This window comes from Populus euphratica, unplaced genomic scaffold (genome assembly GCF_000495115.2).
Source record: "Populus euphratica unplaced genomic scaffold, PopEup_1.0 scaffold120.1, whole genome shotgun sequence".
Taxonomy (NCBI): Eukaryota; Viridiplantae; Streptophyta; class Magnoliopsida; order Malpighiales; family Salicaceae; genus Populus; species Populus euphratica.
In genome coordinates this window covers 353,174-425,262 of record NW_011499918.1, presented here as the reverse complement: position 1 = coordinate 425,262, position 72,089 = coordinate 353,174, and the positions used below count along the sequence as shown (strand labels likewise).

The window sequence follows — 72,089 nt, the reverse complement described above, 5'->3', positions numbered from 1 at the left end:
TGGTGCAGCTAAGAGAAATAATCAAACGATTCTTGACATGACAAGAAGTTTACTTAAAGTAAAAAAGTTGCCCAAATAATACCATGTGTTGGTTTGTATCATGTGTAGTGTATCTGCTGAATCGATGCCCAACTAAAAGTTTACAGGCTATTACTTTAAAAGAAGCATAGAGTGGTCGCAAACTAAGTGTTACTCATCTTCAAGTCTTTGGTTATGTGGCATATGCAAAGATTCCAAATGCAAGAAGAACCAAACTCAATGATAAAAGCAAGAAATACAACTTTGTCAGATATGGTGATAGAAGAAGAATGAGATACAAGATATATATAATCCCATCATAAAGGAGGTAGTTATAAGTAGAGATGTTACCTTTAAAGAAGAGAAAAATTGGCAATAAAATGATGATTAAGAAGTAGTCACGTGGATTAGCACTGATCTGATCTTTAAAGATAAAATGGAAGTACTAAGAATACTTGTAAAAGGTTCAATGTTACCAGAAAATGAGCCATAAAGTCCCAAACATGGATTTTATGTATTCAACAGGAGAAACACATCAATACTAGGATCATCTTCAACATCACTATTAGCATCCTCATTAGAAGAATCAAGAAGGATGAGAAATCTAAAAGAGTTGTACAATGTCACTCAAGTTATGGAAGATGCAACTTTATTTTGTTTCTTTGTAAATAGTGACCCACTTAGCTTCAATAAAGCTATCACATAAGAGAAATGGATGGAAATAATAGATAAAGAAATACAAGCCATTAAGAAGAATGATACTTAAAAGTTGATTAATCTACGAGAAAGTAAGTATGCAATTGGTGTTAAATAGGTTTATAAGACAAAGAAGAATGTAAAAGGTGAAGTAAAAAGATATAAAGTAAGGTTAGTGACAAAAGACTATAAATATAGAGAAGGCATTTATTATGGAGAAGTATTTGTTCCTATAGCCAGGCTAAAGAAATCAAACTAATGATCTTACTAGTTGCACACCATAGATCAAAGATCTATCAACTCAATTTGAAGTTATCATTTCTGAATGACTTTTTTTAAAAAACAAAGATCTATATTAAACAACCACTTAGATATATTATAATGATCTTACTAGTTGCACACCATAGATGAAAGATCTATCAAACAACCACTTAGATATATTGAAGCTGAAAATAAAAGCAAAGTATATAAGTTGAAGAAAGCCTTCTAAAATTTGAAGCAAGCTCTGTGTCTTAAAATACTAAAGTTGACAGGTATTTTCAAGAAAATAGATTTGAAAAATATTTATATAAACACACAATGTATGTGAATAAAGAAGTTGATGGAGCACATTATTCATATTTCTATATGTTGATGACTTGATATTCTCCAACAACAATCTTACCATGTTTGAAGACTTTAAGAAAAGCATGGTATAAGAGTTTGAAATAATAGATATTGGTCACATGACATATTTTCTTGGTTTAAATGTGACACAAAAAGAAAAAAGAATTTTTGTATCCCAAAATAGTTACATTAAAGATATTCTTGAAAAATTTAAGATAAAAAATTACAATCTGATATCAACTCCAATTGAAAATGGAGTTGAATTGAGGAAGAGTAAAGTAGGAAATATTCATCTAGCCTACTTTAAAAACTTAGTAGGAAACTTGAGGTACTTGACATGTACTAGACATGATATACTCAAGTAAAAACTTCAATCTTGTTGGCTATTTAGATAATGATTAGGGTTACGACTTGGATGAAAGGAAAAGCACAACAAGATTTGACTTTTTTATGGGAGATACTTCTTTCACATGGTTATTCAAGAAAAAATTAGTAGTAACATTATCAAGCTATGAAGCTAAGTATATTGCTACCAACTCAGCTATATGTTATTTAATATGGTTAAGAAATATGCTGAAGCATTTGGGATTTTCTCAACAAAATCCTATAAAGATTTATATTTATAATCAATTGGCAATTGTATTGGTACAGAACCCAATGTATCATGAAAGAAGTAAATACATTGATACACGCCATCACTTTATTCGAGACCATGTGAAGAACAAAGAAATTGAACTAATATCTTGTAAAATAAATGATCAAGTTACATATATCTTTACAAAGCTATTGAAGGGAAAAATATTTATCAAATTGAAGTTCATGATTGACATGACATCTCTCGATTAAGTTTAAAAAGAGAATTTGTTATAATAAACTCAATCTAAAAGGTCAAGGATGACAACCACCAACTATAGCTGCCAACCATCTTCACACTACCACCAACCATTAGTGTTCACACTTGAAATATGATTTTTTTTTTTTAACTTTCAATTTGTATGTAAATAGACAACTAAGTTTATGTTATTATGTGTGAGAAATATAAGAAAGAAATACTAAAGAGAAAGAGAGGGTGTGTTTAAGAGCTTCTAGTTGACCTGCTTCTCTATTTTATTTCTTTTTCTTCCCTACAGATCTGTTTTCCATTTTAGATTTTGACAACTCGTTGGTGTTAAGCTGTTGATTTGATTCAGTCTTAAAGAGAAACGGTGGTTGTTAGGATTATTTAGACCATCAATTGGAAGAGCTTATGATACGTTACAATGGTTGTCAATGATAAGGGTTGTCAATTATGGGTGAGATGGAGGAGATCTTGAGAGGCTTTATTGTTCTTTTTTATAATCAATTTGGAGTAAAAAATAATTTTTTATTTGTGTTGGTTCTTTACCATCTTAGAAAAGAAAATATGAGGATCATGGGTTGAAGTTGGTAAGATTTTTGGCACGGGGGGATGAAGGTTGATTGGTGGCTGATTGAGAACTAGGAGATGTTTTGTATTATATGATTTTTCATGCTCTAACTAATTCCCTCTTCCTCTAGTATGTTTTATAGGCGAAAACAAGTTCGTTATTTTTAATTGTGTGATGACATATAATCCAAAAATAATTTGGTCCCTCAACTTCTTTTTTTTTTTCATATTTGTCCCATTTGTAATTTTGATTTTTTTTTAAAAAAAAAGTAACATCAATATTGACTTAAAAAACATATCAATAACTGAACGCGTAGAAATAGATGTTGAAAGTAATGTAAATACATCAAGAATATATTTTTTAGGTTTTTTTATATATAATTTTCCTTTGACTAATTTTAGTTTGTTTTTGAATTTTTTTTAAAATAGGATCAAAATTGAGCAGCAATACTAAGGATAAAACCTTACTCTTCAGTTACATAAATGGAGTACAAATTAAGAATTTGATGATAGTTGGGAGAGAGATAAAAAGAATTATTAGTCTAATTGTAACAAATTTCGAATAACTTAGCCTCTATTTTATTGGAAAACTAACCTTGCAGCTGCCTGAAAACCGACCGAGATCATAAAGCACCAACCATTTATTGTCATGCTGCATTCAATTAAGTGTCAAGATTAGACAGAGTAAGTTATCCAAGAAAATAAGAAATTAATTTGTTATAGATCCCTATTTTTGACATTGTATTATAATTATAATCACCATATACATTATAATATTAAAAATTAACTATTTTTAGATCGATTATCTTTTACTAAAAATAGCTTTTAGCAACTAGCGAAAGGTTATTTGGGATTGTATTTTTAAAATATATTTGGTGTTATTTGGGATTGTATTTTTAAAATATATATGGTATAAAAAATAAAAAATTAATATTTTTAAAATTTTTTTTGATGATTTTAATATATTGTTGTTCAAAATAAAAAAAATATTTTGATATATTCTTTAATAAAAAATATTTTTAAAAAGTATCTTTTACCTGAATAAACATGTAATTATAATATTTTTAAAATCATTTCAAGCATTTTACTTATCTTATTCTGAGACCAGAATTTTAATGCCAATTCCTACAAATGGCATAAAAAAAATCAGAAATTAACGATTTTTAATTGACTCAATCTGAACCACAAACAGATCACAAGTGGCTAGTTAGGTACAAGAACCTAGTAGCATATCCTTTGCTTACCAGATGGATAGAGCATCCAAGGAAACTTCGGCATTTTTAAGCAGCCCTGCGATCAACGTTAGTATCTGATAGTACCAACATTCAAGGCATAGCATAACACCTGATGCAAGGGACAACTTGAAGAAATCCCATAACCCAGAGAAGGCCTGGATACTAAAACCCCTCCAGGTGTGCTTGAACTTCTTGCTTGCTAGAATGTACACAAACTGGGCCACCACTATAATCCACCATGAAAGGCTCGTAACCAATGCTGCACCCAACAACCCTCCTCCGAGCTTGAAAATTACAACCCAACTTAGTAGTACATGGAGTACAAGAGTACCAGCCGAAATGCATGCACTAGGGAAAATTACACTTTGAGCTTGCAAGAACTTTTGTATGGGGAAATTGCAGGCGTAAGCAAAGATTTGTGGAATTAAACCATAGACAAAAATTGCAGCTGCAGATGCAATGGAAGGAGATTCGTGTAGTCCCAGTAAGATAGGCTTGCAGAAGATGTAGATAAACATAAGCACAAGCCCAGATAAAGTGAGAAGAATTGTGGATCTTTGCATATATATGCCTAGCATTTCATATCTTCGTGCTCCATAGGCTTGTCCACATAGTGTCTCCACTGCACTTCCCATTCCAAACTGCACATGAAAATTTCTTTCGTCAAATACATATACATATATGGCGTTTATTCTGAGCATGTAATCCACGAACGGTCAAATTATTGAGACCATACCACAATGCCATAGACAAAGCCTTGGACACCAGTATTGCCAAGAGAGGCAGCAGCAAGTTGAAGATTGCCAAGATGACCACAAAAAACATGTGTGGATATGGAAATTAAAAAATTGAGCAAGTAAACCACAATTGCTGGTGCTGCTAGACGAGACAGGATTTTCAGTTCAAGCCTAGTGGCTCTGAGGATTCGTTGAGAGCGGGGAAATTCCATGACAGATAGTATTTCTTCAAGTTCAGAACTCACTGGCTCCCCGGAGAATGATCTTTTGTCATGCAATATAGGCTCGTAAGGCTCATCTTCAGCATACTCTATTCTGCTGTCTTCACTGGAGGTGGCCATGATCTTCGATCTTTTCTCTCTACATGAGCTAAACAAAGCAGATATGCAAGGCCAAAGATTGGTCTTGTACAGGGATATTGCTCATACGCAGAAGCACAAAGATAAGCTAATTTCCTAATAGTGTGAAAGTGTTGAGGGAAAAGGATGGAAATAAAAGCAAATGAAGGCAAACATGCCATGGTTTTCCTGGGTAGCTGGGAGAGAAACAGCGTGCGAATCAACTAACTTTCCTTACTTTAATTTCTCTGGTTGTTGTACGGAGGCCCTTTGTGGAGGGAATTTGTTCATCCACATATTGAAGAATATATTTAAGATAAACAAGTGATCGGAGGTTTGTTATTGGATGTTTTTGAACAGTGTTTTTTATTTAAAATAAGTTTAAATTGATATTTTTTATTTATTTATATTTATATGATGATACTATCAAAAATAAAAATAAAACTTGAAAAAATTATTTTAATATATTTTTAAATAATAAAGCTATTTTAAAAATTACCTTACATTACAGTCTTAAACATTCTAGTGTCATAATTTATTGATATTCTTAAATATAGTATTGCTTTGTTAGCTTACGATTATACCCTTGTATTAATAAAACAGATTAAGAGTTATTTTCTTTTGTTTATCAAGATTTTTATTTTAAAAATTTCAATCTTTTTTTTGGGTTTTCTAATTTTCAAGATATTGTATTTTTTATTTGTTTTCACTAGAAAGATAAATTCTTATTTTGTATCTTATATTTTTAAATATAAATGATGTTCATGATATCATTTATACTTTTTTAATAAGCGCAGAAGATTTGATCTTATTAAATTATTTTTCAATGGTTTCTATTTTATCAAGTTTTAAAAGCTTAGAAACTGGAAAAAAAAAATCTTACCATAGATAACCTAAAGAAGAACATTGATACGTGATTGAAATCTTAGAAGACAAATTAATATAAACGAAGCTTTAAGGAGGAAAATTGAATACGTCCCAGTCCCAATTCCGAGGGGATAAATTAATTTATAACAAAAATTAAATGATTTAGAAATCATTAAAGATTAAGAGATGTTTTATTGTAGGTTATAATATAATAATAATTTTATTTTTAAATTTTTATCTTTTCACTTAATATTTTTTTATTATTTTATTTTTTCTTAGCAAATGAGTAGAACAGCACTATTAAAAAGACGTGTATGACATTTAATAATGGCTAAATCTGGTCATTCATTATTTCATTTGATGCGCAGTCCTGTTCTTTTCAACATGGTATAGCGGGTATAGATAAATAATGATTGGATTATTAACTGATCGATTATTTATGTTTTTTTTTTTTTATCTCTCTCATAATAACTAAAGTACAATTATTCTTTTTATTTATTGTTTGTTAAATCAGACATTATTATCAAACTCAAGTATGTTGGATCTGACATGATTGTTAGACTCAGGGCATTTGGGTTGACAACCATACAAAACTCATATCTGAGTGTGACAGCCATAATAAAACCTAAGCGTTTGGGTGAAAAAAATTAAAAATTTTTAAAAACATGATTGGATAGTAAAAATAAAAATTGTTTCATTTAAATAAATTTTTTCATTTATATACAGTATAACTTAAATGTAGATTCTTTTTTATTTATCCAACTTATTATATAAATTTGTTATATTCGAAGAGAAAAGTTTAAAAAAATATTGAATTTTAAGTGATTTATTTTAAGATTTTAAAAATAATTTTTTTTATGTATTATGAATGAAAATATTAATTTTATATTTTCATCTAAATATTAAATATTTTTTTAGAAGATTTATAATTTTTTAAATTTGAGATATTATTATATGCATTATAAACTATTAGCTTTGACTTGGCTGCTAGACATAATATGCTTGAGTTTCGTATTGGTTTCAATCTCAAGACACTTGATCCGGTAAAAAGTTAAAAAGTTAAGCGGAGATTTTAATTCAAAACTTCATAAATTCTCGGTTTCCAGCAAGCCAATTGGTACTTTGATCATGAGTGCCAGTATTGATTTTATTTTCCCTGGATCATGATATTGATTTTAATTTAGTCATTAATTACCTTATTTCCAAACCGACTACTGAAATTAATTTATGGCAAGTGCTTAATTTTCGTGGGTCTTGCAGCCTGTCACCATCCTGCCTTTGCCCTTTAAAAAAAAAGAAGCCCTACATGCATTTGGAAATTGACAGGATATATACACATGAAAGTTAAGTACTTATTGGCCATGGCTATACTTCTGTTAAAAATGCTGGGCATCCGCTTTCAATTTTTTTAATGGATTTGAGGTTGTGTGTCCTTGTGAGAAGGAAAGGGGAAGGCAAGATATTGGATGAAACGATCAATTCCACAAATGAAACAAATTCTCTTAGTGCCATACAGTCATACGCCATTAATTACACGATCTCCATGGAAGAAATTAGACGTTGACAGAACATGCCAGGAGTTGGCCCAGACTGTTGTCCAGTCAAAATCAACCTTATCAAGTTGCTTGTAGGGTCCTAGGGATGATATTCCGAGTTTATGGATACAACGGAGGAGGGCTAGAAACAATGCTTTGGGATTTTAAGCTTTCTTTTGGGATTGTGGCTGAAATACAAAATGGATAAAATTTAAATTACAAGGCTTGACAATTAAAATTGGACGTCCAGAAGCGACGGTTTAAGGATAGTAAGAAACATTACTATAGTTTTAAAATTTAATTTGATATTAATACAGGATAAAATCAGAATTATATATTAAAGAGCTTAACCCTTTTAAAAGAAAAATTAAAATATTGTCTTTCATTTTAATGAGTTAATAACTAGGTCAGGTTATATTGTTCGGGTCTACTAAGTTTTTTGAATTTTATTTTAATTCATATCGGTTAAAGCTCTAAGTTTTTTTAATTTTTTAATTTTATTTTAATTCAAATCGGTTAAAGCCCTTGTGAATCGAATCCTAGATTAATTTTAAAACAATGGCTAAACCTTTTATAGAACTAAAATATTTAAAAAAAACATAGTACCAAATTCAATGCTCTTGAATATTCAAAGGGGAAAAGGATATGAGAAACTATAAGAAATGAAAAAGGAAACATCTTGCTTCTTGAGATTTATTTAGTAAAATTATCTCCTTAAAGGCAAGCAAAATATCCACTGAACCTAAACCGATGTCCATTTTACTCCTTCAAAAGTGGTTCTTTATTGTCATTCCAAGAATCCAATCGACTGTGAGCTTTCTCCACCTGAAAAATCCAAAATTCACAGCTTATGGTTTCAAATATATAAAATTTTAAATTTGTCTATCAACTGTAATATATATATATATATATATATATATATATATATATATATATATATATATAAGATTGATTGGAAAGTTAGAGATCAGTCAAATGATTTAATGGTAAATTACATATTGATATTACCTCTTTTTTCCAATTTGTCCTAAATGTTGCCCATAATAAGACTATAGTCTGCATAATTGTGCCTCCCAACATTCCACTCCATATTCCCTGTAACAAAGAAAGAGACATATTCAGTATGGATCACGTTAATAATAATAATAATAATAATATAAAAAAATAGAAATCAAGGGTATTTATGGTTCATAAATAAGTATTTACCTTTGCACCCATGTCGCATGTAAAGCCAAGAACGCAACCCAATGGAATGCCAATTATGTAGTAACATGCAATATTAACATATGCCACAAATGCTTGCCATCCGCATCCAACAGCCACTCCTTCAAAAATTAATTCAAAGAAATTAAAAATTGAGAAAAAAAAAAACCTGTTTTCTAATTGCTCATCTTTCTTAGCTGTTTCTTAGTGCCTTTTGGGATAAGGGTATGGGGCCAAATTTGAGACAATATCGACTTTGTGAGAAGTGTGGTTGGGAAGAACAAATTTTCTTAAAATGTTTGAAAAAGATAGGAGAGAAAAAAGAATAATAATACCCTGAAGAAATACCAAAGTTTTAATAATAACAACCCTGATGACTCTTTTTTTTTTTTTTCAGCACGTGTAATTTAATTTGATTACTGTTGATAATTTTTTTTAATATTAATGATCTTTTTTATGATATCAAGATTCTCATTATCAGAATTTTGATGTGTTTTTAAAGTTACTTATTTTTCTTTTTATTTTATTTAGATTTATGCTTATCTATTATAATAATTTCTTTAAAAATGGCTAGTTATTTTAGATTTCAACATGAATCGAACTATGTTATTTTATAAAACATAATTGCACTTGTGTTATTTTGCAAAAAATCTTTTTAAAACTGTGATATATTTAAAAAACAAATCATATGAACTCAGCTTACTATTCTTTGATGATGATAGAGAGGTTCACAAGACAAGCACAGGAACCTCCACAACAACTATAGCACTGTATCAACTTTAAGCATGGAACTACAACGTGTGAAACATTTTTATTACCGGTACCTTACCAGACAAAACAGGTTGGACTCCACCTAGTACGATGGAGGCAGCCAAAAAGGGGGAAAGCTCCGCAACAGCACCGGCAACCACCGTACCACTAGTGAAGGCATAGCTTATGACATGCCGCAACAAGAGCACAGCAATGGCCAAGATCACAGATATGATCAATGAGCTTAAATTTACTATTATAACAGCAAAAGAAGCTGCTTTGGGATGTCCAGCTCCTAACTCATTGCCTACTCTCACACTGTAATTCACAATTAAAAAAAACATAGTTATTATTATTATTATTATTATTATTATTATCGAGTTGTCTATACAAGATGATTAAAATATTTATCTACCAAACATCACTTGATTCTCAATCGAGTCCCCAAACAAAGAAAATTCCAAATCAGATCAGACAAACCTTTCCCAATTAACCTCACCATTAAAAGTGATGACAAAACAGACAAATAGGTCCTTGTTTTTTTTTTTTTTATGAATAATGTAATTGAGGCTAAATAGGTCAACATCTCTTGGATTTTAAGTCACGAGGGTCGATTTTTCATTTTTAAGAGTGGGGTCATTCTATTATTAGATTTTTTTTGTAGGGTTTCTTTTATTAACTTAGATTTAAAAATCACCAAGTATCCCTGTATTATTAAAATTTAGTCAAATTCAACCCTCTACAAATAATTTGATCATATTGAATCCGTTACTTCCCATTTCTTGTTACTTTAAACCTCGCATCCATTTTTATTGTTTTTTGTTAGATTGAATGTGAAGCATTAATTGATCAAATCAAGGGCTAGTTACGTAAGTTCGAGTATGGCTTAAAAAAATAAATTTTTTTAATAACAAATTAAATTTCATAAAAAAGAGAGTGAGTATATTTTTGTTTTTGTATTTGTATGGATAATTGTTATTTTAGATTTATGGATATTTTCGTATCGCTTTATAAAGACAGTTTTTTTATTTTTTTTTGGCAGAAGTCAAATTCATTTAAGGATTCAAGAATAAGTTAATAAATCAAGGATTTAAATCATTTTGTGCACAAGTTAAGTGACTTTCACGAGCAAAAATGAATGGGTGGTTTAAAGTAACAATAAATTGACAGTAAATGGTTTAATATGATCAAAATATTTGTAGAGAATATTCAATTTAACTAGAGTGAAATCTTAACAAAAGGACCCCCAATTTTAAATAGACCAAAATCTTAGGAGGTCATTTTTTACCTTTTTCAATGGAAGGACCAAATTAAAAATAACTTAAAATTGAGGGACGGCTTGACCCACTTAACCTTTTAAATAACATAGCTTCAATTACATGAGAAAACGAACCTTGCTGCTGCTTGAAAACCAACAGAGATCATAAAACACCACCCGTTTATCGCCATGCTGCATTCAAACAAGTGTTACAATTATGTACATGAAGTTGTTCAAGAAATCACGAAATCGATTTGATTAAAACACATCAACTCCAGTGTTTTTGGATTTCTCCTATAGAAAGTAAGAGCATCTAAATCTGGATAACCAAAAATGAATCCAAACTGTAGAGCTCTGCTTACCAGATGGACAGAGCGTCCAAGGAAACTTCAGCATTTTTAAGCAGCCCTGCGATCAACGTTAGTATCTGATAGTACCAAGTCTCAAGGCATAGCATAACACCTGATGCAAGGGACAACTTGAAGAAATCCCATAACCCAGAGAAGGCCTGGATACTAAAACCCCTCCAGGTGTGCTTGAACTTCTTGCTTGCTAGAATGTACACAAACTGGGCCACCACTATAATCCACCATGAAAGACTCGCAACCAATGCAGCACCCAACAACCCTCCTCCAAGCTTGAAAATTACAACCCAACTTAGTAGTACATGCAGTACAAGAGTACCAGCTGATATGCATGCACTAGGGAAAATTACACTTTGAGCTTGCAAGAACTTTTGTATGGGAAAATTGCAGGCGTAAGCAAAGATTTGTGGAATTAAACCATAGACAAAAATTGCAGCTGCAGATGCAATGGAAGGAGATTCGTGTAGTCCCAGTAAGATAGGCTTGCAGAAGATGTAGATAAACATAAGCACAAGCCCAGATAAAGTGAGAAGAATTGTGGATCTTTGCATATATATGCCTAGCATTTCATATTTGTGTGCTCCATAGGCTTGTCCACATAGTGTCTCCACTGCACTTCCCATGCCCAACTGCACGCATTCATTGATTAATTACATACTTGTATCATCAAACATGGTAAAATAAATAAATAACAATAATATAATGTTCTATTTGGCTACCATTTCTTTTAATTATATCTGGAACTTATGTTAGGAGATCATACCATAATGCCAAAGATAAAAACTTGGATGCCAGTAGTGCCAAGAGAGGCACCAGCAAGTTGAAGATTGCCAAGATGACCACAGAAAATTTGGGTGGATATGGAAATAAGAAAATTGAGCAAGTAAACCACAATTGCTGGTGCTGCTAGAGGAAAGAGGATTTTCAGTTCAAGAAAGGTGGCTCTCAGGATTCGCCGACTGCGGGATAATTCCATGTTAGATAATATTTCTTCAAGTTCAGAACTCACCGTCTCCCCCGAGAATGAACGTCTTTCATGTAATATTGGCTGATAAGACTCATCCAGATCAGCATAATCTATTCTGCAACCATTAGAGGTACCCATGACCCTGGAGATAATCAGTGCAGGTATAAGGCCAATAATTTGGGGTTCGAAAAGGGTGTTTCTAAAAGAAGAAAGCCATACTAAGTACGATTATGTTATGGTGAAAGTACAAACCCATAAGCTTAGTAGTTGATGTCCTTTGATTTTTATAGCTAAATGAGAGAGACACCTGCACGTGTTCTGTTTTTCGAAGAGTCTGGCCGTTTGGTGGGTGGGCTTGATTATAATACTAAAGAATTTGAATATGAAGAGGAAAAAAAAATCATTAAAAATTTTATGAATTGCTTTTGAGTTCTAAAGAATCCAATTCTATGGTTAGTTGATTAATTATATAGAAAAAAGGAAAGACAAATATAGAAAATCATTAATAAATTTATATCTCGAAATGATCTTCATTTATTTTTGTTAGTTATCATATGAGAACACGATTCATATTTCATGAAATTTTAATTTTTTTGATTTATTTTTTTATTATATTTTTAAATTATTTTGATATATTAATATTAAAAATAATTTTATTAAAAAATTTTATTTTAATATATTTTTAGATAAAAAATACTTTGAATTAACTAAAATCCATTCATCGCATAATAGAATAAACTACGCAAGAAGCATAAATGCTTTATGTTTTTATATACATAGATGAGTCCATCACATAATTTTAGGATAATTTGATTAGTTGAGAATATATATATAAAACACTTGTTTAGGCTTGTAAAGTTCTGTCCTTTTCATTGTCACGTGACACCGATGCATGTCATAAACAAGGATTTTGTTCGCACCCAAGGCAACGGTCAGCGGTGGAATGGCGTCTTGCGCCTTCTGCTGTCACGGGTTCGAGCTTTGGAGTTGTATGCTTGTCAGCCCCGCACTGTCTTACCTGCCTGCTGGGTTTGCAGGGTGTTCAGTGGGCCGTGGGGATTAGTCGTGGTGCGCGTAAGCTGGCCCGGACACCCCACGTAAATCAAAAAAAAAAAAAAAAAAAACAAGGATTTTGTTCCTTGAAGAAGAACGTGAGGACAAATTGAAGTTAGTTGCACGAGGATTTAAACGGCCAAAAAAAAAAAAACAGTTCACCTTCTCTCCTAGGTAGTAAAACATCGATGAACGGCAGCCACTCGTTCCTTTTTATTAGGCGATATATTATTTACAATATTTTGTGATTTCCCTCTTGTCTAATGTTCATCATTAATACTACTAATATTAACCAACAACAATGACTCCATTTGTTTTGATGAATTAACCCAATATCTTGTCCGGCTCAGGTTTCAAAACAATTCAGAAGAAATTTGACTCCATCAACTTGACAGATCAATTAGTGAGTTAATCAAAATTTTATTTTAATTTTAATTTTAAAAAAATTTAAAATAATATTATTTTAAATTAATTCGGGTCATCCGATACATAAACTAAACCTTCGGCTGAGTAATAGACCAAGCTAGACTTAATATATACAGTGAGCATTTAGGTGTTGAAAGAAGAAATTAACATGCAAAATTTATAAATCAAAGCGCTTACAAGATAAGACTGGTTAAACCCCATTAAGAATGAGGGTGACAAACAAGCAGAGTTCCAAGACTGCATTGGCTGTTTTCACCACCGGTGGCGTAGCTGATCACATGGTGTAGAGAAAGAACAACTCCAGCTTCTATCACCGCGATTATAAATGTCGCAGAGTAAATCAAAGCCAGCAACATATAAAAATGATTAAAATATAAAAAGAATTCACTACCTAGTTTACTGTGATTAGAAATTCCAACTGATTTTTCATAGATTTTGCGTGAAGGGCTGGCCGGTTATGCCATAGAAATGATGACTTTGTGTTTATATATTTTTAATGATAAGAATGTCTTACTATACTTACATGTCAGATCAGATTTGTGTAAATTAGTATACATGTATATTTGTTAATAGAAATGAAAGAACTAAAATTTAAGATAATGATTTGGAATTCGAGTATAGTAATAAGATCCAATTAATTAGACCTACGTACAAGGATAATAAACAAATAATAAACATAAACCTTTTAAAGATTATATTTATTGAAATCGATTAAAAAGTATATTCACTGCTCATATTCTATGAAGTTACGTGAGATCCCATTTTTCCAAATTCAAATTTGCTAATCACATCCAAAACAAAAATACTTGAATAAATTAAACACACATTTATTTCTCATTTCAATTAAAACTCCAACATATCAATGGATACTTATTTAGCTATTCGTTCTGTTAGTTTCGGTGAATATAATTATTGAGCAATTAATTGAAACTCAAGTAATTTCTTCCTTTCTTCTTTTTTTATACAGGAAACTCGTGAATTTACTACAACCTATATATAGGTCAACAACAATGTTATATAAGGCATCGATTGCCAGATTGTGCGTTTGTCTTGAGTAATATTTTTTTTCTTATTAGTCAATCATGTAAACAAACAAACAAAAAATAGTTCTTTACACACACAAAATATGTACATTAAGCTAGTAATTAAAGCAGTTGTTAGCCATCCATGTTATCTGTGATGTTGGATTATTAATTCATAGTATTTTTTATTTTTTTTGGGATATGTTACAGAGTTATATAAAGCTTTGCGAGAAAAAAAGTAAGGGACTGCTAAAAAATAAAGCAATATTCTAGTTTTATAGAATGAGTCAGAAATAAATTTTGAAATTTTTTGTTCAAATGCAGTATTTTTTTTTTCCGTTCAAAAAGCTAGTTTTTCAAATTTCTACTTAGTTTGAGAATATATTTTAAACGTGCTCCATGATTTTTCTTCACAAGTTTTTCTCTACTTTTCAAATGAAGAAAAAATATGAACAATAAATCCCTTTTCTTTTATATACAAGATTTTTTAAAAATTTAAATTTAAATTTATTTTCTTGTATTTGCATATTTAGCGTTACTAAGATTAATTTATTTTTTTATTATAAATCTAATATAAATATTTTTGAGCTAGCATTATAAATTTTTCCTAATAATTTCTTATTTTAATGAAATAAAATTAATAAATTAAAATTAAATTATCATGAATACAAAATATTAAGATGATTATCACAAATTATGATTTTTATTTTCTTATAGGAATAAGTTGTAATCTTGATGTATTTTCTTTATAGAATAATCATCTTACTTTCATTATTAACAAATAAATATGTTTTTCAATATTTTCTTAAAAAACTGAAAAAAAATGAAAATTAAAAATTAAAAAAGAAAAATATTTTTCTTTTAATAAACTTATATACCTTAAAAACTTTTATTAATAACACAGCACAATAGCTTTCTTTTTCCTTTATTTTACTTTTTTTTTTTTCGTATAACATGGTTTCATTTGGCTTTTATTTACCAACTAGGCATAGGCTCGCACTACATCACAGATTTGTATTTTCCCCTTAGAAAAACTGATATTTAGATACCACAAACATATTTTAAAGAAATAAAACAAACCAAATTTAATAAGTTTGTTTACTTTTAATTAAATAATAAAAAAATAGACAACAATAACTAATAAAAAAATATTTAAAAAAAACAAAACAATGAAAAAAGTTTATTGAGGTATGAAATTGGATAAGATAAAAAAAAGTTTGAGTCAATTTGAGGTAGTGCGATAGACATTGAATATATGTAATAAAAGGCGTCAATCCAGGTTAACTCACAAAACTTATTATCTAGGTCATGAAATCGAGATAAAGTAGTAGAAAAAAATCAAAGAAAATCATAGAGTTATTTAAAAAAAATACGTTAAATGATGAAATAAAAAAATAAATAAGTATATATAAAAAAAATGAATGCCCACCCGTGCTAACTTTTCAAATCTGTGACCTAGTCATTAAATCAGAATCATCATATATGAAAAAATGATGAGCATAATCCTATTAAATTAAACGCTGAAGAATGAAATGGGGAATTTTTTTTTAACAACACAAGGATCTAAAAAAATAATAATTAAAATAATAAAGGTGAAAATAAAAAATAAAAAATAAACTATAGGGAAATTAAAAATTTTTGTTTCGAGGATTAAATTTAAAAGAAAAATAACTCTAACAAAAAAATAGAATAAAAGAACGAGGATAAAATTAAAAAAAAAATTAATATATCATAAAATTGGATTGAATGATGAAATTGAAAAATAATAAAACTTTTATAAATGAACTAAAGGAAAAAAATTAGAAATAAAAAAATAAGAATCAAATTGAAAAAATAAATACATTATAAATTGTAATCAAATGACTAAATTCAAAAGATATTAAACTTTAACAAAAAGATGAAGGACAAAAAAATAAGAAATAAAAATAATAATTTCTAAATTTAATATATATATATATATATGTATATATCCAAAATAATGAAATGCATAGGCTAAACATTGTTGAACTATGCACATAAACACCAAAAACTATTCATTGCTAAGATTAAAATGCAATTTTGTCCTTAGAAGAAAATTTAAGGTATCTTAATTTCAAGGGTGGTTTTTTTTTTCAAATAGTCAACAGTCAATTCGTCATTAAATGATTGTTAAAAGTTATTTTCAACTTCTTAACTTTCTTGAAGAATTATATTACTTATTTACCCTCAAATTAAAAAATTATTGAACTATTGGCTAAGGGTATTTTTATATTTTTGTATAGAACAATAAAATAACTTTTCTACCTATATAAAAAAAAAAAGATAAGGCAAACATTCAAGAATGCTTTTATCTTTTCACATAGGTTTGGTGTTAATTCCAGAATCATGAAGGATATTTTGGATTTTTTTACATTTAATAATTAATTTTAAATTAAAAAGTTGCAGGAATGTTTGTGTCATGTGTTAGTGCGTGGAGGCACCGACACCTTTTAGGTACCTCCTGATGGTCAAATTGGTTGTTCCATCATTTCTTTAGAAGTACCACCTCACTCTCTTTCTTATAGTATGACATATGATAATAGATGATAAACGATTTGTCTTAAATAGTTGTTTTTTTTCATCCTTTTGTTTTTTTATCTTTTCTAGATAAAGTGTTTGTTTATCTCTCCAAATTAGTCTCATTATTGTAGTTAACCTACCTAAAATTAGTCTCATTCTCATGAGTAACTTACTTAAGTTAGTCTTATTCTTATAAGTAACTTGCCTAAAATAATTTAATTATCATAGGTGACCTATCCAAGTTGGTCTTATTCTCATTGGTGACCTGCCTAAAGTGGCTTCATTTTCATTAGTAAGTTGCTTAAGATGGTCTTATTCTCATAGGTAACCTTTTCAAGTTTATCTCATTCTCATTGATGGCCCAAGTCAGTCTTATTCTCTTGGGTAATCTATCCAAAGTGATATCATTTTCGTGGATGATCTATCAAAAAATATTTAAAAAATATCAAAATAGTTTTATTGTAATAAATGACTTACTCAAGTTGTGAAGAAAAAAAAGGTGAAAATAGTGTCATTATAATATGAGACACCCATTCCTTTTAGAAGGTGCAAAAATATCAAAATAGTTTTATTGTAATAAATGACTTACTCAAGTTGTGAAGAAAAAAAAGGTGAAAATAGTGTCATTATAATATGAGACACCCATTCCTTTTAGAAGGTGCATGTGGCGTTTCCTGATATCCAAATTAGTTGTTCCTTCATGTTTTTAGAAGCACCACCCCTCCTTTTCCTGTCTAGTATGGCATGTGATGGTAGATGATGAGTGGTTTGTCGTCAATAATTGTTTTTTCTTTCTTTTTTTGTTTCTCTTCTAGAGAAAGTGTTTGTTTGTCCTCTCTCTCTCTCTATAATTTCACTCCTTATATTTTTTATTATTTATTTTCATTGTTGACCCTTTAATAAAAGTTTTTTTTTTGTATTCAACTTAGCCCTTAAATTACAATTTGTTATATATTATTTTTTCAATTCGCTTCTTATTCTTTTTATTTATGATTTTTTCCTTGGTTTTTTTTGTTAAAGTTTTATTAGTTTTCAATTTCATCCTTTAGTCAAAGTATATGTTGTTTTATTTTTTTTTCAATTTAGCCCTTATTCTTTTGATTTCCTTTTCTTTTGTTAATTTTTTTTCTTTTCAATTTAACCCTCTAATTTTAATTTTTTTATGCCCTCTAATTTATTTTTATTTTTATTTTCACCCTCATTCTTTTAATTATAATTTGTTGTATGATTGATTTTTCCCTGATTTATTCATTTGGCATCTAATTTGTTTTAGATTGAGCTTCAAGGTTTTTTTATTTGTCATGTTTCTAATCTAATAATATGAGTCATGAGTTTTAAAAATTAATATGGTTAGGGATTTTGTTTTTCCTCATTTTCTTTCATGATTTTATCATTCTATTTTTTTTAATAAGAAAAATGGTTTTGAGGTTATCTTCGTTTTTTTTATTGGTTTATCCTGGTTTCATGAGCTAAATTGCGGGTTTTGCAAGCCTTTTTTGAATAAATTTTTTGTTTTAAATTGTTTTGTTGTATTTAATTTTTGAAGAATATTTCTTATTTTATACATATAAGCTTTATTTTATAAAAAAGATAGTTATTTTAAAATAATAATTCTAATGTGTAGTTTCACATGTGTTTCTATTTCTATTATATTTTATTAATTTTAATAAACAAATTCAAGAGACACAAATAGATAAATATCTTATTTTGCGATATTAAATATCTTATTCTACAACTTTCTCTTAATTTTTCTAACTTCATTTTTAGTTATTGTTAACAAAGTTTTTATTTATTTATATGAATAATTATTGATTTATTTGATTAAATACCTAGATTAAAAAAATATATCGATAGCTTGTGTACTTAATTTTTTTTTTAATCCATAAATCGCAGCAAAATACTGGTTAAATAGATAATATATGAGTGTATTTTTTTTTTTGAGGTGTGATCACACTTTCAAAAAAAAATTATATTTTTGATTATTTTGATATGTTAATATATATATATAAACACTTTGGAAAATATGCTTTAACATAGAGTATTTTACGACAATAATATATAGAATCTCAAAATTATACAGGGGACAGCCACTAATAACAATGCCAGTGATTTGACCACTGTATCTGCCATGGCCATCAATTTGTCCTAATACACAAGTAGCAGGTAGGTATATGTAATAGACTCCCTCCCCCAGTCTTTGATGAATGGTTGCTTGACAGGTGTAAACCAACCGATTAGTGTCTTTCGGCGTGTCAATCTAACGGCATTTCACATGCCCACCAGACCTCGCATCATTTTGGGGCCCTATTTCTTTGAAGGGTTATAGGTGTCCTCCGGCTCGCGTTAACCTACTGTTATTTGATATTCTTATATTAAAATAATTTAAAAATATAAAAAGTTCTTTTAAAGTAAAAAAATAAAAATTATTAAAAAATTTTAAAAACAATTTTAAAACATTCTCAAATAAAACCAGAGGATAAATTTTAGTTAGTTTACACGAGGATTTAAGCATAAAAAACCAAAAACAAATGTTGTTCACCTCCTCTCACAGATACTTAATCATTTATAAACTGCAGCCACCTTTTCCTTTTCAATTCTAATTTGTTGGAATTGCATAATATATATTTTTATTTAATTCACTTAATTTTATACATGTTTTTATTTTTATTATTTTTTATTAATTTTAATAAATAAATTTATTACACACAAATAAATAAATATATTATTGTGTGAGATCATTTCAAACCATTTCTCCATTTTTCCACCTTCTTTTTTTTGTTATTTTTAATGAACTTTTTTGTTTATTTGCGTAGATAAATATCAATTTATTTGGTTAGATGACTATATAAGTTTTCAATTTAATCTTTGAATTTTTTTATGTAAAGAAACATGTAAACTAATTTTTAACCCCCATATTTGTATATATTTTGAAAAAAAATTAGAAAAATCCAAAAAAATATGTATTGTCAATAAATTCAACTATTTTAATCACTTTGTTATTTTCTTAATTTCTATTTAATTCTTGTGTGTCAAAACATCTTAAAAATCATAAAAATCAAAATATAAAAATTAGCTAAAGTTTGAAATTGAACTGATAATTGAGCATTATAGACAAAATTGAGTTTGGAAATTTTTGGGCCATAATCAAGGTTTCGGTTTCAATTGAAGAGGAATTTTAGGAAAAGAATTATTCTATTTGATTTGGCTAAGAGTAAAAGAAATTTGAAGTTTAAGGATGATTTAGAAACAAATAACCAAATTAGAAATCAATAAAAGGTTTAATTAAAGAAAAAAACATAATTGATAGTTAGATTGATCAAAATTGTATAATTTTGGGAGCTAAATATGAATTTGAAATAGGTTGTTAAATTTGAAGGTTGAAATTGATTCATATAGGGATACAATTACAAAAAAAATAAAGGTAATTTAAAACAAATTGAATGAAATTGGAAAAGATTCAAAATCTAAGGATTGTAATGAGAATAAGGAATGTTTGTCCAAATTTTTATTTCAGTCCATTTCAATTCATTTAATTCAATTTAGTCAAATAAATTCATTTATTTCAATCTGATTAAGTCCAATTGAACTGATTTAATTCAATTTAATCCCCAATTACATCTAGACATTTAAATCAGAGATTGCAATCTCCTATTTATAACTAGATTTTAAAGCCATTAACCAAAAATCTCAACATTAAATTTATTTTCTAATCTCCCAAATTCAACAATCAACAAAGTTTAAAATTTAAGGACTTCATAAAATATATATTATTGATAGAAATGTGTGTATATATAGGTGTCAAGCATTTCATTAAGGCTAAGAGTCTAACATAGTAATGGTAGGCTTTAGGATTAAAAAAAAATATAGATCAAGCCTTTAACATGTCATAAATAAAAAAATAAAGTTAGGATGGTTAGGTATTGTAAGAAACCAGGTCATAAACAAAATCTAAGTTGCAGTATAGTTTGAATGACAACAATAAAATTTATTTTCAGCACAAATTTTGAGGGATTTAACAAATCTTAATAACCTGATAAAGATTAAGAAATTCAATAACATCAATGACTCATAATCAGCAAAAGAGTCCTAACAAAAGATAACAGCTAAGGAAGAGAATAAAGGAAGCAAATCATGACAAAAACTAGAAAGGATTAAATAGCATTATTTTCTTCTCTATTTTTTAATTTGCAAGTAGCTATGAACTAAATTTTCACTTTTGATTCAGCGGAATTTTATTCCATTATTTGTTTAGATTGTGAGAAGAGATATTTCCAACTTTATTTTTTAACATTCAAGTACTTGTTTTACCTGAATTTGGTACATGTCTATTGTTCTCATTCAAGCTTTTTGAATGGTTTTTACGGTAAACATGTTTATTTTGTGATTTTTCAATCAATAATTATTGATTTGGATAAAGAAGAAAGCAAAATAAATGAATTTGGTTGATCTAACTTTCAAGTTAAAATAATAAGAAAAGAAAAAATTGTTAAGTTTTTTAATGATAGCATAGAATACTTGATCCTTTTTCACTCTTAAAGCTTCATCATCAAATATAAAAATTATTTTTCAATCCTGAATTTGATTGACATTAAGGAATTAATTAGGGCCTTTTTCTAATTAATTTAATATTTTCAATCTTTCTTGCTTAAAGGCATTTAAGTATTTGTTTGAATTAAAATAATACTTATTTTACTTCGATAATCAATAGAATTTTTTGAATGAACAATCTCTTTGAACCAAACATATAAACACTGAATTATCTTTTACATTTTGTTTTCATAGTTTTATTTTTCTTTAGTTTTCTTATTAATCCTCAATCTTCATTATAGTTTCTTGTAAGAAGAATTAGAATAATTTTCCTTGAGTTTGACTTGGCTTCCACTATCATGCTATAAAAATCAATTCCTAAAAAAAAGAAGAAAAGTTAGAATTAATTATAGTGGTTTTGACGGTGACCATCTTTTTGCACCTTAGTCTTTTTAATTTTGTATATTATTCTTATGATTTCTTACACTTGATGAACTTTGGTAGAGGTGATTAAAGTATATTGGAAAAGGGTCTATGGAAAACCAAAGATTATGTTGCTTTCATTATTAAATAGAGTCAATATTTATTGCTTTCGTTATTCAAGGGAAGCCAATAATTATATAGCTTTCATATTGAATGAAGTCAATGCGTGTTGTTTTATTGGAAAAAAGAAGAAGTTATGTTGCTTTCATCATTGGATGGAAGCTAATGTTTATAACTTTCATCATTACATGAAAACCAATGATATGTTGCTTTCATCGTTGGATGGAAGTCAATGTTTGTAACTTTTATTATTGAATGGAAACCAATGATATGTTGCTTACTTTCATTTCATTGATGAAGGAGAGTCATTGTTATATTGCTTTCATAACCGGATAAAAGCCAATGTTTATAATTTTCATCGTTGAGTGGAAATCATTGTTTGTTAAGTCAATAATATATCATTTGCATTGTTAAAATAAAACAAATTAGAACATTGAATATGACTTTTAGGGTTGAGAATGAGGTTATGATTGAAAAGCAACTAAAATTTTGGATTGGATGGGAAAATGTATTATATTAAGGAAAATAATAATTAGTGTGTTGAGAATTATCAAAATTTATTTAAATATTAGTGAGCACTTGTGAATTTTATTATTAAATTATTTATTATTTTATTGTTGTCATTTATAGAATCATCACACACTGCAAGATAGAGTTGATATAATAGGATTATATTTTATTGTATTAAGTATATTTTATACTCACACACTTCTTATGTATAATTAGTATAATCCTTAACTTTATTCTATAAATTAATCATTTTGTAAACTCTTTAGATGTAGTGTCGTGCATTTACTTTTCTTGTTACATATTTTATATGCTTGTCATTTGATTTTTAAGCTTTATTATTCATATTTCATGAAAGAAAATTTACTGTATGTCAATCTTGAGTTGTGTTGATGTGGGGTAAGGTTTAGAATAGTTGGACCATGATTGTGGTGTCATTTAAGGGTTGTAACTGCAGATGTCGATAATTTGATATCCTCCAAATTTAAAGAAAATTCTACTAAAATTTTGGTAGAATCTTTAATATTGTAAGATCTTGTTTGACCACTTATATATGAATTATAAATAAAAAAAGATTGACCTTACTGTTTCATATAAGTATATTATTTGGACACAACATGTGTTAAAAATTAGAATGTTACATATATATTAATGTTGATGACGAATATCCTCAATATATGTATTAATAAAAAAAATATCCTCAACATATATATTAATGAGAGAAAATACCCCTAATATATATATATATATATATATATATATATATGTGTGTGTGTGTGTGTGTGTGTGTGGATGAAAATATTATGGATTGTTAAAGAACTTTGACATATTATTTCTTATATATAATAATAAAATATTATAGATTGTTAAAGAATTTTTACATAATAATAATATCGGTGGAAATATAGTAAGTTTTTTTAAAAAAATTATAAACATAATAAATGTAAAGAAAATAAAATTTAAAATGTAGTTGTATTAAAAAAAAGTTAGTCATTTCCTTATTGGAGCCTAAAAAAATAAATTTCTTTAGTTGAGCTCAATGTAGATTGGGTTTTTTTTTTTTTGGAGGTTTTCTGATCCTTTAAATTTTGCTTTATCATTAACCTTATTTTTTTAATCACGACATCATGATGAGCTGAAGTTAAATATTTTATTCAATAAATATAATTACCTAGAATGCTAAAAGTATATTACGATAACGCAGTAGCCTTCCACTAACTAAAGTAGCTAGCACTGTTAATTTGTCATCATTATTTGTTTCATCTCATCTTTCAATCCCAAAGATTGGATACAGAGGGCAGATCCTCCTTTACTGATTCCAAACATTCCAGCCAAACACTTTACTCCGGCAGAGGTGGCTGCCTTTTGTCATCCCATGTATTCAACCGGTTCTTCGCATTCTCCACCTGAAAATTTTGACACTAGTAATTTTTGCTTCATCTGCTATTTTATTTCTTTTTCTGAAAAAATAAGGATGAAATGAAAAATTATGATAAAAATATAATTAATTGCATCATGTGAGTACATTAAATCTGATTTAAGATAGATCGAGAGTAAGTTCTGGGTAAACCCAGTTTGTTATATTACTTAAAAAATAAAAATGATGATATTTTGATCAAGTTTCATTTAGGTTTTCTTCAGTTACTTTGTATTTTGTGGGATCAATTTTATAATTAATGTTTTTTTATAATAAATATATTATAGGATTAGATTAGACTTCAATATTCAATACCAAGTTCTTGGACATCTTTGAAAATTAAAAAATAATAATTAACAAGTCAATCTAATGAATCTCAACATGTCTTATTAGAATCCTAAATAAAAGCATAAATTTCAACAGTTCGAGCTATAAAAATCATTCAAACGAGCCTATCACTATGCTATATATGATGCTTCTCATTCGGCACCTCAAAATTTTAAGAAAATCACTATAGTCCCTACAGTTTAGTATATGTTTCAAATTGGCCCATATAATTTAATTTCTAATTTGGCCCCTTCACAATATATTGTTTTTTTTTTTCCCTTTTAAGTCCTATTGTTCCTAACTTGTCTCCAATAATTTTAGTTACCCTCCGCTACTGCTAAGAGAAAGTGGAGATGAATGGCCATATCCTTTGAAAGGGAAATAACTAGCTTAATATAATAAATAAATAAAATTATAGGGAATTTGGAAGATTAAAATATATAAAATCAACAAAATCATAAAAAAAACATTAAATTTTTTACCTCTTTATCCCAATCTGTTCTCAAAGTAACCCATAACAAAATCATAGTTTGCAAAAGTGTGCCTCCCAGCATGCCTGACCATATTCCCTGCAGAAAATACAGTTAATAGTTAAATTAGAGATACCTTCAAATTGACAAATATAACCCCACTACTTCAGTTTCAGACATCTTGTTTTCAAAATTCTGAAATTCAAGATTTGAAGGACTCATATGGTTTGTAAGCAAACCTTTTTATCAATAATGCATCAATAAAAAGAAAATGATTTATATAAAAAAGGGACGGGCATTAAATATTAATATATAAACAATTTATTTAAAACTACTTGGAGAGTAACTTAACTTACTTGACGAGCTTTTATTATCATGTGTGTGTGCATATATATATATATAAAGGATATTGTTTAACAATATATAAAAAATAAATGAAAGAAAGTAACAAGGTATATGTAAAATTAAAATCAAAGAATATACCATGTAAAGCCTTTGGATATTTGTATGAAAATGAAAATATAAGTTAATTCGAGGATACTCATATTATCAAAAAAAAATCCAAAAATACTGTTTAGTCATAAAATAAAATAAAGGTAATTAAAAGTAAGCAAGGCAATAATATTACCTTGGCACCAAGGTCAAATTTAAAACCAAGAAGCACCCCTAGTGGAATTCCAAGAAGGTAGTAGCACCCTACATTCACATATGCAACAAATGCTTGCCATCCACATCCAACAGCCACCCCTTCAACACAAACAAATTTATCTACAGTTATGGCAACCATTACAGTGCACAGGATAAGGAGTGATCAGCACTGTAATGCAGATGATATGAAGTTCTATCTCTGAACAGAAGAACATTTTTGTATTGAGTTGTGAGCACCATTATGGCAACCATCATGTTTCTTTACTCTATATGATCTGCCTTGCTTTAATTTGTATATACTAATGGAAAGTAATACGTCCGGCCATTGCATTGATTCGTGAGAGTTGATTAGAGATTATTCATAGGGCTGAGTGAATCTAAGCTACTCAAAGTTTTGCTAGCTCTATTATGGAACGTTGCCTTCTATAGTGCTGGGTTTTTTTTTACCTTGAGCTTCCGGGTGTGTGCAACCAGCTGCCAATTTGGCTTCACCATGTTTTGACATTAGCTCAATTGTTTGAATTTTATGTATGAATTAACTCTGTGCTTCAAGCTGGCAGCTTTTCTCAGCTATTGTTCTTGGCCCTGTGCCTTGAAGCTAGCTTTGCATGCTAATATTTTATGAATACAAACATTTCTTGCTTCACTCTCATCGTTTGCTTGATGACAACTATCAACACTTTCATGCTTACTAAATTACAGAGAAAGGTAAACGGCAATACTAACTTCACCTTCAGCGAAGATTGTTAAGGAAAAGAACATTTTTTTTGTTAAAGATTGTTACCGGACAGAACAGGCTGAACGCCATTTAGTATGAGAGTGGCAGCGAGGAATGGAGAGAGATCAGAGGCAGCTTTAGCAACAACTTCGCCTTCAGTGAAGATATAGCTAATGGAGTCTCGAAATATCATCACAATAATGGCTGCAATTACTGAAATTATAAATGAACATGAAGTCACCACGACGACTGAAAATGATGCTGATTTTGGATGTCCTGCTCCTAGCTCATTGCTCACTCTCACACTGTTTGAAATCAAGAAAATGTTGTCAATTTTTGTGTTCTATGCAATAATATATATATATATATATATATATATATATATAATTCCTCTTAATTAGGATTTAAAACTAATGTAATTCATATAGTTTTCAATGAAAATATATTATGTTAGGTGCTTATGACCATCTTTTATTATGGAACTATCCAGGTTGATGTTGTTAATGAAAATATTATGGATTAAATCAGATACATAAGCACAATATCAATAATATGATGAGAAGGGTACTTAATTTAAAAAATAATATGTATCATGAATCACATTTAAAAAATAATAAAATTAGGACTTCTCATATTTTGAAAATTCAGATAAAGATTTATTATAATGATACTTGATATGATTTGCAATCTACTCAAAATTTAATTATAATATGGGGCAGGAATTGATTTAAGACTATAAATTATTGAAAAATAATCATAGTTATTAAATATAGTTTTAATCTATACTTCAGAGCTCTAAACCCCATATAAACCCAAGGTTGAGTTAGATGCGTAATTAAATTGGTATAATAATTAGTGAGGTAATATTCTCTTCTTTCAAGTTTTATTTGCATAAATTTGGATATAACGAAAGCCAAGATAGAAAATTTTAACTGGCCTTGCAGCAGTGTTAAATCCAAATGAAATCATGAACACCCACCCTGATATTGTCGTGCTGCATATAGAGATGAATAAATAGTGTTAACATTCCAGTCAGTCACAAAGCTTTTTCTTTCTTTTCTTGAAGTACCTAGCAAGAGACAAAGAAAATCTGAAAGCATCAAGTCTATCTCATGGCTTACCAAACTGAGAGAGAATCCAACGCAACCTCAGCATTTTTAAGCAATCCAGCAATCAAGACTAAAATCTGAAAGTACCAAGTCTCTAAACACAACATTACTGCTGAGGCAGCAGACAATTTAAAGAACCTCCAAAGACCATTAAAGGCCTGCAAACTAAAACCTTTCCATGTGTTTCTACACGTCTTACCCATTGCAATGTATGCAAATTGAGCCACCACTATGATCCACCAAGACAGACTCAACACAAGGCCTGCACCTAACAAGCCCCAGTCCCATTTGAAGACTGCAAGCCAGGTTAGAAAAAGATGCACCACAAGTGCACCTACTGATATGTATGCACTGGGTGCAATTATGCTTTGGGATTGCAGGAATTTTTGAATGGGGAAGTTTGCAGCATAAGCAAAAATTTGAGGGATGAGTCCACGGACAAAAACCGCAGCTGCTGATGCTATGTTGACTGGTTCACCTAGTAAGATCAAGATAGGTTTGGAAAATATGTAGATCACCAATAGAGGGAGAGCTGCTAGCATGAGGAGAATAGTTGATCTTTGGAGGTATATGCCTAGAATTTCATAACTATTCGCTCCATATGCTTGGCCACATAGGGTTTCCACTGCGCTTCCCATTCCAAGCTGCAAGACAAAACAAAACTAGATGATAATTTTCTACTTCATATAAGCTGATACTTCCAAATCCTGCCTCTAGTACACACAAATTTAGAAGGGAAAAGGGACATACATAAGAGCGAGAGAAGGTGTTACGTACCAGAAGGCCATAAGCAAAAACTTGGATGCCATTGTTGCCAAGAGAGACAGCAGCAAGCTCAAGGTTTCCAAGATGTCCACAAAAGATCTGAGTAGACATGGAAATCACATTATTGAGCAAGTAAACTATCACAGCCGGAGCTGCAAGCTGGAAAAGCAATTTCAGCTCAACCCAGGAAGCTAAACGGACTCTCTTAGAGTATGGTGATTGATTATTTGTTAGTATTTCTTCAAGCTCATTGCTTACAGTCTCGTCATGGTGAGAGACTTTGGAGCTTAATCTTGAAGTATCAGAGTCCATTCGATCTCCTCCTCTTTTGCGCTCCTTATTTGAGCTTATATATCGAATAAATGCTGATAAATTGTTCTATAGTCCTTGGATTTGAACTTTGTTATATCTTAGTCCCTCATATTTGAAAACCATTAGTTGAGTTCCTTGATTTTTGTTGATTGTTGTGGTATACAAACATTTGTTGGTGTTTTCTTAATCCCAAATGTGTAGTTCAAACCATTAATTTGAACTTAAGAAAAAACCAATACATACACTGTGTTCAGAGAAAATAACATAGCTGAACTTGAAAGAATAAAAAACAACATAGAATTTTGCTAAAAAGGGTCTCAATAACTAGAGTTCTTATTTGTGTTTTATTAATGAATATTTCTCTCTAATATAGTTTGAATCTTCAAAAGATCTGTAAATTTTTAAATAGAAAAATAACTTACCTTTATAAAATTAAAAAATCATAATCCTAAATCAAATAGAAAATAATATAAAATCCAAAATTAAACTAGAAATCTAAGACAAGGAAAATAACAAAATTGAATGAAAGAGCATTTTTTTTTAACATAATTTGAAGATCCTTTTGAACTTGGTTGATTATAATATATAAGTTGATCCTCTAAAGAAATAAAAATAAAAAAACCTTCTTAACAGATTTGAAAACGATCCAAAAATTTACGAGTTTTTCTATCTAAATGGTTTTTTGGTATGATCAAGCTTCGTCTTGGACTAATCTATATCCTACTAATTCATACACAAGTCTGATAGGCATTCTATCTAGTCTAGTTATAGCATATATGTATCCTCAAATCGTTCATAACTTCATTCTCTCTATGGTTATAGGTTTATATGAGTTAAAGTACTATATTCTAGATTTTTTAAATATAAAGAAATCTCTAAACATTTATAAAATAAAATAAAAGAAAGAAAAAAAGAACTCTAAACATTATGATCTTCACTCTCCTGTGACCCTGTCTTTATGCTAGTCTGTTAAACCATATTCAATAAGTATGATATATCTATGTTACACATCTAGCTCAACTTGGACCTGATGTTACATACCATTTAGTTTCACTATAAAATTTGAACCTAAACCATCTAGGTGGTGGCCAAGTGGTAAGGATTTGGGATCAAGGGGTTTGCTCCCTCTGTGGTTTCAGGTTCGAGTCCTTGGTTGCTCATATGATGGCCACTGGAGACTTACATGGTCGTTAACTTCAGGGCCCGTGGGATTAGTCGTGGTGCGCGCAAGCTGGCCCGGACTCCCACGTTAATCTAAAAAAAAAAAAAAATTGAACCTAATGTTATAAAATACAATCTAACCAAAGCAATGATCGAACATCATCAGAAAATTGAAAAAGTCAATGAAATATCCCATTGATGTGTAACTGACAATATACTTGAATTAGTTTAGAAAATTTTAAAAAACTATATATTACTTATCTAACTTTACAATTTATTCATCAAGCATCTATCATATTTATCAATTTAGGATGATCTTGAAATTAACTCCATTAAAATAATTGTTCGTTTAATTATGATTTTGCTATAGATGTGATCAAATAAACCATTTCAATATTAGTAAATCTAAAAATCAATTTATCAAAGTTATTTTTATTTTTCGTAAACATAAAGAACTCTAAACATTTATAATAAAAAAAAATAAGAAAGAACTTTAAACCTTAAGTCCTTCACTTCACTCTCTTTAAATTTTATTCAATGACACTATCTTTGTGTTACACTATTAGACTATATTCAATAGCCATGATATATGATACACATCTATTCTGACTTGGACATGATGTTTCATACCATCTAGTCCTATCATAAAATTTGAATCTCATGTTGCAAAATGTGATCTAACTAAGGCAATGATTGAACACCACTAGAAAATTAAAAAAAATTGATGAAATATTCTATTGACATTAAGGAGAAACTTTTATTAGCAATTACTGTACCAATAAATTTTTTTACAAAAACATGTTATCGACAATATACTTATTAGGAATTGGTGTTCTATCATCAATTCTATCAGCAACTTGTTTTTCTAACTACATCGTTGACAAAAATTCATGCAAAAAAATAGTTTTTTTTTCTTATTTTCCATTAATGACTTTGTTGACAATCTTATTTGCAAAATAAATATTTTATCTCATGTTTCATCGAGAATGCACCTTAATTACCAATGGAATTCTCCCTCACTAATTCCATCATAAATTTTTCATCGCTTATTTCATTAGAATATTGCTTGATATTTTACCAAATTGCATTGTGGTTTTTCCACACTTTGATGATCACCCTATTGTTTTCCACTTCCTAGTAAAAAAATTCCCTTAAAAGTCAATTCATATATGAGCTAGTTTTTAAAATTTTAAAAAATCATATATTATTTATCTAACCTTAAATTTCTCCCCTTAAACATATACCATATTCATCAATTTAGGAAGATCTTGAAGCAGATTCCATTAAAACAATGGTTCTTTGAACGATAGTTTCGTTATAGATGTGATTAAACAAACCACTTCATTATCAATAAACTTGAAAATCAATTCATTGAAAGTCATTTTAATTCAATGTAAATATAAAGAACTCTAATTATTTATCAGGAAAAATAAATAAAGAACTTTAAATGTTATGGCCTTTAATATCTTTAGATTTTATCTTGCAACAAAGACTTTGTGTTTATCTCTTAGACCATATTCAATAAACATGTCATTGGCAATATGCTTGTCAGGAATTTGTGTTCTGTTATCGATTATGTAAACAACTTCTTTTTCTAACAGTATTGCCTATGAAATACTTACTTTAAAAATTAGATTTTTTTGCTTATTTTCTATCGATAACTTTGTTGGCAACCTTATTTACAAGTGAAATATTCCAACTCACATTCTATCGAAAATCCACCTTATTGCCAATGGAATTTTTCATCAACGATTCCATCAGAAATACTTCATTGCCTATTCCATTATAATGTTGCTTGATACTTACCGAATTGTGTTATGATCAAACAAACCATTTCAGTATTGGTAAACTTGAAAATTAATTCATCAAAGTTATTTTTATTTGATGTAAAACCTAAAATAACATAATTCAAACAAATAACTTTAATAATAAGAAAAAAATGTTGGTCAATCTTTCATTTTACAATAAGTATTCTTGTATAAAGGTATTATGAAAAAGGGATTCTAGCTTCAACCAACATTGAATAAGCCTTGGTTGGTTAGTAATATTTATAGAAGATGTCTCTGCAAGTGTCTTTACATGTTCAACACTTAAATTAATGGCATGTTCATAATCATCGACATTACTACTCATGGAAGCAACTATGTTTCTATTAGACTTTAAGCTTTTTCTCCATGTAATATTTTTTATTGTGTCCCTGATTAAGAACCTTTATTTTTATGGCCTAGTCTGTCACTAATTCTAGCAAAATACCAAAAACCTTCTATAACTTTCCAACAAAAATTATAAGCTCATCATCAATTCTTTTTAAAATACAAATCTTAATTTCTGACAAACTTGTCTCTCATTGATTTTATTAGTAAACCTAAAGCCTTTTGTAACTTTTTAACAAAAATAAGAAGTTCATCGCTAATTCCATAAAAAAATAACCTTAATTTTTGTCATTGAATTTGTTAGCAATTAAGGATTTTTTTTTTCAATTTTCATAATCCCATTTCCAACCTAAACATACAACAATAACACATCCACAACAAAAGAAAATACTTATTCAATTATTGAAACAATGAACATATCTCTAAAATTATACAATAAAAGTAAATATAATGCATTATAGAGCACCAACAATTATCCAAAACAAATTAAATTTCATTACACAATGAAGTATCACATCTAAATCAATTTAATATCTATTAATCATGATCCTTCTCTTTATGGTAATCAAGCAACTTGAGTCACGGTTTAGTTGAATCCAAGGAGAAGATGTATTATATATGCATGAAAAACTTAAAGTAGATGAATGTCAAACAATGATTAAGTATGTTAACAACATGAATAGTGAGGCAAAAGTGTTGCTACTATCTAATAAGGATTGTTATGAAGGGATAAATCTTAAAGCGCCAACAAATTCTTTTTAAGTAAATGCGTCATAACTTTTTATTCTCACACTTCATACATGGATATGTAATTTTGTTTTCACTAATATTTTTTCAATTAGAAAGCATGAAATTAATAAAACCCTCAATCTTTTTAAGATAATCTTGTCTTACAACCTTTCACAAGAATTTTGATATATCTAAGAACGATCATCTATTAGTTCTGAAGCCTATATAAAATATTGATGAAAATATTTATTATTAATGTAACTATCAATTCAAAAATTAACTTTTTATTAAAAATGAATTCACAATCCAATAAATATTTATTATCTTTACACAAATTCAATTTTGCATAAAAATGTGAACTAAACAATAAAATTAACAGCAAAGATTAGGTTTCCAACTAATTATCCATTATTTTTTCAATTCAAACTTTTTTAAGCTAAATCAATATATCTTAATTATCATCAATTCCACAAAAAATTCACCAAATTTCTAACTTGAGAATAAAATTGACAAAATCTAATTGGTGCCTATTTTTAATTATAACACACTTAAGTTACAAAATCAAACTCAATTTTATCAAATGACAAATAAAATCAATTTCCATCAAATCTTAAACAAACTCTAATATACAAATCATACATTAATACAATAAAATTCTCTAGGAAAAACCTATAAAACACTTGAATATACAAGAAACTACAAATACTACAAAGAAATTTTAATAAATTAACCTGGAACATAATTTAATGGGTTACAAAAAAAAAAGGATGGGTCTCCTCACTCAGTGCAGCGCAAAATTCACAAGAAATTGAACCAAAGAGGGATACTGACACTATTAATAGATGTAGGTCAACGTTGATGGTTTGGGCTAGCCGGATTTGTGAGGATGGTGGTTGGATTTGTGAAAACAAATAGAAGGAGGGGGTGTTGATTCTTTTGGTAGAAAGAAAAAGAAGAAAATGGAAGGAAGAGAGAATTGTAATTCATTTATTTTTTCTAACAAAATGTCCATCGGCACTTCTGTTGAAAAACTCTGATGGGTCAAATGTTCAATGGAATCATGGATTGAATATTTTTTTTAATCTTCTCTAATCAATTCAAAATTTCATTGGTAATTACTAATGGAACATATTCCTTTGCTATTCACATTGACAACTATCGATGGAATTTTTCTATCTATATTTATGTTAAAAATTACTAATAAATTTTTTTTTATCAGTGTTTATGTTGTTATTTATTAATTTTTAGGTAGAGGAATATGTTAGAAAATAATATAAATCATATTTTAAAACCTTATCTAAAAGTTAAAGTTATTAGGTTAAGATAGTTTTTTGATATAGCATCAAAACCTTGATTATCAAATGGTCATGAATTCGAATCTCATTGTTTTTATTTATTTCATAAAAATTAAGTACAAGATAATGTAAGTCTATGCAAGTTTCAATCACAAAGAACTTTCACTTTAGAAGATGTGTTAAAGAATAATATAAATCATATCTTGAAACCTTACCTAAAAATTTAAACTATTAGGTTAAGATGGTTTTTTAACAGAAAAAAATGTATAAAGTTCATTGATTTCATAGCTGTGTCCAACCATTATCATAAAAATTATGTCTTTAAAGCATTTTAGATTTCATATCTAAAAACAGAATAAAAAATTATTTGATTTGAATTTGAATACTTTTTAAAGTTGTGATATTATCTGGGAGTGTCAAATGAATTCTTTTGATGGTTATTTGATGTGATTTGGTGTCAAAACAGGCAATGAGATGCTCTGAACAGTTTGGTGATAGAAGGATTTGGTACTAGCTAGCCCTCTATTATTTTATACTGAAATTAATTTATAAATTTTTGAGGATTACTTGATTAACATATTATATTTCCAGTTACCAATTAAATCGAATACTCAAGTTGTTATTGTAATGTAAAAATAAACTCATGTCTTCCATTGTTTGCCAAAAAGGATTTTCCTTGAAAGTTTTTACTTTTGTATATTAAACTGAATTTTGAAAAATGGTGAACGGAATTTAATTTATAGTTAACAGAAAAATTAAAATTAAATAAAGTAATTTTTTTTCCGATTGAGTGGAAATAAAATCATTTAAAATTTTAAAATAGTATGACACTTCATTATTCATCAATGAAAGGAATCTCTCCATCCATGCATTAAGTGCTTATTAGAAATGAAATGTAAGATTCCAGTTACGATTTGTTGGGAACATTATAATATTCTCCTAATTTATTGGGAACATCATTGGAAACCTTCAGATTAGTCCCCAATTTATACATTCACTAATTTTGAATTGGATCCATAAACTAAAAAACATCTCCAATAGATCAATATTTTCAAGTGAGTCCTTCCATCATATCCTTAAATATTTTCCATCGTTTTGTTCGGTTTATTAAGTGAATTATACCATTCAGAGGAAAATTTTACACTTGGTTTCTAAATCATATTGATTAAAGTCTAATATATTAAAGACTAAAAATGAATAAAATTAAATGCTTTGGGATGAAAAAGGAGGGTTCCCGTGCTTATAATTGCCGTCATGAAAGAAAAAGTGCGCAGATAAACACTTCACTTAGTGAAAAGAGAAAGCACTTACTCCTCTAGCCCCTTCCATTATTCTAGTTTTAGATTATCCCCCACTATCGAAATGGTTTTCTTCTTCATTCTTGATATGACGTAGAGTTCCAAAGCCACAATATTCTCAGCTATTGCAAGAAATCCATGAATGTGACATTAAAAAAAGCTTGCAACTAGTGAGAAAGGGATCACTTCGAAATTCCATATTGAAGGGTCATTGACACTTTTGCGTAGATAAGGTTCGATTCTAGGACGTGTGTGGAAAACCATGCATGATATGTCTTGCGATATCTGGATATAGATCTGAAAATGGACGATGATGAATAGCCAGGGATTGCTTTGCAATCTTTCCCAATTTCTTGATCATGGAATGGTTCCTCTATGACACCCAGCTAGCTAGTCTTGTTCGGAACAAGAAAATGATCGTGCCTGACACGCTATTTGTAATTTGTGGAAGCGACTGTGTTGTAGAAGGATAGAAACAAAACAACATTAATAGTAGAAGATAAAAAGGGCCATTGGATTTGAGCTAGGTAAGTTTAACCCATATTGAAGTAAGAGTTCTAAAGAACAGAGGATTTCATTGACACCTTTGCTTACCAAAAAATAAAAACAGGTGACCACTTATGTTTTCTTTTATGCATGGAAAGCACCACAAAAAGAATTATTCCAAGTTTTTAGCACGTGATTTTGTTCCTTTATGTGCAGGATATATATATTATTTTTTTGTATTTTCTTAAAGAGTTAATTAAATTCCATGTCAAATAAAAAGGAGTATAAGCCTTCTTTTGCCGACGGAAGGTGGCCTTCCAGTTTTCAGTGTTGCGTTAATATCTCATGCTTGGAGAGGAATATACTCCATTATTAACTCTGATTCGGCAGCTTCAAATATCTTATAGAATAAGTGTTATTTCAAGGTTTCTTGATAGATAAATGGCCAGAAGCAGGGACTTTACAATCTTGTTTCCCGTGACTTGATGAAATATCAACCACAAAAATAAAGACAATGGTGGAAATAGGGGATATGAGGACAGATTCTTGGCACTGGAACTTTAGATGGAATAGGCGATTAATTAGATCTTCAGATACATCACAACTTCAGCAGCTTATTTTCTTGATTATTAAATGGGGTCAGCTTGAGTACATATATAGAGGATTTGAGACAATGGGCACCTCAAAGCACTGTACAACATACTGTCATTGAACTACTTGATAAAGTACAGTATCCAAGTATTTTCATGATACAATCAAAAAATTAATATTTTTAAATATATAAATATTGAAGTAATAAATAATTTGGTAAAATTAAGACCAAACGATAAGAAGGTGAACTATATAAAATTATAAATAATAAATAAAAAAGAGTTGAAGAGAATTCTTAAGATGTACTATTAATATAAGAATCAAACAAAGATAAAATCATTGTTAAGGCTAAAAGATCCACTAATGGTATTTCAAATAAATATAGTATAAACTATTTTTATTACTCAACTAGAAACCATACACAAAAGAGGTTCCAATCGGATTATAAATTGTTAACATAATTATATTAGTTATCTTATTTTAATAATGTTAATACTTGTAAATGTTGTAAGGTATTCATGATATTAATTTATGTTAACAACAAATCAAATTCCTTTCATAACATAAGTGTCAATTATACCATACGATTGGGCTATGAAAGTGTCAAGTATTTGTTGTATCAAGGGTTATACAGCATAAATCTAGATTAACCATTTAACAAGCAAATTATTAAAAGTGAACAACATAACAAATATAAAACAACTAGTTATTAAATTTAATATGCATCTAAAATAAGAATATTATTTTTTTCATTTCTAGTATGTTAAATTATACAAATATCATTTAGTTTTTTAGAAATTTATCCATATGCACACAAGTAAAAACATATTTTTATATTTTTATTTGATTATGAAAATTTTTATTTTTTATAATTTTCTGAAATTTTGAAGAAAAACTTGAGTATTTAATACTAGGTCAGTATTTTACAATATAAGTTTATAGCCCGAATATTAAATAAAATGGTTGGAAAACAATGTGAGTGACCCAAAAATAATTTTAAAATGGTCCTTGAGTTTTTTGTATAATTTTTTGGAAATTATTTGGGCTCGAAGAAAAATAAAAATATTTAATACTGGGTTAGCATTTTATAGTATAAATCTACAACTCAAATATTAAATAAAATAGTTGGAAAAAAATGTGAGGGATACAAAAATAATTTTAAAATGATTCTTGAATTCTTTTTAGAATTTTTTAAAAATTATTTGGGATCTATTTGACTAAAATATAGAAAAAAAATTACTAAATATAACAGTTCTACGTACAATCATTAGTACCTTTGATGATGCTGTAAGATTTTATTAAATAAAATGGTTATGACACATTGTTTGAGATCATTTTTTTCTGTTTGTTTTCATGTTTCAAAAGGACTTTTGAAAAAATTTAAATTTTTATTTTATTTTTTCTTTACTTTAAATTAATATGTATTTTTGATGTTCTTAGATCATTTTAATGCACTGAAGTTAAAAATAATTTTTAAAAAATTAAAAATATTATTTTGATATACTTCTGAATAAAACTTTTTTTCAAAAATAATCACAAACATACTCTCAAATACATATATGTTTGCTTTATGATTGAATACAATTAAAAAGAAATTTTTATACGCAGGTTTGGATTTGTTTAAAGGTTCAGAGGGGATCTTTTTTTTGGTCTTTCAAATAGAACTATCTTCGTAGACTCATAAGGATTGTTTGGATATTTCTTCCCTGTAACTCTTTCAAATAGAACTATCTTCGTAGACTCGTAAGGATTGTTTGGATATTTCTTTCCTATAACCTCTTCCTTTCTTTTTTTCTTTTTTTTTTGCTATCAAAGAACCATTTCAACCTAAAAGTTTAAGATGTTAGGTGAGATTCCAATATATGATTTATATTATTCTTTAACCCACTCCTCAAGTGAAAGCTCTTTGGACTTGAAACTTGCACAAATTCACATTTATATGCTTAATTTTATCAAATAAATAGGAGAAAGCTCTTTGGACTTGAAACTTGCACAGATTCATATTTATGTGCTTAATTTTATTAAATAAATAGGGAAGACGAGATTCGAATTCGTAACCGCTTATTCATTAACACTCTGATACTATATTAAAAAATCATCTCAATTTAAAAATTTAAATTATTAGATAAAATTCTAAAATATAATTTATATTATTTTTTAATATTAATTAGCTAGCTCAAATTTTGATTCTAGCCTCATTTCAATAATAAAATTTGATTATTAAAAAAAAAAAAACCCTATTCGGTAGGTAACGTTGGTGTATAGAATAATGCAAAGAATTCGGCAAAGGGGATTTGGACAGGAAGACAATTCGATAAGTACTTAAGCAGCCAGTCCACTCGGGACTTGGTCATATGATACCCTTGGCAATCAAGAGGAAAACATAAGACGATCCTTTGTGTCTTAGAACGTCATCAACCCTACGGTCGGATTGAGGGCATCCCATCCAGCCAGGTTCCTCATGGCTTATGGTTATCTATGCCAAGTACCTTGTTGTCAAGTTGGGGTACGTAGCCCAGCATGGATTATGTCTTAAGATTTTATCTTCCTTAGTTGGCTATTTGTTATTGAAGGAAGGGAGTTTGTCGGGTGGTGTGGTGATTTCATACCCGAGCAGTTGTTGTGTGCTTTTATAGCTTAGTAAGCTAAAGTATTTTCTTTATGTATAGGCAAGGCGTTAAAAAGAAAGAAAGAAAAGTTAAGAGAAGAATTTGCATTAACACACCTTGAGAGCGTTTGGAAACACAGTTATATCTATATTTTTAAAAAAAATTAAATGTTTTTATTAAAAAATTGATTTTTTTAGTATATTTTGAATCGTTTTAATGCGTTGATTTTAAAAATAATTTTTAAAAATAAAAAATAAAAAATATTATTTTAATATATTTCAACATAAAAAATACTTTAAAAAATTAATTACAATTATATTTTCAAATGTACCGGTTCAATAATAATATTTTTGAAGATATTCATAATGTCAAGTTTTTGTTTGTAAAACTTGCCTGTGATTGTAGCAGCCGCAGCCGCAGCCGAACAGGTTTTTGTCCAGGTTGATTCTCGTTTCTTTCCTGTCTGTTTCTCCCATTTATTTTTATACCTTATAATTAGAGCAACCACTTTCAGTCGGGATCGTGGCTTTAGTGTTGAGCAGGAATGGGGTTCTTCTATGGAAGCTTTTCAAGTCATCTTGCATGCTTGCAAGATCTTACCTAGAATGTCAACACATTCTTCCTTTGCCCCTTCCATTTTCTTATTAAACAGGTTTTTATTTATGAATTTAACCCAATGCGGTTCAAATAGAGATTTGTTAAAATTTAATTTAAAAAAATAATAATTTTTATATATTTTTTAATTTTTTAATATATTTTTAAATAAAAAATATTTTTAAAAATAACTACTAATTTTTATGCGAGGCAAGGAGAACCAACGGCCAATGTAATCATCTTCGACACTATGGACCATTGTGAGTGATCAATACCTTTTTTTTTTTTTGATTTATGTGGGGTGTTCGGACTGTTTGTGCGCATTTTTTTTTGATTTACGTGGGGTGTCCGGACTATTTGTGCGCATCACGACTAATTCCCACGGCCCACTGAATACCCTACAAATCCAGTAGACATGTGAGACACCGCAGGGATGACAGACATGCACGTCAGGACTCGAACCTAAATGCAATGAAAAAAGACAAGCTTAAGACACCGCAGGGATGACAGACATGCACATCAGAACTCGAATCCAAATGCAGTGAAAGGAGACAAGCCCCTGGTGGACCAAGCACTGGTTTGCGTGATCAATACTTTTGGTTGGCCGAAACATCACCTTGCTAGATGTGATATGTGCTCGAATTTATGCTTCCATCTACTTGAAGAAACATTCAACAACTACCAGCACAAATTGTTTCTTTCTAGAGGCCTCGAGAAAAGGGCCGAATATGGCCATCCCTCACGAGGAGAAGGGACCCGACATCCATCATCTTTATTGATGGTAATCTTTCGCATTTATCGCCTTTTTTCACCAGCTCTTTATCGTCTTGGAGAATTCAACATTCCCGAATGGTCTAGGGGACTCGGGCCTTTACTGCCATGTGCATGTCGCTCATCCTTTCATACATTTCCTTGTGAGGGAAATGCATTTCATAAACAAAGACACTGAATTTTTTTATTTTATTAATATGGATATCCGGCTAAATTATATATATTTCAATTAATCTTATATAAATCTCTAACTGATGATCTCCAAAAAAATAAATCTAAAAACTGTCTAATTAAACTGAACAGACTAATTAAACTGGAACATTCAGAGCGGTACAAAACACTAGATCTTTGTTCACCTAGATTTTTACAAAACATCGGAGGAGGTAAGGAATGACTTACCATCCCCTCACGTCACGTCGCATTTTTTTTCATGGAAAAGGCTTAAGGGCAACACACATAGCCCCAGGTACATTTGACTTGTTTTGCTATATTAAGAAGCGTGGCAGCAAGTGTTTTTTTTTTTTTAGAAATATGTTTACACTGCGTTTGCGTTTCCAAACAGTACCCTAATCTCGTCACATAGAGTCCCTTTTGCTAACCAAAATGCATCCTCACCTTGCCTGTTTCCATGTGGGTAGAGATTGTGACATGGTACCTCTAGTGAACGAGTACAAAGACCAAATTGAGATGCAGAAAATTTTAGAAATCATCATGAAAGAGCAAGACGATCTTACCAGTTCAAAAGGCAAATTCAAAGGCCCATAACTTGATAGCAAACCATAAGGAATCAAAGCTTGTTTTCAATGCTGATAGCGTTACAAGATGTAACCCAATCAGAATACGACTTCGTTTTTTGCTGACATGGGATTGATATTCTAAGCAATGCTGTCAGTGCGGAGATAATTTAGCATCTACATGTGGTTCTCCTATTTAAGAACGTAATAAATGGTTCAAGGTATGCTCAAATTGATCAGCAATCCAATTCTTTTACATGGTAAAGTACAATCAAATAGGGGTACATACAACATCTTATATTGATTTTGCTACATACAATATTATCTCTCTGACTTTTTCCTAGCATTTCTTTACAAAAAAATATCATTACACGAAGCGTGCAAGAATCACGAATTAGTACAATCAGAAAAGCAAGCTTGATTGATTCATAACAGATTGAGACTCTCCCAGGTGCACTTGGTTTGGACAAGAGTCAGGCATGCGAGACCTCTTTCTATCTAACTTCTATATGATCACCCTCATTTCACAAGTAACAAATAAAAAATTTGTATCATGCAAGCTAGCATTCTTGATGCCGAGAGGAAGCAGGAATGGCTCAAACAAAAGACTACAAGAGCATCATGGTAACAGCTGAGGCAGCAAACAGCACATAAAATATCGCATCTTCATTGTAAAGACCTGTGAAGCAACAGATGTTTAGTCGGGTAGAGGCCATTGTGAAGTTAAAATCGTTCTTGGTGAGGAAAATGAAAGACCTTCCTTCTAATCCAGTATCTAGGTTATTGAGGAACACTTGTAAAATAAATAAATATACATTTGAGGGATAGCACGCGTAGATGGGGTGCTCTTTCCATATCAATGAAAGCTGGTAAAGTTTCCAACTCTTCTAAGAAATTACAAAAATACATATGTGCCATCCAATTCACATGCTAAGCTAGAAGTAGAAGATCAAAGATACTTATAAATAATATGAAACAATCAATGAGATTTATGCGCCCATAACTCTAATCAGTTTATTTTATAACTACAGCCTTCCTTCTTTTCAATCACATGACTGCTTAAAGAAAGAGTTGCAGGACTCAAGATCATACATACTAAGTGCTCATAGATATAGTTGGGTCGGGTTTGATTCATAGTTGCATCCAACCCAACTTCTAATATTTTATAAATTGTAAACCCGACACATTCAATTTTTTTTGGACATGAGTGGGTTGAATATATTGAGATGGGCTAGATTTTTTGTGGATATTACAGATATAAACAGGTTAAGTTTATATTGCTAATTTTTATGGGTCTACATTTAGAGACAAACCTACAATATGAATTGTAGGTGCCACTGCACCCACAACGTTAGGTCTAATTTTTATATTTTTGCGCTATCATTAAATTCTAGTTACCTCACTTCTCCTCTATAATAAAGAGACTTTTTTTGTTACGTTAAAGAAATATAATAGAAAGTCCACTACAAACATATCTAAATAAAATAAAAATAAATACTCAATCTACAGCTATCAAATATAAAGACAAAAGGAGTATAGGGTATACAAGTTGGGTTGGGTTGGGCTGACCGGGCTTCAAAAATCCCAACCCGCCACCTAACCCGCGATATTCATTTCTTATGTTTTTTTGCCCACTATCAGCTGTAATATTGATATTATCTGATTTTAACAGATTGAGAAGAGTCAGATAATGCAAATATTACAATAGGATGGTTTTTTTAACATCCAAAAGCCAGCTTTATGAATTATGATGGTTAAACACATTAGTTTTGTTTTCTGGATAGTGGTATTCTAGTGAAAGAATGAGCACAAGTATATTCTTACCACTTTGAGCATTTGCAGCAGCAGGAAGTGCTGGGATTTTGATGGCTGCAAATCAAATAAGTTCAGGTAAACATCATTGAATATGGAAGAGATGAAATAGGAACTTAAATAGCCAAAATAACTTCAACTATAAAATGAAGAACTATCCAACGAACTAGTCATGACTGGGACATACTTTTATTGCACGGTGCTGATAACTGAGACTTTGACGGCCATGGAGCAGGAATATTGTCATTCAAATCACAGATGAAGCTGATCCCCGAGGAATGGCCAAATGTTGCATCCGACGGCAAGCTTGGTAGAAGGCATCCAGACTCTAAGGGGAAAAGAAGTGGATGAAGCAAAGAAATTCAATTCAATTCTATACATATAACGCAAGCTACAGATACTCTGTGCAAAGAAGGCTAATCATGGTAACAAACACAAGAGAATTGGTTAGAATCAGCTGCCCAATACCCATGGCTGAAATCAGATTTTCTGTCAGGTGCTCAACGGGCACTGATAATTTGGGCATGCTTATGTGGGTTCTAAGTTTGCAAACAATAAAGAAAATTTCATAGAATTGTTCCATAAGGTACATATATTACCTTGTTTTGCAACTGAGGTGTGCCATTGTCAATTACCAGAATCGTATCAAAATAGCAAAATAAGAAAAGAATCCTGCGTTAGTATCTGATTTAAATTTGTCTGGCAGAAAACTGAGATTTGATAGAGGGCACTAAAGAAAAAATGAATTATTAAAAATAGTGAAGATATCAACCTTGAAGGGAGAAATCCTTAAGGGTTATGTGACAAAGGCTATAAACATCTTTTGTGATATTAGACCTCTGTAACTTCATTCCTAGAGTTGTAGCACAATCCAGAGCTTGCAAGTTAGTTATAAGACTCTGCTTCTGCAAGTGAGACACATAGCTCTCCATGGCACTACAGCATTCTGTCTCGTTACTAATCTCATTCCCACAGCCCTTTGCAACATGTCTCATGTCAGGGAAAACCAGAGGGCAAACTGAAGCAGAAAGCACAAAAAAAAAAGAGAAAAGAACAGTTACTGGTGAGGCCCGCTGACGGGATTGTGGTCTAGGTAAAGTCGAGAATCAAGAACAATGTGCCAACCCGCATAAAAATACTAGCAATGAGCAAACATAAAGCGGCACATCTCATATGGAAAGTTAACACTTTTTTGTAAAGAATCAAAGATGTCATTATTACTTTCAACAAAAGGACAAGTAGGATCTACTAGCATCTTCAATGAAAATCTGCTTCATGTGCGTAGTGGTGGCAAGACTGCCAATGCACAAAGCACCAAAGAGACATCAAAAGACATTTAAGATGCAGAGTGCTGAAGCATATTACATGCTTGCATGCACACTAATAGATACATAGTCACTTTTGGCGTCAAAAGATACCTATTAGAAGAATACTTGACTAATTATTTGAAAATCCACAGATGTGCCACATACAATCATCACAAGATTGTCCGCAACTGAACAAATGCCCTTTCTAGCCACAAGAGAAAAGCAAGTTTGTGACATCCACATTTTAAAACTCACCTTTATTAACTTTGCAATTAGATAGTCCTCTGAGAACCTCCTTTGCACGGGAAGGCTCAAGTTTACCAGCCAGCCATCGAAGTACAATATGTTTACAATCATCAACCTTTGTTGAGTGCTCAGTTAAACCATGGGACCCAGCTATGATCAATACTTCAGAAGCTTTCAGTGCAAGTTTTGTAGCAGTTTCTAATATGGAATTTTGACAAACTTGATCACAACATTCTTTAACAGGATCAATATTCTCGCAGGCAGCAAGAAGCTTAGAAGAATCCACAGTTCCCTCAAATTCATTGACCTCCTTAACAGGGCAAGACCCTCCAGTGAGATTTGATAGATGAATTGAGCATATCTTATTCACATTACTTTCTGCACCCTGACCAGCCAAAATTTGCTCGATATCTGAAAGGCAATACTTCGAAACAGTCTCATTTAAAGCAAGAGTTCTGGTATCTTTACTGGATTGGCCCATAAGAATTGCAAGGGTGGCTTCTAACTGGGGACAGCATATAACATTAGCCAGCAATGGCGCAAAAATAGACCAACAATCAGTTGATGTCGTTCTCATCAAACTTTGAGCAGCAGTGAAATTCAACGTGCATTTTCCTACAAAAAGATGACATCACCATATTTAGAACAAAATTGGGCCTTTCAACTCAAATGCCACAAAAAATAAATTATGACCGGACTAACCTGATAACTTTGGGATCGTAATGTTTGTGAAAGGTGCGAAAGGAGAAGGTGCAAGAAGAGGAAGAAGGGGCTGAGGAGCTGAATTTGGAGAGATCTCAGGCAAAAAACCATCCACTCTTCTGTCAGTTGACAATGAGCCTCCATGATTATTGAATGGGCTGCAGTGACATTCATTCAGACCTATAGCAGAAGGATGGGCTCAATGTGAAGCATATGTAAAAATAAAAGCATCCATGCACCACTACATTGTCAACCACTCTTGAAAATCAAATGCAATTTAAAGGGATCATTTGAACTTAATTTACAATCAGAAAACCAATGAGAAATCCGAATACTTGAAGCAAATGTAATACAGCAAGATAAGTATAATACTTGAATGTTTTGTATACAGAAAAAACAGGCTATAAAGGATATTTCCAAGAGCAAATGTTATGCAGCAAGATAAGCATAGCTTATAAACAAATGAAGCACTAACTACATGGCCGATCACCCATGCACCAGCCACATAGATCCCTGTCCAATTTTCTTAAACATTAATCACCATACTAAGTATAAATACCCATAGCTTATAAACAAATGAAGCACTAACTACATGGCCGATCACCCATGCACCAGCCACATAGATCCCTGTCCAATTTTCTTAAACATTAATCACCATACTAAGTACAAATACCCAAAGATATGGAAAAAAAAAAAAAACCTGACCTCTCCCCTGATCATAATGTCTGTTAAAGAATGATTCTCCTGAAGTAGGATATAAAACTACACAAGCAGTTGGGTATAAGTAACAAAAATATTGCTTTTCTCAGAATCATGACAGCAAAAGATGCTTTAACAGAACCTAAATCATGTTAACAACTTGAAAGCCAACTCCTCGCCAAAATGGCAGGTATAGTACATCACATCAAGAATAAAAGAAAAACATTACAATTACACCCAATGTTACAAGCATCAAGTAAGTAAAGCAAATTTTGCCTAATAATCACATTAAATGAAATCACTCCAAACCTGACAAAAATCTTCTTTCTTTATTTTTCATGTGCATATGAAAGGAAACCTAAATGAGCACCGAACCTAGAACCGCATCACATTATACATTACCAAAAACAAAGCAAAAGACACACTACGCTCGAACAACGATCATAGCTTTAATATTATCAACAGGAGGTAAAGCAACACGACAAAGGGCAATAAGTTAAAGAGTCAATATTGCATATCAGCTAACATCAAATCAATAACCCTACACAAAGTCTAAAACTTTAGGCTACAAACCCACTAAATTAACAAATTCCAGAAACCCCATTTGCACAAACCCTTCATGGGAAACCATAAAATTACCAAAACCCAATTACATTCACTCCACAAAAACATCAGCTTGAAACAACCCAACTGAGAAAACTCACGGATCATGCAAAAATAACCAAAACCCATAAAACAGAAAATAAGAGCTAAAATACTCACTCAAAATCAAAAGAAACACCTCCACAAAAACCATACTCAGACTCAGCTTCACCTTGAGAGACACCCCTTCACTCATTCCTCCACTGAAATAAAATTTAAAAAAAAAAGGCAGCAAGAAGCCCAAAAGAGACTAAATGAAGTGAAAAGCAAGTGTTAGTGATGAAAAGTAAGTGACTTGGAATTCAGAGGAGGGTAATAGTGGGTGACTACTGAAGAGAGAAGAAGCCATGAATGCAAGCTTGTTAATGTCATAACTCATGAGTGTGTGGGGACAAGTGCAGTTTCACAATAACTGTACACTAAAGACAAGGAGAGTGTCTTTACTATTTGCGCATGCATTGGGCCCCGCACAACATTAGAGATAGCTACAAAGGTGAGATCTAGACTGCAGTGGCGTTAGCATGCCATCAATTGCCTTTTCCTATCATTTCTCCACTTCTTTGCTTGCCAGCATTATAGTTTAGATATGACATCTGTGAAACGAAAGATATATTATATATTTTATGTTTAATATTAGGTTCAGTTTATATGCCCTTTGCTGCGGGGTCGGTATTGATATGGAAAGCCAAACGAATTTTAAAAGTCTATCACGTTAAATGTGTGAGAAGACATTTTACTAAACTCATGTTAAATTATATGATAAAAATTAGAAAAAATTATAGAATTGAAAAAAAAATATGTTAATTTTTTAAAGTTATCATCTAAGTCATTACACTTGAGCTATTCAATCTACAAAAATTACAAGTTTAATTTTTAATAAATTAAATATTAAATCATACAAAAAAATTTTAAAAATAATAATTAAAAAAATCTAAATAAAAATTAATATTGTTACTAACATTAATAAAAAATATCATCAATATTATTATTCCTATCATTATTAAAATCATTATTATTATTATCATTAATATTATTATTCTTATTATTATTAAAATTACTATTATTATTATCATTGTTACTATTGTTATCGCTATTATTATTATTATTATTATTATTATTATTATTATTAATAGTGATAATAATAATTTTGTTAGTATTATTACTATTTTAAAAATAATTATTATTAGTATTATTATTATCATTACTATTTTTCTTCTCTTTTGCATGATAATAATAATAATTACTACTATGATTATTATTTCATTTAATATTATTTTGTTTTGTTAATTGTGTTTGTACTAATTAATATATATATATATATATATCAATTAATTTCTTGAATTTCTAAAATTAATGTTTATGAAAATCTTTAATAACTTTATGATTTATAACACTTAAACTCTTAAACTTTTATAATTTACAACACTCAAATTGATAATTTATAAATTTCGTTAACAATTTTAACAAGTTATTGAATATTCCGTTTGTTATTTTGGATGATTTTAATTGATTAATAGAAATATCAAGATAATAAGTTAAGATATAATAATATAATATAAGTTCAATCCATGTATACATGTTCCTATCCCTCCTCATGCATGCATCATCAACATTTATGTTTGTTTTAATTAATATTGGACCATACTTTCTCAAGTAATCTCACACACAGATTATTGGGCTAAATCATATGCACTTCCATTTTTCTATGCTTTCAGATTACGCATCGATGGCTAGTTTAGGACTTCTTGCATGGTTCTCTCTTCCACGGAACCTCAAATATCAAACTTAAAATAAATAAATAAATAAATAAATCTATTGATTGCTCACATGTTCAGACATTTGCAAATTGAAATTGTCTGAATATTTGCTATTGCTTTTTAAGCTTTTAGAGACACCCTTGAGTTAAGGAGTTTATATTATGTCTTAAATTCGTTTCTCTTTTAAATCAGAAACTACAAATCACTAATTAAATTAAATTAAAGGAGATAGCCTTAATTAAATAATGTCCGGAGGTATTGCAATAATAAGTATATATAATTATGTTGATAAAGTCATGCATGTTGAAGTTTTCCACCATTTTTCATCCCCCCAATAAAAATAAAAATAAAAATAAAATAACTGATTGGATCAGACCACTGTAAAAAAAAAAATAAAAAAAAAATAACTGATCGGATCAGACCACTAATTCTAGAATATCTTATTTGGCTTAGCCATGAAAAGGAAAAAAATAATTTTTTATAATTAAATAAGGAGTAGATGTACATGAACATTATCATATATCCAGCCTTCCTAAATTTACAAATATACCTCAAGTATTTGGGAACTTCCCCTAACAAAAACATCGAGGAGGGTAATCAAAGGAACTTGGTTTCTACATGAACAATCCATTAATTCACTTCAGGAATGCTTTGCAAGGCAGGCTTCCAGTGCTTATGATTAAGATCCATTCCAAATTTAAGATCATTAGAGTTTACCAACATACCCAGGACTTGTTCCGTGGACAATCCCTGAATACCAACCCTTGCCATTATCTCTTCTAGCTCCCTCTTTGTAATCCTAATCTTCACCTCCCTAGCAGAACCTGAAGACAAAGAACCTGTGCCCAGTAGCCTCTGTCTCTCCACGTTAGCACCATGTTCTTCATGGTCATCAGCTCCATCAAACATTGTAGCGTGATGATGCTTGTGATGTGCCATTGACGCCCAATCGTCATCGGCCCATACGACCGACGACGATGCACTCTTGCAACAATTTCCCATGGTGTTTATTGATCAAGTTTGCAGAATAATAAAAGATCTTGAATGAATGAATGAAAGGAGAGATTCTGGACGAGGAAAGGCTGTGCTATTTATAGATAGGAGAAGGAAGTAGAAATGTGTGGCTGGCTAGCCAGCTAGCCTCATTTCCAAGAAGTTACATGCATGGGCCCTGTAGGGCATGGTGAGATGTGGTCATAGGTGGCAAAGCAAGAGGCTGTTTGTTGACCAGAAAGAGCAATGTAGATGGTAAGCAACCTATGACAGTAAACCGTGTTGTGTAATGAAATCAGCAAATCGGCTTCCACAGCTTGAGCAAGCTAGCCATGTCGGTGACATATTTGACAATTATTGGGTAGGCATAGGCCAGCTTAGCTCAATCATACATGGCTCCATCACCTAACTTTTATTTCTTGTTGATATTTTATGTTGTATTGACTTGTTTCATCCTACTTTACAGATCCAAATCACTCAATTGATTATGATTTTATGAATAAAATAAACTAAATGATTAAGTTGGAGAGTGTGAATTGAATTCTAGATGGCATCTTTGGGCTCGACAAGTGTGAACTTGTTTTTGCAAATGGTATCTTGGACCTAGCTTCGATTCCTTCTCCACTTCCAGGCTAGCACATTTCAACTCCTAATTTACAAGTATGTGCTTTCCTCGTACAATATAGGCTAGCACATTTCAACTCCTAATTTACATGTATGTGCTTTCCTCGTACAATAATAATGCAATTCTCAGAATTTAGGGTTTAGACCGGATGTAGTTAAAGAAGAATTAACGTAGTTAAATAACTAAAATTATGTTATTTTTAATTCTTAAATTATTTTTTTGAATTATTCTGGATTAAGATCTCATCGCAGTAAGCTTAAATATTGAATTTTAAAAAAACTAAGATGATAAGCATTATAGTTTAGAGTTTAAACATTATAGAATTTGTCACTTTCCTTCTTAACCTACTACTATTATGTTGTCTAAGATAATACGTGGCCATGAAGAGTTTTACACATTGACGCACAAGAAATTGGATCAAGAACACATTTTTCTTGTAAGAATTGTGATATTTTTGTCAAACCTGCAGATATCTTCCTTCACGAGAAGTTATCTATAATATTCAAGCCCATTGTAATGGTAAAAATGATTAAGCTGAAGAAGAGAAAAACGTCTATGGATATATATGGTTTAAACAAGATGGCCATCCGTCAAGCTGGTAGTTGAAGGCATGCTTTCTTTAATTCTGGTAAAATAATAATAATAATAATAAACTAGGTTAAATATTGCTGATGTTTAGTTGACGAATTCATGATTTCGTAAATTTTATATGAAAATACGAAGGAAAGCGTGAAAGAAACAATAGAAAGATTTGATTTTATAAAATATAATATTAAAGTACACGTAAGTAAAGTAAAATTAAAAATATAGAAATTAATTATCAAATAACTTTAAACTTAGAGCAAATCTGAGCAATTTAGCCATAAATGAATGATTATTATTTTTTATTATTATTCGATTAGCTCAGATGGAGACCAAGTTTTATTTTAATGAATGATGAATCGGTGAGCTTCAAATCTTCTCCTACATAAATCCGCAAGCTGGCTAGCAAGCCGGTCAAAAAACATAATAAATTGATTGGATAGTCAGCTAGCCTGCCAGCAACCAAAATTGAGAATCATAAGAACTGTTTTTCCTGGAGATTGACCCTCCTCTTCGTAGTCAAAGAATTATCTGCATCTCTTTATTTAAAATATAAGAATTAAAATTTGAATTATCTGCATTAAATATTAATTAAGCTTTTTTTTAGTCAAAGAAGCTCGAAAGATATCATACAGACAGCTAGAAGTTAATTTGCCACGTACATGTCATTAGCTACAAGTAAATCCTGCAGTCATGCATCCTGTTCTCTATTTCTCTTGCTATGGAGAAGTATGATCTCATTCATCTGAGCGTGCTCTAAGATAAAATAAAGCCTGTTCAATCCTTGTCGAAGAACATGAACATGAAATCAAGTGTTTCAAATCATTATTTAGATATCAAAGCATTAGCTAATCGAGTAGAGAAGGAGAGATCTTGGTGGACAAGCATAAGAGACTAATCTAGTGACTCATCAATTCAAGAGAATGAGAGTTAATTTAATGGGTTAGCATTAATTTTTTTATTTTAAAAATAATTTAAAATGATATTATTTTAATTTTTAATTTTTTTAAATAATACTATTTTAAATTAATCTAAAATAAATTATCCCATTGGAATAAAAAAGAGAGGGACAACCATAGATTCGTTCACTAGTTATATATTTTTTAAATTTGAGTGGTAAGTCAAGGGAGAGTTTTTCCTTTTCATATCTCCCCTCTTGTTTTTTCTCTCTATATCTTCCTCTTTTTTAATTTTTTTTTTAATTTTGGTCAATTTTGAAACTTTTTTAAGATAAATCCTTCCTCTGCATATTCTTTCATCAAAATCCCAGTATAACATTCTTGTCTTGTTGCAGCTCGCGATTTTATCCCCTTGTGTCCCCAAACATTTTTGAATTTAAAATTCTTAATTTTTTTAATAAAAATGTATATTTTTTATAAAATAAATTTGAAGATCCAAAATAGTTAATGACAACCTTTTTCTTTTGTATTTTGATATTTCCATTTCTTAGTCATCAAATTGATCATCAAAAAATTCTATCAATGAAAAAGAAATTTGATGATCAAAATATGTATAATAAAATCATAGATAATAAAATCACCCCACCTCTTGATTTGTTGATCATCAAAAAATTCTATCAATGAAAAAAAAATTTGATGATCAAAATAAAAAAAATATCACTTTTTAAATCCACAATGAATGTTGCACAATAAAAACATAGATAATAAAATCACCCCACCTCTTAATTTGTTTTTTTTATATGTATAATATGAGATAATTACAAAAATCCTCATATAGTTTTTTATTTATCTTTTGTTTTTAATTTTAAATTTAAAGAATTCTAGTTTTCTTCTATCATACTATGATGTCAATTAGGGCTCATTGAAATCGAGGGAAAAAGTATATATCAAGAAAAATCAAAATTATCACCTTATACTTAAAAAAAACTAAAAATATTAAAATATATAATAGTTTCAAATATTTATGTAGGAATTAATTATATCCAAGAGAAGAATAATATCATTCTTATTGCATCATTTTTTACAAAAAGTTATATTTATTACATTTTTTTAAATTTATATGTTTTATTGCCTTTAATTATTGTAATTTTTTTAGCTTATTTTTTTATTTAATTTCTAATTGTTTTATAAAAAAAATTAACATTATTCCCTAAAAATCTCTAAAAATAAAAACTTGTTGAGTTATTCTTAAAATTAAAATCTTAACACTAGTTCCTTTTAAAATGAAACTTGTCGTTTTGGGTTTTTTATTTTATTTTTTTTGCAAGATCTTTGAAATCAATTTCTATTAAAAAAAAAAAGGCTTCTCATTTAAATTATTTTTAAAATGATATTGCACCCATAAAAAATAGGTAAAAATGAGATTGGGTTGATTTTTAAAACACAAAAAATCGTTGGAAAATAATACGAAACGCATCGCGCGTGCCACTCGCGCGCTTGCCGATTTAAAATCGCTGAACTTGAACTCACGTGCTTGTCACGGGCCTATTTAACAAACCTGCAAGCAAATAAAAAATACGATTGTGAAGAAATTGATTTGGGATTTTTCTTTGTGGTGGTTCAGGGCTTCTTGTTTTGGGGAACTGTTGTGAGAGGGAGACATGGGAGGCGCCGCCGTTTAAGAGGGGGCTTCGGGTAAGATGTGGAGAAGATGCTACTGGGAAGCTGTTGCTGTCTTCGGTGGCGTAGTGTCGCTGGGTTGACATTGATGAGAGGGAGGTCACCAGCCATGGATGATTTGTGAAATGAAGAGGAGATGGGTCACGGATTCTGGCGTGGAAGGAGGGAATATGGGTCTGTGATGACGTTTTGGTTTAGTGTGTGACTGTTTTAGCGGGGCTTTCGCCAGAGGAAGAGAAGGATGTTTGGGTTTTATCTGGAGACAGGGGTTGGGAATAGTGGCTATCGTCTTCAAGTTTATATGAGAGAAGGCTGGGCTTGGAGATTGATTTGGTGGTGCTAGTGGTGTTTCAATCTGGGTATTTGGGTGGAGACAGGGGTTGGGAGTTATGGCTATTGTCTTCAAGTTTATATGAGAGAAGGCTGGCTTGGAGATGAATTTGGTGGTGTTAGTGGTGTTTCAATGGTTTGGGAAGTACGGATAAGAAACATTCTTTGGGTGCTTGGAGATAACCGATTTGGTGTCCATGGTGTGTTGAAAGGTTGTGCTTGAACCGGGCTAGCAAACTAAGTGTGGTTGATTGAATTAGGGAGGGGTGATTGTGACAAAGAAAACAGCTGGTGTTTGTGAAGGTGGCTTCGGTTTGGAGGTTACTGGCTTGTCTGTGAATCTAATTTGGTGTGTTTATGGAAGGAAGGTTAAAGATGAGGTTTTGGTGGCCTTGGGTTGATCCTGGTGTGGGTGGTTGGAGCAAGGATGGGTTATGGATCTTCTGGGAAGAAAAGATCCACTGTTGGCGCGGGAAAAATCGAGAGATTGATTATAGTGATGGGTCAGATGGGTGGAAAGGTTGTTGCTCTTAAAATGGGCAATGGTTGGGGCTCGGCTGGATTTGTGTGACGGAGATGGTTACTGCTGGTTGTTGATGCTGTTGTGGGAAAGGGAAGGAATCTTCCAGTGTTGCTGTGGTGGTTAGTTTTTTGGGTTTATGGCGGGGAAGATGGTTACTGTTGGTGTTGATGTGGTGGTGCTGTAAGGAATCGTGATTGAGAGAAGGAAGAAGATGAACAATACAGTGGTGGTTTGGTATGGAGGTGATGAGGCAGTTGCGTGGTTTTTGTTTTGGTGGGTATGAAGAAGGAGAGAAGGCTACTCTGGAAAGGCTATTTATTGGCGGTGAATGGGTGGTTGCAGTGGAGGCAATTGTTTTTTGGCCGTGGGTGAAGATTGAATTTGGGCAGTGTTGTTGAAGGAAGGGGATGATGTTGGTGAAGGCCCTTGTTGGCGGTGTCCCTCCTCTCTAGTTCTCTTTGCTGTGCTGGTTTTGGAGGAGATAAAGGTTAGGATTGTGGGAATAATGGTGATGTTTTGCAGAGGTGGGTGAGAAGGCTGGAGAGGTTGTTGGTTTTCTTGTTTTGGTGGGAAGAGGTAGCTGGTTTTTTAAGTCCTGTTGTTATTGAGAAAATCCGTGTTGTTGGTTCCTCCCTCCTCCTCCTGTTCGCTGTCTCCGTTCCATCTGTTTATGGAGAGAAAAGGCTGGAATTTGAATGGTTTTTGGGACTTGATTCCTGGAGATTTGGGCTGGAATCCTGAGATTGAGGAGCTGAAATTGGGAGATTGGAATCTGGTTTTAATTGCTAGGATTGTGACTGAACGATCTGAAATCAATTGCTGGATTTTAGGGTTTCATTACTAGATTAACTTGGACTGAATCAATGGAAAACAATGAGACCGAAAACATGAATTAAATGGGCTGAATTGAATTCATTTAATTCAATTGCACTCAATTGAAATTAAATTGGATTGGATTGGTTGGACTGAAAAGAATAGGACTGAAGCAGAGTTAAATAAAAAGTCAATTGATCCCTGGAGTATTTTCTCTTTTTCAATACAGTCCTTGGTTTGTTTTAAAAGAATTTCAATTTTAATCCATTTTGTCCTAAATCACTTTTCTTTCTTTAAATCACCCATCTTTTCAATAATATAATCAATTTAAATCTTTTTAGTTGTTTGTTGTAAATTGATTATTAATTCTAAAAAATAATGTAATTTTGGCTAATTTAACTTCTAAATCTTATTTTTCTTTTCAAATTAGTCTTACTTTTTAATTTTAATCTGATCAAGCTCTTATATTTTTCTAATCTTAACCAAATCAAAATTAAATTTAATTATTTTTCTTCAAAGAAATTCTTATTTGTAACATAAAAGTTCTTACCTGTGCTATTTAATTATTGATCTAATTTTTTTTTCTTTTCAAATAAGTTTTACTTTTTAATTTGATCAAGGTGTTTGAATTTTCTAATCTTAGCCAAATCAAAGTCAAATTCAATTATTTTTCTTCAAAGAAATCTCCTTTACGACTTAAAAGTTCTCAAACTTTGTTTTGCTTTGATATTCAATTATTGATCCAGTTTGAACTCTATTTGTATTTTCATGGTTTTTAACACACAAAAATTAAATAAAAATATAAAAATAGTGAAATGACTAAATTTACTGAAAAAATATTATTTAATTTTTTTTTTCAAAATATATACAAAAACATGGGAATTAAAAATTAAATCATAACATTCCATGGAATTTATTTGGTAGCGTGGTTATGAGTACTTTTCAAATAACTTTTCGTGCTAAAATATATATCAATGATATTTTTTTATTTAAAAAAAAAAATTTACATCAATATATCATTTTATTTTTTAAAAAAAAAATTGACATCAATATATCAAAAACAATTCAAAACATATAAAATATATTAAATTTTAATAAAAATAAAAAAATTAAATTTTTTAAAACACGATCCAATTAGTCAATGGGACAAATGAAATTATATTAAAAAAATATATATTTTTACTCTTGTTTATAATAGATGGAAATCTGCACAATTTTCTCACGGGAACACGATTATGTAATAAAATCCATGGAAGTTGATTTATCCTCTTCATTGGATTTTGTCTGGTGAAATTCTTCTCACAAAATCCAATTCCCAAAACAACTTTCTCACTGGGGACACGATCCACGAGCAAAATCCAATGGATATAAGTTGAAGAATTTGATTAAGAACCCGCGAACACTAGGTCCTAGATCTACATTCTATCAAGTTTCCTGCTTAGCATCTGTAGGGTGGTATGCCTGTTGGAGTTGGTAGCATCTGTGTTGCAAAATTGTCTGCTGCAAACTGTCACAAATCGGAGCACTTAAAGAGGCCAGAAAATTGGGCATTTGGTGCCCTTAAAGGCGTTTGCAACTTATTTCTCCTTTTCCTTTTCAACATCTGAGAAGGCAAAATAATTCTGCATCTTACCGTGTCTCCTGAATCCATTATGCTTGTTGTTGAACATGCAACTGCAGACAACAAGGTAAAGCAAGCTCGTGCAATTAGAGTTTGAAAATTTTTGATGATTTTTTTAGTGAAATTACTTTAAAAAACAGTAGATTAATTATTGCTTTTTTAAAAAAAAATTCAACAGTCTGAGACATGCATGTGCAGACCTTAATGATGAACCTTTTTGCTCCAGTTATCCGTGAGATGTTATTGATGTTCGCATTATTTCTAGACTGCTTGTTTGGTAAAAAAATAATTTTTTTAAAAAAAATAAATTTTTTGAAAAAAAATTATTTTATGATATTTATTAGTATAATAAAAAATAAGTTAAAAAATACTTTTTAGTATTTGGTTATGTCATGAAAAATAACTTATTAATATTTTTTCTTAAGGAAAAATAACTTATTAATATTTTTTTTTAAGATTATTAAAATAATAAGGAACAAATCTTACAAATTAAAAAGTTGAATAAGAATAAAATTGAAAAAAAATATAATTTCATAAATTATCTCAAATAAAATAAATAATAACAAAATAATAGAGATCAAATCTAAAAAATAAAAAAATTAAGAAATTAAGATAATAACAATTAACATTTCATAAATTATTTCAAATAAAATGAATAACAATCAAAAGAATAAGAACCAAATTGATAGATAAAGAATTTTAATAAAAAAATGATAGAGAAAAAACAAATAACAATTATAAAAATTAGAACTAAATTTAATATAAAAAATAAATTTTAAGAGATGAAATTAAAAAATAAATATTCAAAACAAAATATATATAACAATCAAAAGTTTAAAAACCAAATTTGATATAATCAGCAAATAATATGATATTTCTAAATTTTTCACAACTTCCGGAAAGTATTTTCCGCTTAAATTTTTCAGGAAAACACTTTTCTAAAAACCAAGTTCAATTTTCCATTGATTAACTTTTCTAATGGCAAACAAACACATGAAATTTTATAAACTAGTTTTCAGGAAACAAACATAACCTAGATTAACACTAGCTATCTAACTTGCAGTTTATCATGGGTAGAAGATTTCTTTTTAATAAAATAAATAAATACAATGGCATTTTAGATATGTTTTTTATATAAAAAAATTCTAAATGCAAGCATAAATACCTACACATATATAATTAAATAAATTAAAAGAATATCTATATAAATAAATGAAAACAATCACATAAATGGAACCAAAATGATCTTTGAATACCTAAAAAATCACTGCACTTAAAATTAAAAATCTTTTAGAGTTTAGATCTTGTTTTTTAGGTACTTTCAAAATGAAAAAAATAACTAAATGAAAATTTCCTTGTCAAATAAAACTTATTAATACCAAACGCCTGTTTGTTTACTAGAAAATAGTTTTCTTTTGAAAAGTGAGTTCTAAAAAAGTGAATTTCAAGAAAATGAATTATTTTATGATATTTGATAGTGTAATGAAAAATAAGTTGGAAAGTATTTTTCAGTGTTTGGTTATGTCATGGAAAATGAGCTAGAAAATCATTTATTAATATTTTATTTTTCTCAAATTTATTAAAATAATGAGGAACAAATCTTACAAATTAAAAAGTTGAATGAGAATGAAATTGAAAAAAATATATAATTTCATAAATTATCTCAAATAAAATAAATAATAGACATCAAATCTAAAAAATAAAAAGATAAAAGATAAAACAAATTAAAATAATAGTAATTAACATTTAATAAATTATTTCAAATAAAATGAATAACAATAAAAAAAAAATGAGGATCAAATTTGATAGATAAAAAATTTCAATAAAAAAATGATAGAGGAAAAGCAAATAACAATTATAAAAATAAGGACTAAAGTTAATATAAAAATTAAATTTTAAGAGATGAAATTGAAAAATAAATATTCAAAACAAAATATATATATATATATATATAGCAATCAAAAATTTGAGGATCAAATTTGATATAATTAGCAAATAATATAAAATTTCTAAATTTTTCACAATTTTTAAAAAAAGTGTTTTTCATCCAAATTTTTCAGGAAAACACTTTCCTGAAAACCAAGTTCAATTTTTCTTCAACTAGAAAGTGTTTTTCGTTAACTAATTTTTCTAATGGTAAACAAATATAGAAAAATATGAAAAATAATTTCTCAGAAAGTAAATTTCAGGAAACAAACATAGCCCATGATTAATTATTTGGGTAGCTGAAATTATTGTCAACATTGATTTTTTTTACTGTTGGAACTTACGATCTCTCTGTTTTTTTTTTTTTAATTAATGACTAAAAAATAAAAAAATAAGTTTTATATGTCAAAATTAAATTGCAAAAATAATGAGAAACCAAATAAGTATAACTTGAATAGTTTAAGGACTAAACTAAATTTTTTATGAGATTTGTGAAATCATGTTCTATTTGTGACATTTTTGTACTTTAATTCTATCTTTTATTTTGTTTAGATGAAAATTTTGATTCAATTCTTGTTTAACTTAGTCTAAAAAATATAATCATGTAAAAATAAAGTTGAAAGATTAAAATTTTTAAAAATTAAATAGTAAGTCAACTTTGAAGTTTGAGAATATGAACAACGTTTATGTGCATAGTGTTTTACGAACAACATTTAGAATTTTGTATAATAATTGTCATATCAACAAACTCATATATGTGGGTCTTTTTTCAAAATAGTACATATGACAAGAACAGATTTGCAAACTATGGAAAAATTAGGGTAATAGCATACTTTTTGGGGCAGAATACATGCTAAGAGTAACGAAAAAAACAGAAAACAAAACACATGCACACGATATATAGAGGAAACAGCAGTCCCCCTAATCAAGAACAGAAACTTGAAAACTCGAGCCTGTTATGTTTTCGGTTCCTTCTGACAACTGATCATCTTCACCATCTCTTCCAATCTTACAACTAAATCTCTCTTTCTCTCTCTCACCCTCTCTCTCTCCTTCTTGGTGTTTCAAATGGAATCAAGTACACAATTTTCCAAGACCAAGATATGAACTCCACACGTGGGACCCACAACACTGCCACTCCCCGCCGCCGCCGGAGGAAAACCACCAGCTCCGTTCGACGGAAGCTCAAAATCCCGCCAACCCCTCTTTTGCATTGGAAGTTTCTTCAAGATGATAGCAAGAGCAGACACCCCGCCTCCTCCGGCAGCGTTGCCAGCGGAGTGAAGGCGGCCGGACAGGGGGGTGTTGGTGTTGGAGGTAGTAGGGCTGCAGTGTCGGCTAGGAAGCTGGCGGCTGGGCTGTGGAACCTATGCTTGGCGGGTGGTGGTGGAGGTGATAAAGCTTTGAACTTGAAATATAGGAAAACTGATGAATTGGGGTTAGAGGTATGTATTTTATTAATGTTTTGATTTAAAATTTGACCCGTTTTTGTGAATGAATTAAATTGTGTATTTTTTTTACTTGAATGCATGTTTGGTTGCTGAGAAAGTTGAAATTAGTCCAAGCAGTTCTCTTTTATTTATTTATTTATTTTCAATTTTTTGGCTGGCATATTTTCTTTCTCTTCATGATAGAGACTTGGCAGATAGCACTTTGTTGTATTGAGGATTCAGGTGACCAATCGAATGCAATGGGCCATATGTTTGCTTGTTTTCTTATAATTGCATGTTCACTTTTATTTTTCTTAATGGATTGTTATTGATTTGTCTAGTCTCTAGATTGCTAAGAGAGTGCAGAAGAAAAGGGAGGTCATAATTTCTTCTATCATAGTTTTTTTTTTTTTTACTCATCAACGAAAATTTACCATGATAACAAGAGGAAGATTGCAATTTTTTATTTTTTTGTCCATGTGCAGTCACTTAGTACTAAAGAGAAATGTGGAAAAGGATTTTCTTTTTCATTTTGGGGCCGGTATAATGAGTTATCCTTGATCTACCTGATTCTACATATTTATTACCTTGATAAAGTGTGAAAAAAAATGATGAACTTGTCTGATTATTTCTCAAGTGCATCTGGGCTGATTAAAACTCATCTAGCAACGACTGAGCTCGTGAATCTCTTTTTGTTTAGTAATAGTTTGCGGTTGTGCATTCTCATTGCCCTATTCTTGGATGTTTGGCTTGTTCCGTCAAGGTCAAGATCAACAGGAGTACTTAATGTCTAATTGAGCTTAATAATGTAATGGTCTTATTGGTTTCGCGCAGCTTGTTTCATGTTCTATTTGAATGTCCATCCACATTTTGTTGCCATACCAGTTTTGAGATGCCGTATTTTACTTGCAGCCTGGTGTTGGGCAGGGAATTCGTGTCCAATTCAAAGCATGGGATCCTATGCAAGGCGTGCATTCTTTACCAGTAACATCACTGTTTTAACAGTTTCCTTGCTTAACCTTAAGCTTTCTCAATAGGGTGGCCTGGACCCATTAAAAATGTCTGAATACAGATATGCAGTCCAACTTTAGCTAATATCATAAATAGGAGGTTATCTATCCATGGTTTGATTAGACTGAACTTTGTCATAGTATGCCCTTACCATCTTCTCGTCTCATCTTCGTGTTGTTAATAGTATTCATGACATCTGGACCAAATAATAGACAAAGAGGTTGTTTTTATTTATTTATTTATCTATTGTACTTTCAATTAATGACTTGCTTGGTAACCAGAATCTACCATGTGGTTTCTGGTTTTATCATTTACTTTCAGTTTGGTGAAGTCAGTTTTGTATGTGTTCTTTATCTTTCCTTTTTTTTATATATATGTTAGATTGAATCCCCATTACTGCATTCTAAACATATCATGGAGGGTGCAATGAAGTGGGAACCGAGATGCTCAAGAAAATTCAGTGACATCTGCAGCTTTTATAGCCACACAAAACTTCTTGAAAATCAAGTTGCTATGGTGTCTGCTTCTGCCATGCAAGAACAACTTGTGCAAGCTCGATTGCGCATTCATGAGCTTGAAGCTGAGTGCCAGTCTTATAAGAAGAAAGTCAAACACTTACAGAAGAAGCTGGGAGAAGAAAGAACTTCATGGCAGAGCAGCGAATGTCAGAAAATTCATGCAGTTATAGATGATTGTGAAAATCAAATAAGCAGGGAAAGAAAAAAACGTCAAAAGCTGGAACTTCTCAATTATAAATTGGTCAATGAGTTATCAAATGTCAAATCCTCTGCAAAGCAGTTCAGGGAAGATTATGAAGAGGAGCAAAAGGCCAGAGAAATAATGGAAGAAGTTTGCAATGAACTTGCCTATAAAGTTGCGGAAGATAAAGCTGAAGTTGAAACATTCAAGACTGAGTCCATCAGGATTCAGGAAGAAATGGAAGAAGAGAGGAAGATGTTGCAGATGGCTGAGGTATGGCGTGAAGAACGTGTCCAAATGAAGTTGATTGATGCAAAACTGGCCCTTGAAGACAAGGATTGCCAGATGAATAAATTAATAACAGACCTTGAAACGTTTCTAAGGTCAAGAAGTGGCACCTTGGATGTGAATGAGTTAAGGAAAGCCGAGTTGATCAGACAAGCAGCAAAATTGGTAAATGTTAAAGACATCAAGGAATTTTCTTATGCCCCACCAAAATTAAGTGATATATACTCTATTTATGAAGAACTCAAGCAAATTGAAGACAATGAAAGGGAGATTGAAGAATGCAAGAAGAACAGCCCTGCAAGCAATGCTTCCAAACTCCATCTTGCCATTTCTGATTTGAATGCCTATAACTACCATTCTTTGCAGCAAGGGTCGACTATTATTAATGATGATAACTGTCATTTAGAAGAAGACGCAAGAGGCTATGATGCAGTGAGTCATGCTGAGGGTCAAGGTTCGAGTTATTCCCTTGAAGGGAATCAACTCTCTGTTAGCAGGCTTAGCCAAAGCAAAAATGCTTGGCAGATTGCAAGAGAATGTGATGAGAATGAAGCTCAGAATTCTCCAAACACACAAAGTGGTGGTGTCTACTCGTTTTCAGGAGAATCAATGCACAAGGCATCTTCCATATCTAAGCTTTCAAGATCTGCCCAACGTAACAACAAATGCTATGAGATAACAGCAGATGACAGTGATGGAGTGGCCTTGAATGGAAAATTTTCTATTAAGGAGACTTCTCCCAGAAGAAAGTCGTGGGAAGGTATGCTTCGGCACCAAGATTCCATGGAGCAGTGGAGCTCACCAGAGTCAGTGAATCCACACGTTACTCAAGGAATAAAAAAGCTATTTAAATGGTCCCGAGGCATCCAAAAGAATAGCTTGAAGGCCAAGCTTTTGGAAGCCAGGATGGAAAGCCAGAAAGCTCAGCTGCGCAGTGTTCTTAAACAAAAGATTTAGGTGTAGTAACTTCCCAAAATTCTGCTGTTTGAGCAGTTCTAACCAGAAGAACAATGTGTCCGTCAGCCCAAAAGCCTCGTTAATGCTGGAGTTTAGGGGAGAAAATTGTAAACCTCAAGTAGACGGACATCTATCGATCGATCTTCTTGCATGCTTGTTTCATCGATCATTATCAGCCCTGGTTATATATTCTCTGCATCTGTTGCCAAATTACAATTTGCCATATATCATGAATGAATTGTTTGCCCTTATAGGACTCTGCTTATTTTCATGCAAGTCATTAAAGATAGAACGCATTATACTCGGATGCACTCGCTGCGTTGTCAGATAAATGCTCAAGGAAAATATCTAAATCCATTTATTACAGAAATAGCATCTTTCTCTGTCATCTACTTTGTCTTGATTCATCATAATGCTGTTGTAGAATACAAGACGCCAGCTGCTAACTTCTTTCTCTTTACTAGCTCCATTTGATGAAGCCACAAAAAGGGAAAAAAAGTGGTTACTGTGAAAAATATGCATTTCGATATTCTTTTGTTTCTCTCTCTGATTTTTTTTTTTAATGAAGTTTTTATGTTAAAATTCGTGCTCTGGAGGCTAGCTGCTGAAGTTGCACTATTTCATGGAAATTAACATTCCAAAGTCATTCGTTTTCAAGTTTTTTCTCTTTTGCTTTCATGCTGGTGGGGGCAAGATGCTGCTATGTTTGTCAAGTTCTATTTGCTTACTTTAGGCCCTTTAAGAACAAATTGATATGTGTGAGATTCTGCAACATCCAGATACAGATAAAACTAGAGTTGTTTGGACATCGTTTTGCCTCCTTTTTGCACCCCACTTGCATACATGTTCATGCTTGTCACTATGTGTCCCTGTAAAATTGAAATGTATGCTTCTTTTTTTAACTCAAAGTTTCATGGATTTAGAAAAAAAAATTTCATTTAGTAATTTTTTTTTACTTCTCATGAATTTATCTTTATTGTATGACCTAAATCACGAGTTTAATAGATTAATCTAAGTTGATAAAATTTTTTTTGTTGTTTTATCTAATTTATTTTATTTAGATTTCATTCTTTAATATTGAGTTTATTGAAAATAGAGGTTCATAACTTTTTTTTTATCTGTTTTTTATAAAGTTATTCTAATCTCAAGACTTGAATCGTGGGTTTCACAAGTTGACTCTATTTATTTTTTGGTTTGTTTTTTAATTGGGTTTCGTGATTTTTTTTTATTTGCTTTGCATGAGTTATTTTGATCTTATGAGCAGGGTTTTGACGAGTTGACCTTGTTCATTTTTTGAGGTTTTTTTTTAATTGATTTTTTTTTCAATTTTACCCTTCAACAATTCAAATCCTCTTTTTATTTAGTTTTTTTTTTAATCTCATCCTTTGATATTAAATTATTTGAAAATTGAGTTTTGTAATTTTTTTTAATTTTTTATGTGAAGTTACCATGATCTCAAGAATTTAATTTTTTTCTTTCAATTTCAATCTTCAACATTAGATACATTAAAAATAAAGTTTTTTTTTCTCTTTTTTTAACTGATCTTTTTATATCATCCTTCATATTAGCTCAAGCTTCATAGTTTTTTTTTTTCTAATTTGTTTTATGTAGAGTTATTTTAATTTGATAATCCGAATTCTGAGTTGAGCAAGTTAACAAGGGTTGATTTGGGTATTTTTTTATTTTTTTAATATATTTTTTAATTTCATCTTAAAAATTGAATATTATAATTTATGTTAATTTTTTTATAAGACTATTATGATCTTATTATCTGGGTTATAAAGTTGATATATAAAATCTTGATAGTTTTAATTTATTATTTTAATATTTGAGAAATAAAAATTAGTTAATATGTTGTTGTATTGATATTTAAAAAAGATGTTTAATATTTATTATATTTTAAATTAATGATTAAATTTTTTTTATTAGAAAACATATTATAAAAGTTTAAATATGTTTTTACGTTAAAAAAAATAATAAATATTGTATGGAAGGACCCGCTGTTAGATGGGCTTGTTTATTTTGTGCTCGATACCGTTCTTGTGATCTGTCACACATGGACAATGTCATAGGGCCCGAGGTGAAGGAGTGGGACCCAAAATCTCTTGTAATTGAAAATGGGATTCCCACTAATCTTTGTTGGAAATACTTAGCTATTTTCAAAATAAATTAGCTGAAACATCGAGCCTAGCTGTGGATAAGTCTCCACTGTGAGGTCGTTTTTATTTTTAAAAGAAAAAAATACATGTTTCAAAGAAAAAATTTTATAACTTGATACATGTGACAAGAGCAAATAAAATCAAGACAGACAAATAATCAAGACAGACAAATAATCCCTAGCAACATCAACTTGAGTTAGCATCCAAATATGTAACTTATGTAACAAATATTGAGCCAACTTTAGATTATAAATCTGATAAAAAAAATTGAAAATTATAAAGTTTGTTTTTTTAAAAAAAATAATGTTGAATGATAAAAACTTAAAAAGATATGTAAAATAACAAAAATGATATCAAACTAAGTTAAATTGTTGAACTTATGATCCATATCATTAAAAAATAAATACTATTTAAAAAAAATTATGAAATCTAATTCTTAGCTAATTAAATGTTAAAGGATGAAATAAATAAATACACACGCACACATAAAGGATCTGAAACTAAAAATAGCAATTAAAATAAAAATAAGTAAATTAGTGGTCAACTTTACTTTTGAATGAAGGGTGAAATTGAAAATAAAAATCAGTTCAACAAAAGAATTCTAAAAATTAGGATTGGATGATAAAATTAAAAATAAATCAAAATTTTATAAAAATATAGAGAATAAAAATTAAAAAAAAAATATTAAAAATTGCTGTTGAAATCTCTATAAATTAGAGGATAACTCTAAAATTTTACATAACATTACTGCCAATAACAAACCATTTCACCAACGTTGTTATAGGGCTTCCAACAATACAATGAAAGCTGGTTTTAAGCTTATAGAAGGAGCTGATAAGAGGAGTCGCTCGAAAGTCTCGAGCATCTTCCACGTGTTGATATACACATTGCTTGTACCAACTATTTTTTTAATTATATTTTATATTTATTTAAATATTAAATCACTCCTTAGCCATGTTGATTATAACTAAAAAAAACTAAATTTAAAATTCTTGGTTAACGCTTAAGTTAATCATTTACCATTTTTTTTTTTCCAAAAAAAGGTGCGTATGGGGCATGAGAGGATCAAGTGGCAATGTCTGGGTCCCCATATGAGACCTTGTAAGAAGACGGGGTCAAGTCCTGGCAAGTTGAACACACGAGCTTCCTGGATATCTATAACCCACTTGCCAGTGGATAACTTTTTTATTCAGAGAGAATAGGGAATAGAGTATACAGTGAAAAATCGATAAGCCAATAATGCCAGGTATAGTATTGTTCGTAGAAATAAATACTATTTTTTAAAATATTTTTTATTTAAAAATATTTTAAAAAAATTATTTTGACATCAAGATAATAAAAAAACATAAAATATAATTTAAAATAAAAATACTCAAACTATTTTAGAAAACCAAACACCCCGGAATCGTTGATTTGGTTTTTCATCAATGAGATTAGATGCGTTGGCTCTCTTAAGATGATAACGTTGAGAAACTTAAGATAGAATGAGGATTTTCTTTTTTAATTTTTTGATACAAAATTAAATGTTCGGTGCAAACTGAATGATCCTTGGCTTATTCGTATCCAAAAGGTTAAATAGTATGTTCATTTAATTTCATTCTATATTTTTTTATTAATATTTTATTATAATGAAATTAAATCATTATACAGTGCCTGTATATAACAATCAAGACTTCTCCTCCTCCTCCTCGAAACACAGTGCCACCTACCAAGATGACCCAAAGCCAACAATAGAAAAGGAAACAACATTATGAAGAAGTAGACATGGAGGGGAGGCTGGGTCGAGGCTCAGGAGACAAAATGTCGTGGAAAAAAACTAAAAAGCTTTGAACAAGTAGAAGAGCCAGAATTCTCTAGGGTTTGATACTGACACTTCACACCCACATCTCTTTAATTATGGCTTTCATGGAAGCTTGTTGATATATTCTTATCCTCTTGGAGTTGGTTTTCAAGATGAGAAAATTAGACACAGACATCCAACTGTTGGAAAGAAAGAGAATATTTCTCTTGAAATAAAATGTTTTCTGAAGATTAGAAAATCAGCTCAATCATGTCAAGGGATTTTGAATTTAAGATTCTTTCTTGTGTGAAATAAAAATAGGAAGACTTGTTAAAACATGAGGTTCTAAAAATGATTTTATTTATATTTATTATGTAATTTAAACAAATACACTATTATATGTGTTTTATTCAAATAAATTTAGGGACCTTTTAACCTTATAGAAAGTTGTATTATTCCTTTTCTCTCATATTTGATAAAATATTTAATATACATCGTAAGAATTGATCTCATATCATAGATATTTTTTTTATCACATTAGACATAAATAAAAAAAAATTCAATATTATTATTGGATGTGATGTAAAATAAGAAATATTATGTTTTCTTTGTATAGATTTATCTTATGCAATATGTTACACCATAACAGAGGAGTCTCCTGATTTGGGTGCTCATCAAATTATCTCAAAAACTTGTTTCAATTTGGTATCATAACCTCTTTATTTAAAATAGATTTACACTTTCGTCTCCTTCACATGGTTAGCTCATATTTTTCCTGATCTTTTTGTCGCAAATGTGATTCTGGGCCTCTCTCATCTCCTTTGATAGGTTCTTCTCCTAGCTACCGCAGACCTTGTTCCTTTCCTCTTTGCTGTAAACGTGATTTCAAGATTCTTTGCTTGTTTGTTATTCTACGTAATCAGTCAAAGCATGCTCATCTCCTTCTTCTTAGTTTGTTTTATGTGACAGTGATTCGCAGTTCAACTTCTGTGTGATTTATCTTTTATTTTTATTCAGTTTTTGTTATCTTGCTATTACTAATCTGACTTGTCACGATTATTGTTATAGATCCATTGGTTAGTGCAGCTGCTAGCATCAATATCAAACCTTCTTCTCCAAATTCATTCCCTCCAGCTCCTGGATGAACAACAACAACCAAACAAAACCATGACTTCCTCTACTGCGACAATAACATTTATTCCCCTCTCCAACACCGAGCAAGTTATTAATCTCAAACTCACCAACAACAATTATTTGTTTTGGCGTGTGCAGATGAAACTGTATCTGATTGATCAATGAGTCTTCTTGTTTGTTGACGCTTGACTTCATGTCCCTCTCAGCATTATCTATCTAGTACTATTTTTATTGCCTCTACTAGCGTCAATTCTAGCCCTGCCCTAATGTTTCTAACTTGGAAACAACAAGATTAGCTTATCTTTAGCACTTTATTGTCCTCTCTTTCAATTGATGTTCTCTATCTTATGGTCGATTTTCCAACTTCTACCGGTGTTTAGAGCACTCTTAAAAATGCTCTTACCTCCCTATCCAATTTTAGGATCATGTAATTGCATTGCTCTTTTTAGGATCTTCAACAAGGTGATGATACTATCACTCTCTACTTGCAATGCGTTAAAGGTTTGTTTGATGAATTAGCTGCAACTGGCAGACTTATCTCCCTCATTAATTTCAACTTAGTGATGCGTCAACAGAAAATTATACCATTTGGTTTCTTAACACAAGTGTGAATCACCATGTTACTCTAGATATTACAAGCATGGCACACGCAGAACCCTATTTTAGTAATGATCAATTACTTGTTTGTGATAGTAAGGGACTTAGTATATCTGATACCGCACATAATATCTTGTATACTCCAAAATGAGTCTTTACATTGTCTAATATATTACATGTTCCACAAATTAAAAAAAAAAAAAAGATTACTTTATGTTCAACAATTTTATCATGAAAATTCTATCTTTTTTTAATTTCACTTTTTTGTTTTCAATATCAAAGATTCATCACCAAGGAAGTTTTTCTTTCCGGTCAGAATAAAGATGACCTCTAAGTCCTTACCTACTTTCGCTAATATTTGGCATCGTCAACTCAGTCATCCAAGTTCATGTATTTTAGAGTCTTCTAGCATCTAATAAAAAGGTTTTTTGTAACTCTCGTCATCTCAAATTTTAGTATCAAGCTTGTTCGTTAGGAAAATCCTCTCGTTTGTTATTAGAACCTATAGGTCATAAAACTTCTGCTCCTCTTGAACTTATTTTTAGTGATGTTTGGGGCCTTGCTTCTATGCTATCTTTTAATGGTTTTTGATATTTTATCATTTTGTTGATACATATACAAAATTTATTTGATTTTATCTTATTGTCATAAAATCATATGTATTTAATATGTTTCATCAATTTTAAGTCTTTGTTGAATGTCAGTTCTCTTACAAAATCAAATCTGTTCACACTAATTAGGGTGGTGAATATCATAAATTAAATTTTTTTTTCAAAACCATTGGTATTCATCACCGCCTCATATATCCATATACATATGAATAAAATGGTACCGTTAAGCATCATTATTGTCATATTGTTGAAATTGTCCTTACTTTTCTTGTCCAATGTTTGAAACCTCAATTTATCTCATTAATCGTACGCAAACACCGATTTCACAAAACAAATCTCCCTTTCAATGTTTGTTTCATTAAATACCTACTTATGTTTTTTTTATGTATTTTTAGATGTCTTTGTTTTTCCTTACTTCTTTCTTACAATGCTTATAAGTTAAACTATCGCTCCACTCTATATGTGTTTTTAGGCTATAATTCATCTCATCTAGGCTATCATTGTCTTGATTTGTCATCTAATCATAGCTACACCTCTTGTTATGTTTAATTTCATGAACATGCTTTCCTATTTAATGAGTCTGCACATCTGCTTGTATATATCACCATCAGTCCCTCCTTTCCATCTACCACTGTCTCTAGCCTGCCCTCTCTCATCATCTTTCTAACACAAATTATCTCAGCCACACCACCCCTCCTTACTAACCCCTTGATCCCCTCACCTTGATCTTCATATGTATCTCTTAATCATTTTATAGGTTCAAGTTTTGAGGTGCCAACACTATCTTTATGAAATTCTTCATCTGTTGATGTCTTTCCAGCCTTCTGCCAACATCTTCTTCCCTATTTAAGCACTCTGCTTTGTCACTGCTAAGACTAAACTTATACGTGGATCTCTTCATATATTCTCTTCCACAACAGAACTTCATTAACCGGTCCCCTATTCCACCATCAACACCAAAAACATCTCATGGTGTTGCATCCTAGACAACAAAAGATTGGCAACATCACCTCTGGTTCTGCTTTCTCTTTGTCAGCTTCAACTCTACGGGTAACGTCTCCCTCTACTTTTAAACCATTGAATTTTAAGGAGGCTAACCAGTACTTGTGCTGATATACTACCATGAAGTCTGAAATTATAGCCTTACATGCCACTGTTACCTGGTCCTTGGTGCAATTTGATCCTTTTATGAATATTGTTGGTTGCTGATAGGTGTTTTAAATAAAACGGCAATTTGATGATACCATTGACCGCTATAAGGCTTGCTTGGTTGGGCGAAGGTTCACTCAACAAGAAGGCATTAATTACTCAAAAACCTTCAGTCCAGTTGTTAAACCAACTACTATTCGATTAATTCTCACTGTTACACTATCTAAAGGATGACAGATTCGACCTAATATTCATAATATTTTTCTCAATGGTTCACTTCGAGAGGTTGTTTATATTGAACAACCCCCAAGTTTTGTTGACTTTGCTTTGCCTTCTTATATCTGTCATTTTCACAAGTCTTTTTATGGTTAAAATAAGCACCACGAGCCTAATACACGCGGCTAAGTGATTTTTTACTGACCATTTGTTTTCAGGCTTCAAAGGTTGATAGTCTTTATTTATTTTAAATGTGAATCATGATATCTATTATTTACTTATCTATGTGGATGACATCTTACTTACCGGTAATAACTTTAAATTGAATGAACACCATATTACCTTACTGAGTTCGGAGTTTAAACTCATGATTTGGGTAACGTTGAGTTCAAAGTTTAAACTTCATGATTTGGGTAATGCTAATTATTTTTTGGGGATTGAAATTGCTCCCACCAATATGGGTCTCGTGTTTAGTCAAGACAATAATGCTTTTGATTTTTTAAAGTGTGCGGGTATGTCACCGTGTAAACCTGTTAATACATCAACCTCTGTTTTAAAAATTAATCTGCAATCTAGTTAGTTGTTTTCAAATCCCACTTGCTTCAGCCAAATTGTTGGCGCTCTTTAGTATCTCACCTTTACTAGACCAAACATCCATTATACTATAGATAAGGTATGTCAGTTTATGCATGCTTGTATTGTAAGTTATTAGACCGTTGTTAAACATATACCATGATTCTTGAAAGGTAAGGCCTCCTTCTATCTCCACCTTACTCGTGACTATTCTTTATCATTTCATGGTTTAACTGATGTTGATTGGGCTGGGAGTATTGATGATCGAAAATCCACAGGTGAATACATCGTCTTTCTTGGCAAAACTCCTATTTCATGAAAATTTAGCAAGCAATGAATTGTTGCTTGCTCCTCCACTGAAATAGAGTATAAGGCTTTAGCTGATGGTACTGTCGAGGTTCTTTGGCTTCGCTATCTTTTATCAAATTTATGTTTCTCTCATAGTTCTGTTACCACTATATGGTGTGATAATTTGGGTGTTATTTATATGTCTGCTAATTTGATTTTTCATGCTTGTATAAAGCATGTTGAGGTTGATTATTAGTTTGAGTGGCTAAAAAAAAAGATTCAAATTTGTTTTATCTCCTCCAAAGATCAATTAAACGATGTGCTTCCTCTATTTTTGCTTCTTTACGTTCCAAACTTGATGTAGATAACCCACCTTCAGCTTGCGGGGGTATACTATGGGATGTGTTGTCAAATAAAAAATATTATGTTTTCCTTGTATAGATTTATCTTATGTGATAGGTTACACCATAACAAATGTGTAATGCACTAATCATATATAGAAGAAAAGCCTTCTTTATTTGGGTGCCTACCAAATTATCTCAAAACCCTGTTTTAACTAATGTACATCTTAAATTTAAATTTATTATGAAAACCCAATAAATTATAATCCAAGTAAAATAAATAAAATATTGAATAGATTAAATACAAGGATTTCAAGCATAGTAAATGGATACAATAAAGTAAAAGATAATATGTTATGGTGTAAATTAAGTAAAAAGAATAGTTAAGGGACAAAAATAGAATTAAGAAGTAATGAGGACCAATATGTAAATAGTTAAAAGCAAGTCTATAAATAATTTATATTCTCCTCTTTTCACTGTGAGCTAGAACCAAAGAGAGGCGGAAGAATTATGTGATTTCTTACTCAAATTCTTGTTAGTTTCACCAATTAATGAGAGTAATTAAGGTGATTAATTTACTTAAACATTAAGAGGAGGTGATTTTAAAGTGGTAAGTGCTTTGGAGGAAGAATTTTAAACTAGGGTTTGAAGAAAACTTAATTTTTCTTGCATTCTTTCCTTGAATCCTATCAAAGTGAGGTAAATAACATGTTTTAATTAATTAATTTCTCTAATTTTATGTTTGATGAAAGATTATGCAAAATTATGATTTATGTGAAGTTGTGAATGTATGTTATAAATTATAAGAATAATGCAAATTATGATTTAGTCATGTAAGGAAGTATCAATTATAGTTGGGTAAGTGTTTAATTTTAAATAAAAGAAAAAAAATTCCCCCCACCCCTCATTTTAATTG

General features: G+C 30.4%; 6 protein-coding genes across 9 annotated transcripts in view; 1 reads left to right on the top strand and 5 right to left on the bottom strand.

Moving 5' to 3' along the window:
- The window catches only part of LOC105134807 (protein TRANSPARENT TESTA 12-like), a 10,975-nt gene extending 5,671 nt beyond the window's left edge, over positions 1 to 5,304 (bottom strand). The window contains exons 1-3 of the mRNA XM_011039357.1: positions 4,697 to 5,304; positions 3,970 to 4,601; positions 3,321 to 3,377 (exon numbers count right to left, since the gene is read on the bottom strand). Of these exons, the coding sequence (XP_011037659.1) occupies positions 3,321 to 3,377; positions 3,970 to 4,601; positions 4,697 to 5,038 (1,031 nt within the window). The 5' untranslated portion in view covers positions 5,039 to 5,304. The remainder of the gene's footprint in view (positions 1 to 3,320; positions 3,378 to 3,969; positions 4,602 to 4,696) is intronic.
- Positions 5,305 to 8,048: 2,744 nt separating this feature from the next.
- On the bottom strand, positions 8,049 to 12,212 carry LOC105134806 (protein TRANSPARENT TESTA 12-like). Its single transcript, XM_011039356.1, has 7 exons — positions 11,777 to 12,212; positions 11,011 to 11,642; positions 10,784 to 10,840; positions 9,470 to 9,708; positions 8,644 to 8,762; positions 8,446 to 8,532; positions 8,049 to 8,262 (listed from the first exon to the last, which is right to left on the bottom strand). Exons 1-7 carry the CDS (start codon positions 12,116 to 12,118, stop codon positions 8,197 to 8,199), a joined length of 1,542 nt encoding a protein of 513 aa, XP_011037658.1. The 5' UTR covers positions 12,119 to 12,212; the 3' UTR covers positions 8,049 to 8,196.
- An 11,515-nt stretch (positions 12,213 to 23,727) lies between these two features.
- LOC105134893 (protein TRANSPARENT TESTA 12-like) lies at positions 23,728 to 28,362 on the bottom strand. The gene is made up of 7 exons (XM_011039469.1): positions 28,063 to 28,362; positions 27,298 to 27,929; positions 27,114 to 27,170; positions 26,243 to 26,481; positions 25,439 to 25,557; positions 24,823 to 24,909; positions 23,728 to 24,002 (listed from the first exon to the last, which is right to left on the bottom strand). Exons 1-7 carry the CDS (start codon positions 28,360 to 28,362, stop codon positions 23,937 to 23,939), a joined length of 1,500 nt encoding a protein of 499 aa, XP_011037771.1. The 3' UTR covers positions 23,728 to 23,936.
- Positions 28,363 to 40,967: 12,605 nt separating this feature from the next.
- Positions 40,968 to 46,770, bottom strand: LOC105134803 (uncharacterized GPI-anchored protein At1g61900-like). Of its 2 annotated transcripts, XM_011039352.1 has the most exons (9): positions 46,312 to 46,770; positions 45,556 to 45,594; positions 44,851 to 45,030; positions 44,158 to 44,763; positions 43,368 to 43,613; positions 43,195 to 43,206; positions 42,783 to 42,923; positions 42,608 to 42,652; positions 40,968 to 41,462 (listed from the first exon to the last, which is right to left on the bottom strand). In XM_011039352.1, the coding sequence occupies exons 1-9, from the start codon at positions 46,385 to 46,387 to the stop codon at positions 41,392 to 41,394; spliced, it is 1,416 nt and encodes a 471-aa protein (XP_011037654.1). In that variant the 5' UTR covers positions 46,388 to 46,770; the 3' UTR covers positions 40,968 to 41,391. The 2 variants fall into 2 exon arrangements, with proteins under 2 accessions (XP_011037654.1, XP_011037655.1); XM_011039353.1 differs by lacking the exon at positions 45,556 to 45,594 and having other exon boundaries at positions 46,312 to 46,767.
- Positions 46,771 to 48,404: 1,634 nt separating this feature from the next.
- Positions 48,405 to 49,020, bottom strand: LOC105134804 (uncharacterized). The gene has a single exon (XM_011039354.1). The coding sequence runs from the start codon at positions 48,948 to 48,950 to the stop codon at positions 48,579 to 48,581; it is 372 nt and encodes a 123-aa protein (XP_011037656.1). The 5' UTR covers positions 48,951 to 49,020; the 3' UTR covers positions 48,405 to 48,578.
- A 9,744-nt stretch (positions 49,021 to 58,764) lies between these two features.
- LOC105134805 (myosin heavy chain, skeletal muscle-like) lies at positions 58,765 to 62,842 on the top strand. Of its 3 annotated transcripts, none has more exons than XR_844073.1 (3): positions 58,765 to 59,385; positions 60,763 to 62,506; positions 62,580 to 62,842. XR_844073.1 is itself a non-coding variant. In XM_011039355.1 (2 exons), exons 1-2 carry the CDS (start codon positions 59,044 to 59,046, stop codon positions 62,323 to 62,325), a joined length of 1,905 nt encoding a protein of 634 aa, XP_011037657.1. In that variant the 5' UTR covers positions 58,765 to 59,043; the 3' UTR covers positions 62,326 to 62,576. The 3 variants fall into 3 exon arrangements, 1 of the variants encoding a protein (XP_011037657.1); XR_844074.1 differs by having other exon boundaries at positions 62,612 to 62,841; XM_011039355.1 differs by lacking the exon at positions 62,580 to 62,842 and having other exon boundaries at positions 60,763 to 62,576.
- Positions 62,843 to 72,089: the final 9,247 nt, after the last annotated feature.

What these genes read in the sequence shown, in the direction of transcription:
- LOC105134893 (XM_011039469.1), bottom strand. Translation starts at nt 28,362, where the DNA reads ATGGACTCTGATACTTCAAGATTAAGCTCCAAAGTCTCTCACCATGAC. An exon ending in GGATTTAACACTGCTGCAAG is followed by an intron (nt 26,482 to 27,113) that starts GCCAGTTAAAAT and finishes GATTTCAAACAG; the next exon opens with TGTGAGAGTGAGCAATGAGC. An exon ending in GAACAGATTGGGATAAAGAG is followed by an intron (nt 24,003 to 24,822) that starts GTAAAAAATTTA and finishes CAAAATTTTCAG; the next exon opens with GTGGAGAATGCGAAGAACCG.
- LOC105134803 (XM_011039352.1), bottom strand. Translation starts at nt 46,387, where the DNA reads ATGAGTGAAGGGGTGTCTCTCAAGGTGAAGCTGAGTCTGAGTATGGTT. An exon ending in GGTGTTTCTTTTGATTTTGA is followed by an intron (nt 45,595 to 46,311) that starts GTGAGTATTTTA and finishes ATCCTACTTCAG; the next exon opens with GAGAATCATTCTTTAACAGA. An exon ending in ACATTATGATCAGGGGAGAG is followed by an intron (nt 45,031 to 45,555) that starts GTCAGGTTTTTT and finishes CTTCTGCTATAG; the next exon opens with GTCTGAATGAATGTCACTGC.
- LOC105134805 (XM_011039355.1), top strand. Translation starts at nt 59,044, where the DNA reads ATGAACTCCACACGTGGGACCCACAACACTGCCACTCCCCGCCGCCGC. An exon ending in CTGATGAATTGGGGTTAGAG is followed by an intron (nt 59,386 to 60,762) that starts GTATGTATTTTA and finishes TATATATGTTAG; the next exon opens with ATTGAATCCCCATTACTGCA.
- LOC105134806 (XM_011039356.1), bottom strand. Translation starts at nt 12,118, where the DNA reads ATGGGTACCTCTAATGGTTGCAGAATAGATTATGCTGATCTGGATGAG. An exon ending in TTTTTATCTTTGGCATTATG is followed by an intron (nt 11,643 to 11,776) that starts GTATGATCTCCT and finishes GAATGCGTGCAG; the next exon opens with TTGGGCATGGGAAGTGCAGT. An exon ending in GGTTTTCAAGCAGCAGCAAG is followed by an intron (nt 9,709 to 10,783) that starts GTTCGTTTTCTC and finishes TGTGAATTACAG; the next exon opens with TGTGAGAGTAGGCAATGAGT.
- LOC105134804 (XM_011039354.1), bottom strand. Translation starts at nt 48,950, where the DNA reads ATGGGAAATTGTTGCAAGAGTGCATCGTCGTCGGTCGTATGGGCCGAT.